General features: G+C 48.6%; 1 protein-coding gene across 1 annotated transcript; it reads right to left on the minus strand.

Annotated features, from left to right (window-relative positions):
• Window positions 1-4,139: 4,139 nt before the first annotated feature.
• Window positions 4,140-32,973, minus strand: CDC25B (cell division cycle 25B). The gene is made up of 16 exons (XM_075572758.1): window positions 32,414-32,973; window positions 28,494-28,588; window positions 26,596-26,647; window positions 18,950-18,991; window positions 17,800-17,836; window positions 16,040-16,150; window positions 15,130-15,252; window positions 14,362-14,502; window positions 12,979-13,056; window positions 11,949-12,131; window positions 11,475-11,570; window positions 10,779-10,841; window positions 9,700-9,798; window positions 8,913-9,046; window positions 7,114-7,225; window positions 4,140-6,087 (listed from the first exon to the last, which is right to left on the minus strand). Exons 1-16 carry the CDS (start codon window positions 32,602-32,604, stop codon window positions 5,947-5,949), a joined length of 1,698 nt encoding a protein of 565 aa, XP_075428873.1. The 5' UTR covers window positions 32,605-32,973; the 3' UTR covers window positions 4,140-5,946.
• Window positions 32,974-72,089: the final 39,116 nt, after the last annotated feature.

A 72,089-nucleotide genomic window follows, 5' to 3' on the forward strand; every position in this document is an offset into this window, starting at 1 on the left:
TCACTGCACTCCGGGGGAACGCGGGACGCCATGTAACCGGCACAAACATGGACGCCGTGGGCATGACTTGGGCCGCTAAGTCATGGGGTTCCCTGGGGTACCAGACCTCATGGCGTAAAGTGACGACATCTTGGGGAACCCGAGGGGTTAATACGATGTTTCTATATTGCAGGAGAATAGGTAGGGGGCGCTGTATCAAAGGGCAAAACTTGGGCATAGGCCAGGCGTGGCAACTGCGGTCCTCAGGGACCACCAACACGTCAGGTTTTCAGGATATCCCAGCTTCAGCACAGGTGGCTCAACCAGTCCCAGCTTCAGCACATGTGGCTCAACCAGTCCCAGCTTCAGCACAGGTGGCTCAACCAGTCCCAGCTTCAGCACAGGGGGCTCAACCAGTCCCAGCTTCAGCACAGGTGGCTCAACCAGTCCCAGCTTCAGCACAGGTGGCTCAATCAGTCCCAGCTTCCGCACAGGTGGCTCAATCAGTCCCAGCTTCAGCACAGGTGGCTCAATCAGTCCCAGCTTCAGCACAGGTGGCTCAATCAGTCCCTGCTTCAGCACAGGTGGCTCAATCTGTCCCAGCTTCAGCACAGGTGGCTCAACCAGTCCCAGCTTCAGCACAAGTGGCTCAACCAGTCCCAGCTTCAGCACAGGTGGCTCAACCAGTCCCAGCTTCAGCACAAGTGGCTCAACCAGTCCCAGCTTCAGCACAGGTGGCTCAATCAGTCCCAGCTTCAGCACAGGTGGCTCAACCAGTCCCAGCTTCAGCACAGGTGGCTCAACCAGTCCCAGCTTCAGCACAGGTGGCTCAACCAGTCCCAGCTTCAGCACAGGTGGCTCAACCAGTCCCAGCTTAAGCACAGGTGGCTCAACCAGTCCCAGCTTCAGCACAAGTGGCTCAATCAGTCCCAGCTTCAGCACAGATAGCTCAACCAGTCCCAGCTTCAGCACAGGTGGCTCAATCAGTCCCAGCTTCAGCACAGGTGGCTCAACCAGTCCCAGCTTCAACACACATGGCTCAATCACTGGCTCAGTCAAAGACTGAGCCACTGATTGAGTCTCCTGTGCTGAAGCAGGGATATCCTGAAAACATGACCTGTTGGTGGCCCTTGAGGACTGGAGTCGCCCCACCCCTGTAAGTGCAACAGATTTAACCAAGTAAAAAGGTGGGCTGGTTCCCTTCGGTAAGTCCTGTGTGGTTGTTTGTTTTAGTTTAACCACGTGGATCCCTGGAGTCTTTAACCCATCGCCCCCGCCGTTTTTAGGAAAGGCACGATGACCCATTTTGATAGTCCACACCCGGTGTCGGTGTAGAGAAACGCGTTTAGACGAGCTGCTGCGCGTTTGGAGCAGAGCGGAGGCATGTGTACGGTCTGCTTCCTACTTCTGATGCAGATTGTTAGACTTGCTCCACTTCAGACAGGGCAAAACCGGAACAAAACGCTGTGCGTAGGATGAAAATGCTCCACATTTGCACCAAAATGACCTTGATACACACAGCCTGCGTACCAGGGTACAACGGGGAAGCAAATCTGCACAATGTAGTATGTATTAAAGAAAATCCTATTGATTTGTAATACATACGGTGCAGTTATTTTGCTCCACTTGTGCACCGTTACATAGGGGCTGATGTATCCATGTCTCCCGGGTGCAAAAAACTGCACCAAATCTATAGAAACAAAATCCACTTGAAAACATTGGGAGCTTTTGCCCATAAATTTGGTGTGTTTTTTTTTGCTCCACTCTTGCAGCCGGGAGAACCCCATAAGGGCTGTAAAACGGGGGGCAGCGCCAGTGCTAAAGAAAGGAAAAAAACTCCTATTGCTGTCCTTGGGAATCCTTTTCTTTGACGAATACGGCTGATTTTTTTGCACTAGTTTTTCTTCTGACTTTTGGCTGCAAAACTGGCCCCCATTAACCAAAGCATAATATCCCATTGTATCCTATTCACCCTTTTTATTTGATCCATCTACCACCTCTGTCGGGAGGCCATGCCACGTACCCACCCACCCCCCATGAAGACGTACATCCTCACCTTCCCCGTTTTCGCTCAGCATTCATACTACTTTTGACCCCGGGTAATTTTCCTTGTGTAACAGGTTGATTCGGTCTCCCTGCAATGTTAAGGCTTAGGAAGGAATGAGAGCAGCCGCCGGGAGAATACGCAATCCCAGTAAGCACTGGCCCCAGAACCCGCCGTGGGGGAAAAGTCGCTGGCCTTTGACATGAGATGACCTTGGGGGTTATTTGTCAAACTCTTTTGACTGCACAATTTGGACAGCGCGTTTTTTTTCTTCTTCTGCGTACCAAGGCAAAAGTAGTGCACACCTGAGGCGAAACCAGAGCGCCTGATAGATCAAAGACACTAAATCCTATTGATTTTATAATGGTCCTATTGGTTCTTTAGTACTCCTGATTTGCACTTTTTTTTATGCCGCGATACGCGAACCACATTGTGAATTCTGTGAACCACTTCCCGGAAAAGCTCCAGTTTAAGAACCCGGGACATGATCGCCACAAGACACATCACACGGTGCGAAGATCCCGGCACCGGAAAGGTTAATATAAAGACCCGCGAAAATGTACATTTGAATATATATATATTTTGGTTTTTAAAACCGTGCCTGTCGCCGGCCTGAGAAAATGGTTTCACACGGAGTCAAACTGCTGTCCAGTTTGGAAATATTCCTAATAAGTTGAGAAATGGCTCAACATGGCTAAAACGGAGCTCCTCATACTTCCTCCCAAACCTGACCCTACTACCTCCTTCCACATTACTGTTGGAACTACGATCATTCACCTACAGTAGTAGCCCAAGCATGCTGCCTAGGGGTCACACTCAACTCCTCTCTCACATTTGCCCCTCACATTCAAAACTTGTCGCTTTTTCCTCCGCAATATAACAAAGATACGCCCTTTCCTCTGTTGCTCGACTGCTAAAACTCTGACTCAGGCCCTCATTCTCTCCCGTCTTGATTACTGTAACCTCCTGCTGTCCGGCCTTCCTGCCTCTCACCTGTCTCCCCTACAATCTATCCTAAACGCTGCTGCCAGAATCACTCTACTCTTTCCTAGAGCTGTCTCAGCATCTCCCCTCATGAAATCCCTCTCCTGGCTTCCAATCAAATCCCGCATCTCACACTCCATTCTTCTCCTCACTTTTAAAGCTTTACACTCTTCTGCCCCTCCGTACATCTCAGCCCTAATTTCTCGCTATGCGTTTTGCTCAAGGATGTCTTCTTTCTACCGCCTCTGTATCTAAAGCCCTCTCCCGCCTTAAACCTTTTTCACTGACTGCCCCACACCTCTGGAATGCCCTACCCCTCAGTACCCGACTAGCACCCTCTATCCACCTTTAAGACCCACCTTAAGACCCACTTGCTTAAAGAAGCATACGAATAGCACTGTGGCTATTCTGAACACGATACATAAAGCTTGGCCCCCTGCAGACGCACTTCCCAGAACTCCCTCCTACTGTCTCTGTACGTTCTCCCTACCTACCAATTAGATTGTAAGCTCCTCGGGGCAGGGACTCCTCTTCCTTAATGTTATGTTTATGTCTAAAGCACTTATTCCCATGATCTGTTATTTATATTATCTGTTATTTATTCGATTACCACATGTATTACTACTGTGAAGCGCTATGTACATTAATGGCGCTATATAAATAAAGACATACAATACAATACAAATGGGTCAACACACCGTTAACAATATATTTCTTTATTTTATATAGCGCCCTTATTTTGAGCGCTGATAGGCAGAGACGCTTCTAACTCTGTCTCCCCCATTATCCACTTAGATTGCAAGCTCTTCGGGGCAGGGACCCCATTCCCTACTGTTTTATGTCTGAAGAGCTTATTCCCATTGTATGTTATAATATTATGTCACGTGTGCTGGGAAGCGCTATGTACATAGTTGGCGCTACATAAAGATATGCGTACATCCACCTCCAAGTTGATGCATCTTTACAATGTATTAAAGGAGCAATCACACCCAAAATTGTACATGCATTTTTTCTTTTCTTTTTTTTAACATAATTGGACCTGACAGAATTAGGTGCCAACGTTCTCGCCTGTAAAATCCAACATGGCTGCCGGTATCGTCCAATAGCTTGAAAAGATCAACATCCGACACCACATGTTACAAGAGCGTTTTATTCTTCCCTGAAACGTATACATTTAAGAACATGATATTCGTAAATCCATTGGCGAGGAGAGAAAAACAGGAGAAGTCTTGTACACAATAAAGAGCGGAAAAGCATAGCAATCCAATCATACATTAACAAAAAAATAAAACACCCAGCTCTCATCCAAAATGTTCTGCATTCGGAGTATCATTAACTTGGCACAACACAACCTGCTCTCCCACCTTTGTGTTGCTTTTAGAAATTACATTTATTGTTAATGCAGCCTTTAGAGAATTTGGACTTTTATTTAAAAATGTGCAAAGAAAAATAAATTAATATTGTTATGTGGCCCTGTAGCAATGATCAGTTTGCCTGGCTCCATTTCTCAGCAACAATGGGAATATTTAAAGATTGCAGCAAATTGACGGCAATCTACAAAACAAAATAACACCCCCCCCAACATAAGCTTAAAGTTTAGTCTTCAGCAAAACATATTTGGGTAGATATACTATTACAAGAGTATAAAACAAATGGCTTTATACAAAACGCGACCACACTGAACACATTTCAGAAATAAAAGTATCTAAGTAATACTTATATAGATAAAATAGGATTAAACCCCCTCCCCCCCACCACATAATTAGACAGAAAAGGGTCTTGATACTTTACTTAATAAACTCTGAAGAATTGAAAATATTATTAAATGAAGTTAAAAAAAAAAAAATGGGAATCTCAATTTCCTTGGTTCTAGAAAAATACAAAAAAAATAGAGGAAGTGCTTTTTTTTTTTAGAAAACAAAATATGAAACTTCTGCAAATTTGGGCTGTTTTGGGATTCCTTCACTACGTTTACGGGGATGTAAGCCCCTATGTTGTCCATTTCAGGTTCTGGATAATATGTCTGCTCCTCCTGCCCCGTAATGCAGTCTGACCATTTAGAAGCACAAAGACACAGACAACGTGAGGATCCCGCCATCGCGCCCACTCGCTGGCAGTTACCACGGCGACCGTGCCACGGCATGCTGGGTGTTCATTGGCCCCTTCAGGGGACAGAGGACCCCCAAAAGGCGTTGCAGGCCTCTCCGGCGCTTTGGGGGTTAAATAAAAGTGCAAGTGCAACCACACGCACACACAAAGGTTTGTGCTTGAAGATCTTTGCGGCGATGTGCAAATCCGCAGGGCTCTGCTTTGCTATGTGTCGTTGGCCCCTCTGGCAGGAGAAGGGTTCAGCGGGGTATAGAAGCGGGCAGCGTAATAGGACAGAGAAAAAACTTCAAGTGTCTCTTTCCAACAGGAGCCAGCCCGTCGTAGGAGAGCACACCTGCTGCACCCGGTATAACCATTCCACGTGTGAGGTCGGGCTCATAGCCGTGAAGGTTGAAGGTATCGGTTGAGTGGGCTCTGGAGCTTCTGACCACACGATAGGGCGATGCCAATCTCGCGGCGTGAGCGTCCACTGGAGCCGGAATAAGTGAGACCGCCTTCCAGATGAGCGAGACCGCCTTCCAAGCAAAGGAACCGTCTCTGTTTTCCAAGGAGAGAAGCCATCTTCCAGATGAACGAGACTGTCTTCTACGGAGAGAGCCAAGTCTCCAAAAGGGACCGACTTCCTTCAGATGAACAAGACCACCTTCCAACTCATCCAGCTCGTCCCCCCCCACCACGAGTGAGAATGTCTCTTCAAAAGAGTGAAACTCAATGGTTCTGTGGATGTGACATCCAGCTCATGCGAGGAGTAGACTTGGTACAACAAGCGTAGGGACCGGCCCTGACGTAATGAAAGTCGGAGGTGGGGAAGCTCCCTCGGGTGGTTGTCCTCACAGGTTTTTCAGCCGGTGGTACAGCTCTCTCTTGCTCTTCTCTCCGGCCCACGTCCTGCTCTTGGAGCGGAACTTCCTCAGGTCCTCCTTGAAGTCCTCGTGGTGCATGGGACGATATGACTGTGGCTCGCAGTGCGACTAGATGGAATAAGAGAGACAGAGACACTTTAGGGGCCTGTTCTATACGCTCGGAAGTGGACGGTCGCATCACGATCGGCTCCGGAAACTCCCATCCACTTGATAAACCCCTTAGTGCAGGGGTGGCCAATTCCAGTCCTCATGGGCCACTAAGAATATATAAGTCCCAGCGCAGGGAGAATATAACAGCCCCAGCGCAGGGAGAATATAACAGCCCCAGTGCAGGGAGAATATAACAGCCCCAGCGCAGGGAGAATATAACAGCCCCAGCGCAGGGAGAATATAACAGCCCCAGCGCAGGGAGAATATAACAGCCCCAGCGCAGGGAGAATATAACAGCTCCAGTGCAGGGAGAATATAAAAGCCCCAGCGCAGGGAGAATATAACAGCCCCAGCGCAGGGAGAATATAACAGCCCCAGCGCAGGGAGAATATAACAGCCCCAGCGCAGAGAGAATATAACAGCCCTAGCGCAGAGAGAATATAACAGCCCCAGCGCAGGGAGAATATAACAGCCCCAGCGCAGGGAGAATATAACAGCCCCAGCGCAGGGAGAATATAACAGCCCCAGCGCAGAGAGAATATAACAGCCCCAGCGCAGGGAGAATATAACAGCCCCAGCGCAGGGAGAATATAACAGCCCCAGCGCAGAGAGAATATAACAGCCCCAGCGCAGAGAGAATATAACAGCCCCAGCGCTGGGAGAATATAACAGCCCCAGCGCAGGGAGAATATAACAGCCCCAGCGCAGGGAGAATATAACAGCCCCAGCGCAGGGAGAATATAACAGCCCCAGCGCAGGGAGAATATAACAGCCCCAGCGCAGAGAGAATATAACAGCCCCAGCGCAGAGAGAATATAACAGCCCCAGCGCAGAGAGAATATAACAGCCCCAGCGCAGAGAGAATATAACAGCCCCAGCGCAGAGAGAATATAACAGCCCCAGCGCAGGGAGAATATAACAGCCCCAGCGCAGGGAGAATATAACAGCCCCAGCGCAGGGAGAATATAACAGCTCACGACTCACTTGGTACTTGGGGAAGAACTCCTTGTATCCGCCCTTCAGGATGTACAGCTCCGGGTAATGCAGGCGCGGGTAATCATTACTCAGCCTGTCCTTTTCTCTGACAAAGCGGCACCTTAAATCAGAGTAAGAGAGACCTCTTTTATCAAGTGTATGTTCTTCACACCCGGGGTATACGGCACCTCGGATTTCACATGACTCAGCTTAGTCCGGGAAACCTTCATTAGACGCCACAGGTTTGTGTATTTATTTCCCCAGCGAGGGCTAATTCCCCTGCACGGTTTGTGTATTTATTTCCCCAGCGAGGGTTAATTCCCCTGCACGGTTTGTGTATTTATTTCCCCAGCGAGGGTTAATTCCCCTGCACGGTTTGTGTATTTATTTCCCCAGCGAGGGTTAATTCCCCTGCACGGTTTGTGTATTTATTTCCCCAGCGAGGGTTAATTCCCCTGCACGGTTTGTGTATTTATTTCCCCAGCGAGGGTTAATTCCCCTGCACGGTTTGTGTATTTATTTCCCCAGCGAGGGTTAATTCCCCTGCACGGTTTGTGTATTTATTTCCCCAGCGAGGGTTAATTCCCCTGCACGGTTTGTTTATTTATTTCCCCAGCGAGGGTTAATTCCCCTGCACGGTTTGTATAATCTGTAACTCTGGCTAGACGCAGAAATGAAATACCCAACGACTGTGACACATGTAAATATCACGTGTGAGCACACGTCTCAGACTGGTCTGTAACCCTGCCTATCCCCGCTATCGCTTAGCATACAGCGCTTCCACTGAAGCAAGGGATTCTGGGTAATGACATGCAAATGAGCACAGTCTCGCTTTTTGCTTCTTGTGCATTTTAACATGTGACCCCTCTAAGCTTATGCCGGCCGTATTACACAGCTGGTAAGCACAACTTGGGTTAAAAAAAAAAAGTGCAGAACCAGCAACCCTGCTCACAGACAGCTTTTTCTCTCTTTATGGGCTCATCAGTGCGAGGTTGGTTGCTAAGCTATGCCCCGTGCAGCTGGTACGTGGGTGTAACCGGACATTAAACAATGTCTGACCAGTACATTATACGGACCAGCAAGTGGCGCATGTTATCATGCACCTTCCGAAAAAGGGGGAAAGGGAACTGCACGGAGGCAGCAGACGAGTGAAGTAAATGAAAACGAGGGGTTCTCCTGCAGACTAGGCCTCGCCCGCTCCCTGCTATAGTTACTGCGATTCGCATTGTTTATTTGTAAAGCGCCCGCGAATTCCGTAGCGCGGTACAGTGGGGGGTTCAGAGGACAGACAAGCGCACACAGATACGTAAGGTAACGAGGGCCCTGCTCCTCAGCGCTTACACTTTAGAGCAGGGTTGGCCAACTCCAGTCCTCAAGGGCCACCAACAGGTCAGGTTTTTCAGGATATCCCTGCTTCAGCACAGGTGGCTCAATCAGTGGCTCAGCCTTCGACTGAGCCACCTGTGCTGAAGCAGGGATATCCTGAACACCTGACCTGTTGGTGGGCCCTTGAGGACTGCAGATGGCGACCCCTGATCTAGGGGTCTAAAGCGGAGAGCTAAAGAATTTAGGCGTACGGGGCAGACAAATAATTCACGCAAAAAGCACCCGAAAAAGGTACGTTATTGAATTGCAAAACTGCAACAAAACGTATTCACGGAACGGGAATAACAATGCCGGGGGACTGCGAGAAGCAAGCGTCACAATCGTCAGCCAGGAGCGTCTCTCACAGCCAATCCCGGCAAGAGGGGGGCCACGGGCGAGGCCCTGGATGGGGTTTTTTTTTGATGGAGGCACAAGGGACTTACATCCTGGGTCCCCTCTCGGAGGAGAATTCACAGTGGAAGATGACGATGACGCGTTTCTCGTCGTTAAAAGGCACGATGGGTTTCTTCAACAGAAAGTCCTCCACGTCCTGCTCCAGAGGAAGGTTCACTGCCCCCTGGGAAAAGGAAGGAGGTGTTTTTAGGCTGCAAACGGCTGGCTTTCCTGGGGTTATTTTCTGTGGTTCTCTGGGACTCAGATTTCTACCTCAGGGCAGCGGCCTACAACGGGTTTCTCTGCCAACCCTGTGTTCATTTAAAGAAACAGTCACGGCCACACTGTTATATATATATATACATATATATATATAAATGTAAATACAACTGTATGCTCATCTGCATGTCTTAGGCAGGTCTGCAACCCCGCCTTTCACCATTATCACCCAGCACACAGCACTTCCACTGCAGCAAGGGATTCTGGGAAATGACATGCAAATGAGCACACAGTGCCACTTTTTGCTTCAAAAACCATTTTTAACATGGTTCCCTATAGGCATATATATATGTTTGAAGGAGGTGAGTCTCAGGAAACCGCCTTCATTTCGGCATCCGGGGACCCCCTGCTTCCCGAGATACTTCCCTCGGAAAGAGGGTGCTGGTATCAGCATAGGCGGGGCTAGCAATATGGCAGCCACTGATTGAGCCACCTGTGCTGAAGCAGAGATATCCTGAAAACCTGACCTGTTGGTAGCCCTTGAGGACTGGAGGCCACCCCTGCATTAAAACACCCCTGGGCAAAGACTGGAATCGCATTAACAGTAGCCCCCCTCACCGTGATGTGCCCGCCTTCATACTCGTACGGGTATCTGTTATCTATGATCACAACGCGCTCAATCAGATTTCGGAATTTGCCGCTCAGCACGGCCATCATCTGAAGAGAAGAGGAAAAAAGACGCCATTAGCAGTGGTTCGGAGAGATCGTCAGACACAAACTCGTCACCTTAAAGCCGCAAGTGCCCCCCCCCCCCGAGACCCCTTTTCCCCCCTCTCCCCCCTCCCCCCCCCCCCCCGAGACCCGCTCCGCCCAAGGAGCCAGTACGGGTTTAACTCATATAATGCCAGTATCAAAAGATCATGTCCTGCTCTTTGTCTTTTTAATCGCGATTGTCTTAATCGCTGGTGTCTGAAGGTAGCATGGTAACCTGTAGGCAAAAGGGGGTCGCCATTTTAACTTCCCGACCACGCGATATTTCAACCGCTTCAATCTTTTGAACGGAGGGTCCGATTTTAACAATAAAAACAGCGTCGGAAAGAACAGGAAGAGATCACTTCAAATACTGTCAAAAAAAATCAACGCAGAATGCGGCTGCGCGGTCCACGCTATCCCAGTCCCGTGTATGTATGTATAATGTTATATCGCTCCAGTCATGTGCGCAGCGCTTTACAGCCTTACGTTAGGAGGTAAATAATGTACATTACAAAACAATGGGAATAAGTGCAGCAGGTAAAGGACATGAGGCTAAAGGAGACCCTGCCCTGAAGAGCTGACACTCACAGCCACTGACTGAGCCACCTGTGCTGAAGCAGGGATACCCATAGAACTTGGCCAGTTGGTGCCCTTGAGGACTTGAGTTTGAGACCCCTGCTGTATAGTTTTACCCTATAAACCAGGGATGGCTAACTCCAGTCCTCAAGGGCTATCATCAGCTCAGGTTTATCCCTGCTTCAGCACAGGAGGCTAAATCAGCAGCTTAGTCAAAGGCTGAGCCACAGGTTGAGCCACCTGTGCTGAAACTGGGACTGATTGAGCTACCTGTGCTGAAGCAGGGGTATTCTGAAAACCTGACCTGTTGGTGGCCCCTGAGGCTGCTATAAACCATCTGCCTGCCACACGGACGCCTCTATGCTCACCATATCTGCAGTGATGTATTTCAAATCCTGGTGTTTCCCTTCTATCGTCTTCAGTACGTAAGCCTGTGAGAAAGCACACACGCCAAGTCAGGTCATCGCAATTATACGGGGGAGAAACGGGCTGCACCAATACAAGAGAACGAGGCCGGGAGATACAAAAAAACTCTACTTTCTGATAACCCCTGCACTGCCAGAGGGGCTAGCAATGCTTTGCTATGCACTATATACAGTGTGTGTGTGTCTGTATATATACATAACTCATTCTGGCTGGCTTCCATATATTTGGGTCTGGAGCTTGCAGTGTGTGTGTGTGTGTTGAGATAAATATATATATATATATATATATATATATATATACACATATATAAATATAAACACACGTGTGTACGTATGCAGTGGGGGTTTGAGCTTGCAGGGACTGTGTGTGTGTTGAGATTATATACATATATATACATACATACACACGTGTGTATGTATGCAGCGGGGTTTGCGCTTGCAGGGACTGTGTGTAGATATATATATATATACACACACACGTGTGTACGTGTGCAGTGGGGTTTTGAGCTCGCAGGGACTGTGTGTGGCTTCCATACGTATATCCCTTATGGAATACATTAGGAAGCAGAACACAGAAACATACATTGGATGGACCGGTGGAAGAAGCATTAAGAAGTACCCCTGTGTGCGGAGCCTCACCTTGGAAAAGTCCCCAATCAGCTCTCTCTGGTCATTGTCCAAAATGTTCTCTACTTCCGTGTGGCAGAAAGACTTGGATCGGCCCAACTTAATTTTCTGTGGGGAGGGGGGTTAAGGGGGAGAAACCAAAGTGCGTTAATGACGCGGCAACACAATGACGTGGTTTCACTGCCTTGGACTATGAAGCAAATTCAACTAAGCAGGTGCCGGCCTCTTCAATACCCGTGCCTTGCCAGACGGGAACGGACCATACTGTGCCTAATGGCATAGCACCATTTAGTAAACACAGCTCTTTCTTCAGACTGCATTAAGAGAGCCTTAGTGACACTTTGTTTTCTGCCAGAGGGGAAGGACTTACTGGCAGAGAAAGGGTTAAGGAAGTGCAGAGGCAGCAACCCATTTATGGACCAGCCTGGTTTTTTTGCAAAACCTACATAACATAGGAGGTATATATAGGTTGTGTGGTTTTCCTACCGGCTCCTCCTTCTCGGGTCCCTCTTCGATCGAGCTGGGAGTAACGCTTTTCCGCCTCTTGATTTTAACGGGCGTGTCCTCGTCCGGGGGCCTGTCCAGCCGTTTCAGAATCGGCCTGATGACGCTGCTCGGCATGGAGGGCGAGCGGAAAAGCCGGCGGCATTTGCTCCTGATCACCATATCCTGCAGACATAGATGGGGAGGAAGAGACGTCAGCCTGAAATAACTGCAAAGGATTCTGGTCCTGTCCATGTACAGTCGATGTCAGCAAACATGAACATGCAGGCAACTGTATACTGAAACATACGCAGTGTTTACAAGCACAAGATGTAGCGAAACACAAAAATGGCTGCCAAGCCATTGAGCGGGAGGGATGATGATTTCTAGCTGGCATTAGCATAGGGAAAGTTTGTATATACAGTAGTGTCACAGAAAATAACGATACCCCTTGTGAGCACATTCACATGTCTCAGACAGCTCTGCATCCACTTGATTAATGCCTTAGTGCAGGGGTGGCCAACTCCAGTCCTCAAGGGCCACCAACAGGTCAGGTTTTCAGGATATCCCTGCTTCACCACAGGTGGCTCAGTCAAAGACTGAGCCACCTGTGCTGAAGCAGGGATATCCTGAAAACCTGACCTGCTGGTGGTCCTTGAGGACTGGGGTTGCCCACCCGTCTTGGCATACAAGGCTTCCACTGCATTCAGGGATTCTGGGTAATGACATGCAAATGTGCACTCTGGTGTGACCATTTTGCTGCGTGTCCATTTTAACACGGGCCCCTATAAGCGTATTACTGCCGTATGCGGTGTGATGAAATTGGGCCCTCCCCTTGCAGAGTCGTTTGTTGACCCGTCTGTATGATCATTCCGTATACTATGCAATAAACTACTCATTATCTACGACCCATGTTTGTGAGTTTGCAAACAACGACAGGGGTCAATACAGTTAATGTGGACCTGTGGAGTTCTACACCCAGGGTATTTCAGAGAGAAACCGTGCGAGATCCCCGCGTTAAGGGCACACTTACAGTATCACTTTCTTCCGTGTTCTTCACCAGCGGAGCCGTGAGCAGATTCTCCATCCCAGGCGGCATGTCGGCATCCCCCTACAACGGAGGTCAAATAAAGTCACATACACGGGATCCATTCTCTGCAAATGGATCAGGAGCGGACACCCAGGCAAAGAGATCCACCCATCTACTGCATTGTAGTGATAGGACAGTGGGCGATATATAGCGTGGGTATATACCTGTATGTGTGTTACATATATATATATCCAAGAGAGATTAAAAGACTAAGACAATGACCAAAAGTAAGATGGGAGGATGAACTCAGGAAATGTGCTGGGGCGACGTGGAGAAGAGAGGCTGCAACCGCAGTACCTGGGAGATCATTGGGGAGGCCTCATCCAGCAGTGGGGAGACACGGGCTGAAGGTGGTGATATTGCTCCGGAGACGGCCAACTTCAGTCCTCAAGGGTCCCCAACAGGTCAGCTTTTAAGGATATCCCTGCTTCAGCACAGATGGCAGAATCAGTGGCTCAGTTAATGAGCCACTGATTGAGCTCAGTCAATGACTGAGCCACCTGTGCTGAAGCAGGGATATCGTTAAAACCTGACCTGTTGGTGGCCCCTTGAGGACTAGAGGTGGCCACGTGATATAGTGTATATACTGAGCCCGTTTCAAATCTGTTAACTTTGTACGGTTTCACTGTGTGAGTTTTCTATAGTTTCACCTCATTTTAGTAGTTTTAAAGATACCGTCTTAAAGCTGCAGACCAGGCAATACCCTCCTACATGTGTGTTTAATAAATCAGTTCTGTACCATGAGAAAATACTTGTAGCAGTTTTTTCTGTTCAAAGAAGCCTGAATTAATTTTTTTATGCATTATAATGTAACAAGCATTTTGTTTCTATAGCAACCATTTACAAAGTCACATTCCCTTCCCCCTCTGAAACAGGCTCTGGCACACCCCCTTTTGTGCCTTGCCCTCTCTCTAACAGTGCACCAAATGTATCTAGTGACTGCCTGGTCACATGATCTTCCCCACAGAACTTTGCATCTTTGGTCCTCTTCTGCTGCACCGACGGCCATTTAGTGAACCCCCGAGCTGAATCTTTGCTGATCAATCACAAGAGGACAGATCGATCGGCAACTTAGCTACTTACTTATAATTGTGTGGATTGTACTGATGCACATATTAAAGGGGGGGGGAAAGGTAAAAAAAAACCGGCAGCTGGACGTCTGCTTTAAAACAATTCATACACTGCACATCTGTTGGTCCGAGTCCAACATAACATGCATAGAGATAGCTAAGAAGACAGAATTATCATTTAGGACCTCTGTATCCATCACAAGCTCTTTTGGTTTCTTGTACCATCACCACCTCATTAAGACCACCATGTTTGTACCTTCAAGTCTTCTCCATCCAGGATCTCCATAAATCCATCGTCATCCTCATCGTGGCACATAGAAAAAGTAAGAGAGGTCTTGCGCAAACAAACAGGGCTTGTGTTGTCCATCTGAAAGTCGTCCTTCTCCGGGGTAAAACACTGGAGAGGAAACACATGCGAGTCATCTAAGAGGTATCCCAAACCTGGTCATCTCGCCAGTATTACAACTCATAGAGGTATCCTAAACCCGGTCATATCGCCAGTATTACAACTCATAGAGGTATCCTAAACCTGGTCATCTCGCCAGTATTACCACTCATAGAGGTATCCTAAACCTGGTCATCTCGCCAGTATTACAACTCATAGAGGTATCCCAAACCTGGTCATCTCGCCAGTATTATAACTCATAGAGGTATCCCAAACCCGGTCATATCGCCAGTATTACAACTCAGAGGTATCCCAAACCTGGTCATCTCGCCAGTATTATAACTCATAGAGGTATCACAAACCTGGTCATCTGACCAGTATTAAAACTCATAGAGGTATCCCAAACCTGGTCATCTCGCCAGTATTACAACTCATAAAGGTATCACAAACCTGGTCATCTGACCAGTATTACAACTCATAGAGGTATCCCAAACCTGGTCATCTCGTCAGTATTGCAACTCATAGAGGTATCCTAAACCTGGTCATCTCGTCAGTATTGCAACTCATAGAGGTGTCACTTCAGTAAGCAGGACATGTAACACGTGTAGAGTACCAACACACGTGTAGACTAAAACTCACCATGACAGCAGGGGCAGAGTTAGCTCTTTGTGAAAAGGTGTCCTTTTCATCACCACCATCAAAAGTGCGCAGTCTGTTACGGGGGATCGGACGCATGGACGGCTTTTTAAACAAAAGTACTTCCTACAAAAAAAGTTAAAAAAATGAAATGTAAATATAATGTCAACGTTTGAGACACGTGACCGGAATTAAACGAGTTTTAGCGATTTTGCATTTCGGTGAAATTCAATAATGCGGTGAAAGTTTATGTGAAAAGAATAAAACCAAATGGAACAGGGTGTTGGCAGAATACTACATGTGACATTTCATGCATGCAAAACCCAAAAGATTTGAACCAGCTATTTGCATTAAGCGTAAAGATATTTTTTCGAAGTCTTACATGTGTTTCTTAAGTCTTATACACACACACACACACACACACACACACACACACACACACACACACACACACACACACACACACACACACACACACACACACACAGTCTACACCAGGGGTGGCCAACTCCAGTCAAGGGCCACCAACAGGTTAGGTTTTAAGGATATCCCTGCTTCAGCACAGGTGGCTCAATCAGTGGCTCAGTCAAAGACCGAGCCACTGATTAGGCCACCTGTGCTAAAGCAGGGACTGATTGAGCCACCTGTGCTGAAGCAGGGACTGATTGAGCCACCTGTGCTGAAGCAGGGATATCCTTAAAAATGTACCTGTTGGTGGCCCATGAGGACTGGTGTTGGCCACCCCTGGTCTATACCATTAAAACCTTCTCTCCCATCACAGACAACCCTTGCACCGAAGAGGTCGAACAAGGGCAAAAAAAATGGCCACAGCCCAGGCGACACAGAATCAGTCTCCGAACAGATGCACCTCTACATTTCCTGCAAGTCCAGGAACAGTGTGCAAGGGACGTACATTTTCCTTGTTGTCTTTGGCCACCGGTAGCCTTTCAGTGGCTAGTGAGACATCCAGGTCAGGCGAGTTGGAAAGGTTTCGTAGGGCAGGGCTGCTTCCAAGAAGCCTCACCTGAAAACGGAGACACGGTGTCATTATTACTGCTGCTGTGTATGCGGAGAGCACCGACATATACTGCCGCGCGGTACAATGCGGGGGGGGGCAGCGTGACCGATTTTGGGACACATGCAATCTAAAAACCTACATCCTCCCTTAGAGGGACAGTCCCGTCCAATAAAGAATGCAACAATGTCGCTGGCTTTCTTAAACAAATATAACCATTCTTTAAGCAAAGATTTAGCAGCTGTTTAAGCACAATCCCATTTCCTCAGGAGTCTCTTAAAGGAGTTGTGTTATATATATATATATATATATATATATATATATATATATGTAGTCGAAACAGTCTGTCTGTGAGTGGGTTTATTGGCTTTGCATCTCATCCCAGGCTATGTTTAAAAGCTGTGTTTAAAGCAGCATACATTGGCTTAAGGGTTCTCCATGTAATGTGGACTTGAGACAAAAGGTGGCACTGTGTGCTCATCTGCATGTCTATTTCCCAGAATCCCTTGTTGCAGTGGAAGCACTGTATGCTGGGTGATAATGGCGAAAAGCAGGGTTGCAGACCTGTCTAAGACATGTGAATGTGCTCACAAGTAATATATATATATATATATATATATATATAATTTCCCCCTAGGTGTGAAGCAGGGGGTCCCGGAGCTTCATTTCAGCTCCCTGCCCCCCGAGATACTTACCTCGAAAGGGGGTGCCGGAATCTCATATCTGTTTAAAAGTCCCGCGGCACGCGGGCCAATAGGAAGTCTCAGGCGATAATGTCGCGGTTTCCTATTGGCCCGCCAATAAGACCTTTAAACAAGGCATTTTATGTATCCAGCCATTGCTGCTACCGGCAGCCCCTTCAGGTGCAAGTATCTCAGAAAGTAGGGGGTCCCCGGAGCTGAAATCAACACGGCCCATCTCCGGAGACCCCCCGCTTCAAACCTAGCAAATAACAAAAATAACCTCCCGAGGTAACGCCACGTTAATTGGATGTCAATCACGTGTTTCCTCTGCCGCAGGAGCGCTCAACTCCAGAACTCAAGGGCCACCAACAGGTCAGGTTTTCAGGATATCCCTGCCTTCAACACAGGTGGTGCGATCAGTTCCAGCTCCAGCACAGGTGGCCCAATCCGTGCCTGCTTCAACACATGTGGCTCAACCGGAGGCTCCGTCGAAGACCTGCGCTGAAGCTGGGATTTCCTCAGAAGCTGACCAGTTGGGGAGGCTTGAGGAGTGCTCTGCCCATACCACGCCCCGGCCCTGGTCAGCCAACTCCCGTTGAGCACACAGCTCTATCACGCCGAAGGGAGCAGCCAGAGTAAACCCCACTCCTCCCACGTCTCAGCTCACTGCGCTTACACACTGACTTCGGGTGGCTGTGCGGTTAAAGTAGAGGCTGCAGGAGCGGCTCAGTGAGGGAGGGCTCTGACTGATAACAGTGGCACTGAGCGTGAAGCAGGGCTGAGCCTGGTTCCAATTCCCTGTGTCGGCTCCTTGTGACTCTGGGCGAGTCACTTTATCTCCCTGTGCCTCGGGCACCAAAAAACACATCGATTGTAAGCTCTGCGGGGCAGGGACTCGCGCCTGCAAAATGCCTCTGTACAGCGCTGCGTACGCTGCCAGCGCTACACGAGAAAATGTGCCATAAGTGAACTCACCGGCAAGGAGTTGATTCTTCTGATGGGCAACTTGTATCTGGGAAGCAAAGAGCAGAGAGACACGGTTACACTTCAGGCCATTTCCATCTCCTCCTTTATCGTATACGCATTGTATGCAAGCGGCGCCCAATGACCGCGGATCCAGACCCGCAGATGAGACGGTGAAGTCGATGGCCCTTACTCTGTACGGTGTGATAGCGCGTTTGACGTGCGATCGCATGAAACGTCCCATTGGCTTTAATGGGGCTTTTGCCGCGGCAGCACGTGATCTGCGCTATCACACCGTACAGAATAAGGCCCCCGTGCGTTTATCGAGGCGCCTACCGTAATGCCGCGCGTCAACAATAACCCGTCACTGCCGGTGGGAACGCCAACGCATTGCACAGCAGCATTCATCTCGGACGCTATCTCTGGCGGGTTTGATCCAATCCCCCCCCCCCCCCAAACAAAAAACCAGCAATCGGATGAGTGAGGCGGAGACCCCCACGCGCTGTTTGTATCACGCCGATTTTAATGCCACAATCTACTTTCTTCTAAAAATAAAAAAACCCCCACCAGGCCCCCCAAAAATGAACATTTTTAAAAACTCTCGTTGTATATTAACAAAAAAAAAACCTCTTCAAATAAACATTGATGTCGCTGGTGAAGGGAAAGCAGCAAAGCGGTGTGACTCCGGTTTGGGGAGATTAGCTTCAGACCCCAGACCAGGTCTCAAATGTTATTCTACTACAGGGGGGCTCAACTCCAGTCTTCAAGTCTCCCCCCCCCCCCCCAACAGGTCAGGTTTTCTGGATATCCTTGCTTCAGCACAGATGGCTCAATCAGTGCCTGCTTCAGCACAGGTGATTCAATCAGTCCCTGCTTCAGCACAGGTGGTTCAATCAGTCCCTGCTTCAGCACAGGTGGCTCAATCAGAGACTCAGTCTTCCATTGAGCCACCTGTGCCGAGGCTGGGATATCCTGAAAACCTGACCTGTTGGGGGAGGGGGGGGTGAGCCCCTCCCCCCCCCCCCCCCCTCCTTCCCCATCGAAGTCTCCAGCAGACAAGCCGACGGGAATACAAAACCAGAGCCGGCTCATTAATCTCAGCACTGGCCTGGAAACGGACACGGGATAAAAATAAAAACACATAAATACAAGATATACTTACTCGTTGCTTACTTTCCCGGTCTCCAAAATAGCTTTCTCAAAGCTGCGAGGAAGGAAAGAAAGAAAATGAGGAACTTCCAGCTTTTGTTGCTGTAAATAAACAATAACACGCACACAGCCAGCCTGGAATGTTACTTAAAACCGGCTGCCAAGAGGCGGGGATAGAAAATGGCCGCCTTCTGCACGGCTGCGAGGCTTTGTTTCCGTTCTATTTCCCGTTGTGCAAACTCAGGCCAGGAAAGCATCGTTCTATTCAGAATATTTTACTATAATAATGTTATCACAGGCAGCGTTATCATTCATGGCACGGAATAGATGTGCTGTCTTGAGTAGATAGAAGTAGCCATTGAAAGGAAGATTAAAAACACAATGTGTATGTTGATATACAATCTATATATGGATTTATAAGAGTAACGGAATACATAGCTTCACGTTCAACATTAAGGGGAGGCCTGTGTGCTGATATGCATGTAATTACCCAGAATCCCTCGCTTCAGTGGAAGCACTGTATGCTAAGGCAGGGGACACAAATGTTTTCAACCGGGCGCCCCCCTGTCTGCTCTCCCCCATCTTACGTTGTCTCAGGCGTCGGGTCACGTGACCTGCGCCGCGTTGCCTGAAGCCGTTGGAGACAAGGTAAGGGAACTGACAGAGGCCTCGCGCGCTCAAACCCCTCCCCCCCCCCCCCGGCATTTCATTTAAATGCTTTTGGGGAAGAGCGAGAGGCCTCTGTAAGCCCCCCCCCCCCCCCCAAAAAAAATCTCGCACCCCCCAGTTTGCGCACCCCTGTGCTAAGGGATAATGGGGAAAGGCAGGGTGGCAGACTGAGGCAGGTGAATGTGCTCACGGGTGATATTTCTTTTCACGGTACTGGGGGGGGGGGGGTTGTCACTTTCTTTTACAAACCATAACGTATTTAAGGTGTGGATGAAACACTAAGGAGGCCATTTAATATACAGCGTTCGGCTGCCAAATCCCACCGACTTCAAAAAGGTATTCTGACTGGCTGCCTATATCATTTCTAATCTAAGAATCCGTTCCTATTTGTGTTCGGGCGAGAAACAGGTGAACACATAGACGCCGTACCCACACGCGTGACCTCGGGCAGGCGTGCCTGGGCGCGCTGAGGCTGCACAGCATGGGTGCAGCTCAGGCTGTCACAGGGGCAGACAAAACGTGTGTTACACAGATTATTACAGCCTCAACCAATCCGGTTATTGCAGGATCTTTCTCAAAACCTTGATGCTTAATACACCAGAAACATTGATGCTGTTATTCCTGTGAGTGACTGATTTTATTTATTTATATATAAATTGTATTGTATTGTATGTCTTTATTTATATAGCGCCATTAATGTACATAGCGCTTCACAGTAATACTACATGTGGTAAATATATATATACACACATATATATAAATAAAATTAGTCACTCACAGGAATAACAGTATATATATATATATATATATATATATATATATATATATATATATATATATATATATATATATATATATATACAGTGGTTGACAAATCACCAAAAAATCTACTCACCACACAAAAAAATCTACTCGCCACCTAGTACCAAACGTGTGCTGCTTGGGCCAATATTTACTCGCCCGGGGGTTAAATCCACTCGCCCGGGGCGAGCAAATGTATAGGTTTGTCGAACACTGTATATATATATATATATATATATATATATATATATATATATATATATATATATATATATATATACATACATACACACACACACAATCAGAGAGGAGGTGGTCCTCCCACAGTGAATGACCCCAATGACCTAATATTTCTCCCAATTCTGATTTATGCAAAAAAAAAAAAAAATCAAAGATTAAACATTACAAAGAAAATCGGACAACAAAAGCCCTTTGTCCCGCCCGGCCCTGATACAGAGCCTGTGTGTTCCCTAAAGAGGTTTAACACCGCTCCACCATTTGTATAGCGGCGAGATTCTGGGTCACCGCTTCCCACCTGTATGCAAATGCCCGGCATTGTTAGAGAGATTAAGCCGCGTGTCCGATGAAGGCATCAGGCAGGGCCCCCCCCCCCCCCTCCCCAACAGCTGTCTGCCTGGCGGAGAGAGCAGGGATCCGGCAGGGTACACAAGTGTGGCATTTCAAAGCATCTATTCAGCTCATTCATGCAGAAGGGAGCAAGCCTGTCCCATTCAGCACGTGTATGAGGGGCAGACCCGGGAGCCTGGCAGCTGGAGGGCGCGCACAGCCCCAATTAACTCCGCCGTGTCCCCCGGAATAATAAAAAAGAAGATTATTCTTTAGACGTGCTTTGTGTCTCGGGGGAATTCAAATACCCCCCCCCCCCACTGGGATACAGACAGGACCCCCCCTTCTCCCTCCCATTTATATACCCAACCTTTAACCTCGTCTCTGCCGGGGAGGCCCTGCCCGACCATTGCTGTTATTTGGACAAGAGTGGCGTCTCTGGGAATCCGAATAACTCCAATAAATACCCCGCCCCGTTTTACTGCTATCTTAAGAAGTGCCGGGCTCTGCCAGGCTACAGTTCTAGGTTAGGGATGGCAGTGATATCCTGAAAACCTGACCTGTTGGCGGCCCTTGAGCGTTGGCCACTCCTGTTCTAGGGGACATATTTCGCACTCCAGTTTCATGCTGGGCAGAAATGATGCAAGAAGCATTAAACCACAGAGGTTTCTAAACCCTTCGCTGGAAATAGTCATAGTGTCAGATTTCATTTTTCTTAAACAAAATAACCCCCCAGAATTATTTGAACTACGCACAGAGAGAACAGGCGGGTTTTGTAATTTAACCCTTTGTTGCATTTCTTCCGCAGGGTTTAATTATAGGAGCTTCTGCCTCCAATAACTTGGGGGGGGGGGGAGGGGGACACACCCAGGCACACGGAATATTTAAAATGCAATCTAACCTCCAGGTCTCCCTCATGTTATTTGCAATCCACGTTATGAAGCATTTAGATATACACTGAACCCCCAGAGCCAGATTCCTGCCATTCCCTAAAACAGCTTGTGGCTGCTACGAATTTCCGAGGCCGAGAGATAAAAAATACTCATTAAAAAAAGAATCGCAGAAAACAGCATAAACCGGTTTGTAGAGAAAATGCTGCGTAATTATTTTTGACAAAATTATATATTTCATCATTGTTTCGGGGGGGGGGGATTCATTTTATTCAAAGTATATTAAAATCAGCTGTTGAGAGCAGGGGCGCTCAACTCCAGTCCTCAAAACCCCCCAACGGGTCAGGTTTTAAGGATATCCCTGCTTCAGCACAGGTATCTCAATCAGTCCCTGCTTCAACACCGGTGGCTCAATCAGTCCAGACTTCAGCACAGGCGGCTCAATCTTTGGCTGAGCCACTGATTGAGCCACCTGTGCTGAAGCTGGGATATTCTTAAAACCTGACCTGTTGAGGGGGAGGGGGGGGTCTTGAGAACCCCTGCCTCAGGGGTTGGTGCGTCCGGGCAAAAGGGTTGCAATTTTGGGGAAAATAACGGCATCATATATCCAAGAAAAAAATAAGTCCCTTGGATATGTATAGGATTTCGTGTCTTTGAAACATCTGATGGATTTTATTCCCCCTAGAATCTCTCCTCAATACACAGACCCCACAATGCCCGCAATACTCTCCCTCCTAGTAACTGTAGAAGGCGCACACACCCAGGGGGGAAAGGTGAAGGGTTTTGTAGACAGATGTTCATTGTGACTTCAGCCCTGGGGGGGGGGAGGGAAGGGGGTCCATGACGCCCCACCTGCTGTAACCCTTCGCAGCGACAGAGAACTGACTTCATGAACTCCCTACGCTGCGGACGGGCCCAATATTTGACTTGCGCTAATTAGGCAGCTGGGCACAGGTCCACGGCAGACATCTCCCTTAGAGAGCAGCAGCCAGGGGGAGATCATTGCTCGTTCCGCTGGTATATATGTCAGGAAAAAAAAGACAGATAATTGTCCCACTAATCCCCGAAATGCAAACACAGATGAAGTATTTCAGACCTCACCCCTCTGCACCTGCCGCCCACTTCCCTTCACCTGTCGCCGCTGCAAGAACCATAAATCATGCAGAAAAAGTAGTGCCGCCTCCTCGCGTGAGTATACTTCCACGCTTTCACACGTGGGCGGGTGCAGTGTACACAGCTCTGCATGCACAACAAAGCTAAATGTACAGTATCATTGCCCCAAAGAGCTTACGCTCTACTTATTTTGTACAGTGAGTCCAAAGCCAAACTGCCTTTCCCCATTATCTCTTAGCATACTGTGCTTCCACTGCAGGCAGGGATTCTGGGTAATGACATGCACATGAGCACTCACAGCGTGTCACTTTTTGCTTCCCGTCCGTCAAAACGTGGACCCCCTATAATCATATGCCGGCCGTATTGCACAGCTTCTCCAGCACAGCCTGGGTTACAGAAGTGCAGAACCAGTAACCCTACACGCAGACAGCCGGTTACGACCTGTTGGGTCTCCTCAGTGCAGGGTTGGTTATGCTGGCCTTGCAATGTGAAGCTGGAAAGAAGTTTCGACCACACACTAAAGAGGTCCAAACGGCGCTGCCCCGGTGTTTCAACCCAACACCTCCCACTTCAAAGGCCAGAAGCCCCACTACAACACTGCCCCTTTCTGTTGCGTTCATATATTCAAATACCCCTGTGTCAGATAAAGTTATTAGCAGAGAGGGCGAGATAACAATCCCACTGACAGGGTTATCGGGGCAATAAGGCACTCTTCCTCCCATCTCCATACAACATGCAGCGGCGTAAGCAACACCTCTCCCTCCGGGCACAGATAGCTAGGGCAGGGGTAGCCAACTCCTGTACTCAAGGGCCACCAACAGGTCAGGTGTTAGGGATATCCCTGCTTCAGCACAGGCGGCTCAATCAGTCTCCGCTTCAGCACAGGTGGCTCAAACACTCTCTGCTTCAGCACAGGTGGCTCAAGCAGTCCCAGCTACAGCACAGTCTTTGACTGGGCCACTGATTGAGCGACCTGTGCTGAAGCAGGGATATCCTTAACGCCTGACCAGTTGGGGGCCCTTGAGGGCTGGAGTTGGCCACCCCTGCTCTAGGAGAAGGGCCCCGTTTAAATACCACCACATACTAGAAATATAAAGGAACAGCGAGCGAGGAATATGGGGGAGAAAACACAAATCTCCTCTTACACAAAGGTTCCACTAACGAGGTATTTAGCATCCTACTTTAACTGGTGTTTTATGCATTTAAATCAACACCATTATTTCTTATGACCCCCAATGGGAAAAGCATGCAGAAGACGCCCGCGGTAACCCAATAAAGGGTAACAGGAGATAACGTGCCGGGCGCAACAAGGCTACGGATTTATTTACAAAGGCGACATTAACCTTTCCAACGCCAGAGGGGACGGCCGCTTCACACAACTTCCTGCCCTAAATGCAGCACTTAAAAGCCAAACCACGCGCCCGAGAACTGATGACACGCGTGAAACGCTCGGGACGAGGATTTCCTCAACGCCCCAGCAACGGCTGATCCGATGGAAACGTGCCTTGCCCCGAAGCCGACACTTTCGACATTCGAGCCAACTTTCCAGCAGGGCCCTAATAAAAACAGCGAGGGCTCCCAGGCCCTTCCTAGGAACAATGCCGTGTGTATGAGTCATGCATAGCCGCATAAGGAAGCCGGGTCCTTGCCAGGGGCGCTGCCAACCCACGTCCCTGCCAAGTGTGGCCAGGGGAGGTATTTTGACTTCTGCAGCTAATGGCCCTTGGGCTTTGCAACACATCCAGTTTGCTACCTGGAGGCTTGAAACCGCCTGACTAACTGGGAGTGAAAGGGTTAAGAAGGAGGGGGGAAAAAACCCGCAACCCGCTCCTACAGTGATAGGAATTTACAATTGCATTCCACAACCCGTGTCCCGGAGAGTGGCAAACAGAACCGCCGTGGTGTTGGAGAGGCTGAAACCCGATTAGCATCGCCGCCCGCTCCTCACATAGGCTCGCAGCGCTCGGTAACCCCGGAGAGTCTTTGGGGATCAATGAATCGGATTACGTGGCGTTTCTGGCTGCAGGTTGTGAGCGCCCGGGAGCTGTAAGCTGACCCGAGACTCGAGACAAAGGGGCATTTCTGTGCACAGCCGAACATGAGCCTGGCTGGGCCCCTATTCGTACGCCCCCCGCAGTTGTTCAGGGGCCACCACATTTGGCCGTGCCTGCAGCTGTCTCTGTTCCAGGCGGCAGCTGTTCTCACACATTCCTGCAGGGACCGCTGCATCACAATGCCCTGTGCCAGGGGGCGCAAGCCCAGCCCTCAATACCCCCCAACTGGTCAGGTTGTGAGGATATCCCAGCTTCAGCACGGGTGGCTCAATCAGTGGCTCGAGCCACCTGTGCTGAAGCTGGGATATCCTTAAAACCTGACCTGTTGGAGGATCTTGAGTTGAGCACCCCTGCGCTATACAACTAGATAGAAAAAAACACCTAAAAGCAGCAGGGGGTGAAAGACAAGACTCGGCTGGAACAGGTGCACATGAGCCAGCGCTATAAGGAGAGATCCAGTCACTGGCTGCTGTACAAATGTAATCAGTGGCCCTTTCATTGACATAAAACATTGTTTTGGTGTTCACAAGCATTTTATGCTGTCTGCGGTTATTCTTGGCTTACTGCACCAACCTATGCAAACCGGGGCTATCCCTGATAAAATGGGGAGAGAAGAGAGAGGGGGGTGTGGGAGAGAGAGGGAAGGGGAAGAGAGAGAGAGAGAGAGAAGGAAAAGAGAGAGAGCGGGGGAGAGAGAGGATGGGGAAAGAGAGAGACGGAGGTGAAAGAGAGAGAGGGAAGGGGAAGAGAGAGAGAGAGAAGGAAAAGAGAGAGAGAGGGGGGGGAGAGAGAGGAGGGGGGGGAGAGAGAGGAGGGGGGAGAGAGAGGAGGGGGGGGAGAGAGAGGAGGGGGGGAGAGAGAGGAGGGGGAAAGAGAGATGGAGGTGAAAGAGAGAGAGGGAAGGGGAAGAGAGAGGGGGAAAGAGATGGGGAGAGAAAGAGAGAGGGGGGAGAGAGAGGAGGGGGAAAGAGAGAGATGGGGAGAGAGAGAGAGAGAGAGAGAGAGAAGGGAAAGCGAGAGAGAGGAGGGGGGAGAGAGGGGGGAGAAGAGAAAGAGAGAGGGGGGGAAATAGAGTTTAGGAGTAGTGAGCACCCCTGCTGTATTATACACAAGGCTACTACTTCCCATTACTTTTCCTTCAGAAAACACCATTTCTAAGTGAAAGGAGGAGGGCATACTGTATGCTGCCAGCACCTCCGGGCATTTATTTCCTATTTCCCCCCCCTGTTATTCCTTTGCTGAAAAGCAGCAGAAGGCGGGACGCTTTCCTTTCCAATTAGGATCCGTGATAATTAACAACCTGGCACTGCAGTAACCTGTAGGATCTGACATAGATGGACAGACGCTCTGCTGCTCCTATCTTAGCAAACGACCTCCCCGTACACACACACCTATCAGCACACACACAGCTATCAACTACACACACAGCCATCAGCTACACACACAGCTATCAGGGAGGACTAATTTGAAGTCAAACATTGATCCCGCACCTTGATACCCTCCCATGTCACAGTAGTGGCACTGCTCAGTAAACAGACAAAGTAAAGTTAGAGGTGTCAACCTACGTTTCCTCAATGACATCGGGGTCCAGCGGGCTGGGAGAATCCAGGCAGAGACCTGGGGAGAGGAGGAGGGAGAGCGTTTATTGACGAGGAAGGGACAGCGTCATGAAAAGCCTCTTCACACGGCGGTGGCGACCCGCTCATTGTCACCGTGACCTCGTAGGTTTGGCATGAGTTGCTCAGCAAACAGACAGTCCTTGTTACACTAGTGATAACGGGGGAAATGGGAGTGAAACCATGGAGCTGTCACTTCCCTTTCTGCCCTGTATCATGTCGGGGGGGGGGGCAGATAGGGCAAAATATTGTGTACGGGCGCTTTTTAACTCCTTTTAACGCGTTTTAACTCCTTCTCTGGCAGAGGGCCGGCCATCTGCCATCTATACTCAAACCTCAGCACCAGATGCTCTTTAATAGTGATACACACTCATAAACGTAGACACACTGATATACACATGCTTATATACACCGTTACATGCTTATATACACCGTTACATGCTTATATACACTATTACATCACATGCTTATATACACCATGACATGCTTATATACATCGTTACATGCTTATATACACCATTACATGCTTATATACACCATTACATGCTTATATACACCATTACATGACATGCTAATAAGAGAAGGCGCGGCTCAGTGAGTAAAAACTCTGATAACAATGACACTGAGTTTGAAGCAGGGGGAACCTAGTTTAATTCCCGGTGTCGGCTCCTTGTGACCTTGGGCAAGTCACTTTATCTCCCTGTGCCTCAGGCACCAAAAAACATAAGATTGTAAGCTCTGAGGGGTAGAGGCTGTATCGGTACAATTCTGATGTGCTATGCACTGTAACTTTATGGGGCCTATGCAGAGAGCAGCGAATTTTAAAATTGGCGAATTTATTAAAAAGTAGCTTTTTTGGAGAGTTTTAATCTCCATATGCAGAAAAGTGCGAATTCTGCTATGTATAACATGGATGCGTGTGGCGAGTTTAAATTGGCGAGATGCGCGCTTCAGAAATGTGTTAAAACAAATTCGCGGCTTTTTTTTTCCCTTTGCAATGGCCGCGAGCGGCAGTTTTTTCTGGCGAGTTAAAACTGAGACAATCGCGCCATTTTATTGGCGCGAACAGCCGCTAGATGCCGTTCGCGCCTCTCTGCATACGGATATTTTTAAAACTGGCGAGATTGAGGTTCTCGCCAGCCGCGAGGCGAGTTTTATAACTAGAAAAGAAAAATTGGCGCGTTTTTCGGAACTCGCCATTTTCTGCTGCTTTCTGCGCGATTTTCTCCAAAAAATGGCGAATTTCGAAATAGCGCTGCTCTCTGCATAGGCCCCTATATGTGAAATTAAATTACCTGCTGTGTGGTGGAGGCACATCTCTCCTGTTAGAGGTGGAGGTTTTAGGTACAGTATCTGAACCATATTCTGCTTTCTCAGGGGTGGCCAACTCCTAAGCCATAAACAGGCCTGGTTTTTGGGGATATCCCTGCTTCAGCACAGGTGGCTCAATCAACCCCAGCTTCAGCACACATGGCTCAGTCAAAGACTGAGCCACTGATTGAGTCTCCTGTGCTGAAGCAGGGATATCCCTAACACCTGACCTGTTGGTGGGCCTTGAGGACTGGAGTTGGCCTCTCCTGTGTTATTTCTATGCCACAAGAAAGATATTTTCCTTCACACTCCGGCAGCTGAAAAACAGTCCTATAAAAGCAGTCGGGCAGTGATGTCATCACTGCGCATCGCGCCAACAAAGCGGCTTTCTTCCTTGCAACTGGGTTGGTTAGTGCCACGCGTTGCCGAAGACACCAGGGCAAACGGGAGGATAACATAACACTGACATCACGGTGCCAGGTTCCTGTCTCCCAAGTAAGAGGAACCGAAATCACGTGTCAAACTTCAACACTAACCTGCGTCAGATGAGTCCGACGAAGACGTGCGTGTCAGAGACGAGACCTCGCTGCGGAACGACCTCCCCAGCTTCCGTTTTGGGGTGTCGTTCTGGCTGCAATATAAAGAGGATATTCCAGGTAGCTGCTTCTATTAGGGGAGGGGGCGACGTGTAAGCCCCCTTATAGAGCAAGAGGTTAGCATGCAAACACAAGCCCTGCTGTGCTAGATGCTGCACCACTAGCCAACAGTTATATTACTTGTATACAGCCCTGACAGTGTGCGCAGAACTGTACACACAACGCATGCGCATTGTGTCTGCCCCACAACAAAGCTAACAATCAAATGTTTCCTACTGCCGCTGTTATATATTTTGCACAAATCATATATATCTTTTAGCAATTAGATTGTAAGCTCTTCGGGGCAGGGACTCCTTTTCCTAAATGTTACTTTTATGTCTGAAACACTTCTACCGGTTATGTGTAATTTGTATTATGTATATGATTGTGTCACGTGCATTACTGCTGTGAAGCGCTGTGTACATTAGTGGCGCTGTATAAATAAAGATATTATACATACATACAGTACATACATACATACATACAGTACATACATACATACAGCAGAGAATAGAATTCACCTTGCAAACAGCTCTGTGACCTGGCTAACACTGACATCCATTAGCAGCATAACAGATCCCACTGTCAAATAACCAGGTCATGGTGGGGGGTGAGAAATGAGGTGTGAAAATGCTAGGTATTCTGCAAGGACACCGCAGGGGGCAGTCTGAGGGGGCACTTAGCCCCTGCGATTAAAGATAGGGCCAGAAAGCCTTCCCCTGGATTGTTTAGCCAGAGAAAACACAGTAATCAGAGATTTAAGATGATCGGGATAACCCTGGATTAAACAGTGGGGGGAAAAAGCACCTTTGAAGCTGGAGGGTTTAGCCTGGGTGGAACTGCGGGTTTTCTTTTAATGAAAGGGTAGTAGATAGCTGGGACAGCTTCCCAGTATAAGTGGTAAGGGCAAATACATTAAAGAAAATGATAATAATTTCTTCAAGTAGACACAACAATATAAGGAACACCGCACGGTGTGACAAGGAATTAATTAATAAAAGTGTACGATTATGTGACAATTAAGAGGCCTTATTTGCTGTCAATGTTTATGGTTCTCTATTACACCTCAATCAAGCAACTGTAGAACATATCAGGGGGGCGCAAAGTGGGGGGCGCGAGATTCGCTGCTGGGGGCGCGGGGTTTGCAGAAGCCCCGAGTGCTTTCCTCTGTAAAATTCCCCTTACCTTGGTTCAGACGCTCCTGGTGACGCCGCGGGGTCATGTGACGTCACGTTGCCTTTGCAACGTGTCATCATGGCGCCAGAACCAAGGTAAGCATGGGGGGGGCTGGGGCAGAGGCAGGGGACAGTCGCAGGGGGGCGCAGGGAAAAAAGATTGCGCTCCCCTGGACATATGACTATTACTTGTTATTGGTCACCTATTATTGAACCCGTAAAATATTCTGCATGAATTAAATATATACATATATATTCACACATACATACATACATACATATATATATTTCAGGCAAAAGGTGACACTGTGTGCTTATTTGCATGTCATTTCCCAGAATCCCTTGCTGCAGTGGAAGCACTGTATGTACTAGGTGATAATGGTGAAAGGCAGGGGTGCAGACCTGTCTAAGACATGTGAATGTGCTCACACGTTATCTTTTTATTTGCTATATATATATATATATATATATATATATATATATATATATATATATATATATATATATATATATACAATGTTCGACAAACCTATACATTTGCAGGCCCCGGGCGAGTGGATTTAACATCGTGGCGAGCTCCTATTGGCCCAAGCAACACACGTGTAGTACTAGGTGGCGAGTACATTTTTTTGTTCGGCGAGTAGATTTTTTGGTGATTTGTCGACCACTGTGTATATATATATATATATATATATATACACACACACACGCACGCACGCACGCACGCACACACACACAAATACACACACACACACACACACACACACACACACACACATACACAAATGGAATAGGCCAGGGGTGGCCAACTCCAGTCCTCAAGGGTCACCAACAGGTCAGTTTTTCAGGACATCCCTGCTTCAGCACAGGTGGCTCAGTCAAAGACTGAGCCACCGATTGAGCGACCTGTGCTGAAGCTGGGACTGATTGAGTCACCTGTGCTGAAGCAGGGATATCCTGAAAACCTGACCTGTCGGTGACCCCAAGGACTGGAGTTGGCCCTCCCCTAAACTAGAGTTTGGCAGAACTGGCACTTCTGCAGGTAGTAGTAAAACGGGGGCGCATTTAATGGGGTCATTAGTATTCCCAGAGGACCACGATCCCTGATCTAGGTCTCCGGCTGATAAATGTGGATCCCAATGAATAACACTAATGGCTCTCCCCATGCCGAGGTTACTTTGCATAGCACTTCCCATGCAGCTTATTTTTTGTATTAATTACAGGTCTCTGCAGCACTAAGGGGTCCCATCTACATTATGCTGTGTGTTTTACCCCCAGTTTGGGATTGGTACAATGCAATATTTTTTCTTCGGGTTTGCCATTTAATCCCCAATGACGAACATCTCCCGTGGCAAGGGGACAATACAAGGCGCTTGTTGCAAGCTGCGGTGGCTGGGCTTGGGTCTTATCCGTTATCTTCAAAGCTGACCGCATTGTAATTAGGAACCGTGTGTGCAGAGGCCAGAGGAGGAGACGCTATCTACGTCACCGCATCCATTCAGCCCATTGATGCTCCTAATCACCCCTGTGATGGTGATGGAAGAGCCTATACTGGAGTATTGAGTAGCTACCTAATGGGATGAACATGCAGGAGATGGGGGTAAAAGATTGCATGGGATTTCCAAAACCCTCATGCATTGTTTAGCATCAGCCTGGCTTTTGTACTATAAAACACGGAGGCTGAAAACCTTTATTCCATCAGAGATGCGGTAACTCTGTGTAATATACTATAAGTGAGCCATCCTTCCCTTCCTGGGGAGGTTTTCAGCCCTATTCAAGTTAACGGAGCAAGTAAGGAGGAGATGTGTTCGCAGCATACTGAATAGAGAGAGGCCTAGCTGCTCTGGCCTTGTAAAAGGATGCTATGCAATGCATGGCAGGCCCAGCCAATGGATGCACAAGGAGGAGGAACATGTGCAGACCCTCGGCCAGCACACACAGGATGTGACAGCTCAGAGACGGTTCCCAAGTGGGTGATCCATCCTTCATACCCCATGCAAGAAAAACATATTGTGTAGTGATGGAGATCAGCTCCCCAGCCTTATAGCATGTGAGATCCAGACAGTCAGACAGATATCCAGACAGCATTCCATAAACTGACACACACACACACACACACACACACACACCACACACACCACACACACCACACACACCACACACACACACACACACACACACACACACACACACACACACACACACACACACACACGCTATAGATATATACACAATCACACACGCTATAGATATATACACAATCACATATAACATGCACAATCTAAAAGCACACGTACTTTGATAAAATGTTTGGAATGCTGGGTAACTTATAATTATACTTATAGATAGATAGATAAGTGGAAAGATACACAACCATCAAGGATACAAAAACTAAAACACACACATATAGGAATATACTTGTGCACACACACATGTATATTTATTCTACACTCTAATGCTATGTATGCATGTGTCTATGCATATATAAATATATATACACACACATACATTGCAGTTGAGTGCAGAATAAATTGTTACGATATATATATATATATATATATATATATATATATATATATATATAATTAGATATAGATGGATAGTGTATATATATATATATAGACAGATAGAGCAAATGATCCTTACCTCCCCAGGCCGGTGAGCTTGGTCATGTTAAAGGTCAGGCTGGTGACCGGGGACAGCACCCCAGTATCCGGGGAGAAGAACACCTGGACTCCAGCCATGGTGCAAGGCAGCCCGGGTAACATTGTGGGTCTCACCATCCCCTGGGTACTACTGCTGGGGCTGAAATCATTCAACATCTTCTCAAACTCCATGCTGGGTAACAATACTCCGGTACTCCCAGCAACAAAACTCCGGTACTGCCAGCAAAAACCAGGGCAAATACACACAGGGCAGAAAGGGGACTTGTGCAGATAGAAAGCAGGAAAAAAGCAGAGCAGCAAAGCAACAAAATATAGGATTAATACTATAGGGTGCACATAGTACTGCACGGCAAAGCCAGGTGCAAGCAGAGAAGGGGGGATGGAAAGCCAGCCTGGCCCTGCTTCATCCCCTACATAGATCTAGGTGACTGGTAGCATTTAATGGGAGAGCAGCAGCAGCCACTGTGAGTGACTGTCAGTGACTGCCACAGCCCCTGTCCCCAGCACCAGCAGAGTGACTGGCACAGCCCTGTCTGTCCCTGCGGCTCACCCAGCACTCTGCTACATTTATATTCGAATCATAACACAGGCAGGAGGCAGCGCGCTGACCAATGGGAGAGGGGGGCCTGCCGAGAGGGGAAGGGGGTAACCAATAGGAGAAGGGAGGGGAGTCCTCGCTGGGCGGGGGCAGCGCTGCACAATGATCACTTGTAACAATGTCTCATTCCAGAGCAGCCTGTGCCCCAGTCACATCCACTGTCCCATCTGTCACTTGTCTCCTATATCGTGTGTTGTGTGTGAGAAATGGCAGGCGTATCATATACTGTACTCATCGTAATGACATATATACACACACACACACACACACACACACACACACACACTCCCCCCCCCACCCCCCCCCATATACACATTTATTTTCAAGAAGACTAAAAAAAGAATCAGGAAGTCTCCCTCAGAAATAGAGAGAGGTAGTCAGTAATAATAATAGTGTGTGTATGTATGTGTATATATATATATATATATATATATATATATATATATATATATATATATATATATATACACGTGCGTGCGTGTATGTATGTATATAATTATATATAATGCATTTGTGTCATTGTTTAATCTTACATATTATAATTGAACAAAATACAGAAACCTGGCTTGGGATCCGGGTTTCGGGGTACTTGTCACTTTTCTGTGACTGCCCTGTGTTATCACCCGTACCCAATGAAAGACACGGAGGCCACGGGGGAGCCGACCCAGTAAAGGGACAGCAGTGATTTTGCCATTTATTTAAACGCTGAAAACTGTCTGAACCATTTTTTTGCCGGAGAGGCCTGCAAGCATTGCAATCTATTCCAGGCCTTTCTGGCAGTAAATATCAATCAATAGCTGCTTGTAGTAATAATACCATTTAAAGGTAACTCAGGGACTCTTGCTCATTGTAACAAAGCGCCGTAGGACAACAAAGATCATGAAACATTACAAATGACAGACATTTCGGGGGGTGTAAAATGTCTGTGAGCGCGCAGTGTAAACTGCTTACGTGTTTTGAGCAAGTGTTTAAGTAAAACAATAAGTGACCAAAAATAAGAGATTACAAACACTTCATTGTTAAAAAGTCATCAAAGGCAAAACTTGTAAACACAGACAGGCTAAAATGAACACACAGAACACTCAGCTGCTTTACTACAGGTTAAAATATAAAAACAAACTTCTTCTTTTTCTCACATTACCCCCCTCATATGTTCTCATATGACAAATACAGTGTATATAGGAAAACACTGCATAAGATGTAAAGAAAAATAAAAGGTGAAATAAATAGACGCAATATTCTGACTAACCCTTGCAGTGCAAAGACAATAAAAGTGCTTTCTCTCGTATATTAGTCACATTTACAATAACCTGGTCATAAGAGGTTAAGCAGCAGGTGGGGTTCATTTATTATGCCCCCACAAAAAGTATTAAAAGTGTATTTTTAGTCAGGCACAGAGAGAAAATGTTGTCACATGGCTAGGAGCAAAGGAGGAGAAGCTGAATGCCAGTGTTTAGCAAAACAAAGGTGCCATTAATGACAAGAATGGGTGTTAAATAACCAAGACAAGGAGGTATTAAAAACAGAGCACTTAAGGATGTAACCCCTCACCCTCCAATCATCTGAGGTTTATGTTTTTTTCCCTACATATTTTGATAAAAGAAGGAGGGGATTCTATATTAAAGCAGCTAATCCCCCCCCCCCCTCCCCAGAATCCTGTATGTGTTTAATTCATATAATCTGATCATTCCCTGCTTTAAAAAAAAAAAAAAAAAAATGAATGATAAAAACATTATTTTCTTTATCTCTAGTGTTGGAGGTCACGGCGTTCTCCTTTACACTGCCCCAGAGCACAGGGGGGGGGGGCGCCATTGAATCTCCCAGAAACGTAATATTTCATAACGCTTAATATCTACCCAAAACAAAGCTTCCAGTTTAAAAAAAAATAAAAAAAACTTTGGAAAGGGAGAGAAGGGATCTCTTAATGTAAAATAAAAAAAAACAGGGGGGGGACGTGATTAGCAAAGACAGCTGATTTAAACTGTATATGATTTGAAATCCAAGCTGGCATTTTGAGAGACGGCAATGCTGAAGCTACGACATTGTTACTAGGCCCGGGTTTGGACAGGTTAATGCCAAGCATCGATATAATGAGGATAGAGATGGTTATTTATTTGATACTGGGTACGGTTTCTCCCGGCCTGCCTGTGCTTTTCAGAATACACCATTTGGTAAACTCGCCCAGGGTATAGGGTATTCCTAAAGGTCATACTTTGGGGGGGCTCTATAAGGCTAAGTCCATAGTGCAGGCGCCCGCGACGGAGTGCATGTCGTCGTGCGCGCCTGTCTGCCAAGTGATCTGTGATCCACAGTGACGGGGAGGCGTGGCCGTGACATCACGTGAGCGGCTCGCCCTCATTGGCTGAACCGCCCAGTGACCCGGCCATCGCGCGACAGACACAAAATTGTTGCTTTCTTGAGAATCGTACGCGGTGGCGCTTCATCGCGATCACGGTCATGCGCTCTACGGTTTGCGTCATAGAGGAGCTGTCTCCTCTATGAATGTAGCCTTAGGCCACGCTTATAGTGCTGGCGACGGCGACACGACCGATGACGTCACCCGTCGCCAACCGCGAAAGTTATAATTTAACTTTCAGCGCTGGGGTCATTGATTGGTTCAGAGACAGTCACATGTGGCCACAGTCTCTGAAAAATCAAATTTACCTGGCTCCCAAATTTTCGGTCGCTCCGTCGCCCGTCGCGCTTACTATAAGCGCCCGCGACGGAGTCCATTGTTTTGTTTTGGAGCGACGTCGCATCGCCGCCACTATAAGCGCAGCCTTAGTGTACTAATGGGACGTGACCTTGTGCGTTAAAGCAAAAGTATAAATTAGTAACCTGTGTGCCCACTAAATCGCCTCCTGCTTGTTATCTAATGCTGCATAAATAGTGGTATCCTTCTGACCTGAGAAATATGAGTTGATGAGATTGTACTGCGGCTTTATGCAGAATGTATTGGCTTACTCTGGATCAATATACTGTAACTGCAAATATAGGATAAGGATCTACAGTGTGTCTACATTTTATCATACAGTAGGTTAAACTCGATGGGAATACAGTATGTCGTTTTTCAACCTCATCTAGTATGTAACTATGTAATGTATACTTGTGCTTTCCTATGGATCTGTGTACAGCGAATAAAAATACCATGTGTGAGCACATTCACATGTCTCAGACAGCTTCCCTATTACCTCCTAGCAGACAGCGCTTCCACTGCAGCCAGGGATTCTGGGAAATGACCCAGATCGGTGCAAACCGGGCCAGAGATGTCAACCCCCCAAGGACAGAACCGAGTGAGATTTGAGGATTCTGGGTGGCCTTGTAATGGAGAAATGCTGCACTTTTCTGCAACAACACAGCTCTGTTGTGCAGACAATAGGAAAGGGAATCTCTGCCCGGAGAGTTTACAATCGAAGTACAACACACCGGAGACTCTCACAGCCGCCACCAGTTTAAGTTCTTTCCAAACTCTCACATTTTAATCTGGTCTGTAACTGTTTCATACGCCTGTAATATATATTATCTGTAACTGAGCATGCAATGTCTTGTATATAATGTATACCCTGTTCACTTATGTAACTGTATTTGTAACCATGTATTATTTGTCATATTATCTATGCCCAGGACATACGTGAAAACGAGAGGTAACTCTCAATGTATTACTTCCTGGTAACACATTTTATAAATAAATAAGTGGCACGTTGGGAGACCCAGGGAGATGAGGAGAAGGCATAAGTGCAGTGGGTGGCAGTGCTTGACCACTATTGGTGGTATGTGCCCCACGTGGGTGTGGCGGGCAGTGGCCATGCACCTAGGCTATTAAAATCTCCCAACTCTATTTTCAGGACCTTCACACCATTTTCAGCTCTCGAGATACCAACCCCAGAAGTACAGGGCTTTCGTTAAAATCTAGGTGGGGACCTTTTCCAAAAGAGGAGTCCCAACTTTACGGAGTACCCTGAGGCTCTCCCCTCCTGTTCATTGACTTTTAAATAAAGTGCCATTATTTTCCTCCCTTGCTCTAAAAATAAAAAATCTCCCCCCCCCCCCCCCCAACGTTACTTTTTGCTGAGGCCCCAGGCTTTTGTTTCCTAAAACTTGGCCTCTTAATTGCTTACAAATGTGGCCGTGAGCATTGAAACCTATGCACATCATTAACTGGTGTGTTGCTCCTGGGACCCACAATGCAATGCTTCACTGTGAACCGTGGCTGTGAGCGGGTTGAGTTCACGCATTCTTTGTAAAAACCACGTGACATCCATTTTGATTACGAACCGTTTCAGGAAATCTTAATTTACCTACGAATAGAAAGCCCCCGCCCACCCCCCTTTTTTTTGGTGTGTGTTCGTTAAAGACGTAGTCCCACTAAATATGTGTGCTGTCATCGGAGTGACGCCAATGTCTGCCTGTGCCTGGTTCCAAAAATACTTGTTTTAATACAAATTGCCCTTCATTTCTCTTCTTCATCCTGACCCGTTAATAATGTTTAAGTCTCTAGTTGTAGTGTCCTAGATTGCAGAAACATCGATGTCAAATGATGGTTTCTTTTTTTATATATTAAATATGTGGTTCGCTCACCACTTTATAAAAAAAATGTCATCTTTTTTTTCGTTTTAATATACGCAGCCATTGATTAGCTTTACTGAAAACTAATTACCTATGCTGCCGATCGATTCGTTCTCCCGTGATCGATCAGCAAAGATCCTGCTTCCCAGGGTTCACTAAATGGCCGCCTTTCCGTTTCAATCACTCCTTCAGTCAGTGCAGCTACAATGTAGTATGTAATGTAATGTAATGTAGTATGTAATGGATTAGCAGGCAGACGCGAATTTACTTTTTAATAAAGGGACGCTATGTCCTAAAACGCGTCAAAGTTACCATGTACTTCGCTCTGACCACTCATTAAACTACTGTTGTTACTTCAACTGGCTGCAGCCCCCATTGTTTGTTTGGCAGTGCACCGCTATTGGACCCCTGGGACCACCTTCCTTTGATATCACTAAGGTAACATTATCTATTGTTACAGTTTGCAGCTCAAACTGCTGGGAATATTGGCAACAAATGATCACAAACAGGAAAGTGTTACAAAGATCTTGCACTGCTGGGGAGTTGGGCTAAAACCTGCTATAGAAATGAAAGGATGCTCAAGATATTAAAAACGCATAGAAAATGGCATTGAGTTGAATAAAAAAAAATGCAGTAAGTGTTATCTAATACTACAGAACTGATTTATTAAAAAAACAAAAACACAAGTAGGCTTTTGCACAAATTGCTCCTTTAAAGAAGGGGGGGAGGTATTTCCTCTGTGCTACCTAAACTAGGAGGTTCCTCTGAGCTGATTTGGGATCTCTTGGTTCACAAGATACAAATAGTACCGAACGAGAATACTTGCCCAGTGGGCGCAATACTTCCACGGGGTCAAGGCCCTCGCGGTGAAAGCGGAAAACTCCTTAATGCCCGTTCACTTAAAGCTGGAAGGTGTCTTGTGCAATAGCAATGTTTAGTAAACATGGGCCTGTATCTTGTACTGTGAAGCACATGTTTGGGGCTTGGCCTCTTTATTCAAATTATGAGTACAGATTTCTGGGATTCAGAAAGAGGTCGCCTTAAAGTCTGCAGGGACAATTTGGGGATCTGCGGTACTAAGCATTGCAAATGGCCTTTTTGGTGAGCACGCCGATATCTAACGTTTAATTGCACTGTGTAATAACTTGATTTTCTCAGTGAGCGCCTTAAAGCGGCAATCCAAGCTCTTTTAATTCATACATTTTTAAACCAGGATTGAAGCAGGGGGTCTCTGGAGCAGAACGCCATTAATTTGAGCTCAGGGGTCCCCCTGCTTCCGGAGATAATTACCCCCACGGTAGGTGCTGGTAGCCGTTCTGCCCGGTAACCAGGGATCACATAATGGGCACTGTTCAAAGATCCCGCACCCTACGGGCCAATAGGAAGCCGTTACATCATCAAGTTTGTGACGCGTGACACGTGAGCTTTAAACTTTAAAGCCCAGCTAGCTCAGCCAGCACCCACTACAGAGGTAGGTATCTCGGGAAGCAGGGGGTCCCCAGGGCTGAAAGGAACGGGGGTCAGCTCCAGCGCCTGAGACCCTTTGCTTCAATCTTGGGTGAGACCCGTTGACTGCTCCTTAAAGCGTAAGCAATGATCTTAGGGAAATGAGTTGGTGCAGTGGTTAATGGTATGCACTAAAAACAAACAGTGTCTGTGCTAAATGTTATTTAACCAGCGTCAAAATCGACCGGCAAGTTGAACGTGGTGTTAAGCCTAACAAGTCTGCTAATTGCGTTAGTACAGAAGTAAGTTGCTCATGTATCAAAACAATAATGTATTGGATGCAGCACGGAAGTTTCATTTCTATGGGTAACAAAATGTATTATTCCCACAGTATGGCTTTTCTATAACACCAATAATTGCTATCTACTCACACTTGTTCTAAATCAATAAAAAAAATCCAGAATTCTGTTTTAGTTTCAATTGTATGCGTCAAAGTTCATATCGACCCACAAACTGTGCGTCATGTGCGTGAGGTCGCATAACGATCGCCGGGCCAGTTTTGAGCACCAAAATTGTACCGCCCCAATAAAAAAAAGTGTATATGATCTCAGTCCCCAGCCCTCCTGGTGTTTTAAGAGGGAGATCCCATAGAAATGTATGATGTGTGTGAAATGTAGGGTGATTGTAATGAAAATGAAGGCCACTCCCTCACAATAAGGGCTGAGAGGTTCCATGTGGATGTGAAACCGTCAGAGCAGCTTTTAAATAGGCCAGTTTGTGAAGCGGTATCTCCCCAGGAACGTGTTTCTAGGGATGGACCATTGTGACAGGTCTCTCTACTCCTCACTTGTATTACATTGCAGTCTGGAATCTGGGGGTGATGGGGGAGAGAGGGGGGGGTTGTTTATACTACCTGGACCACACTGTCCCGCCTTAAACTTTTCACACTGATGGCCCCACACCTCTGGAATGCCCTTCCCCTCAATATCCGACTAGCACCCTCTCTCTCCACCTTTAAGACCGACGTTAAAACCCACCTCCTTAACGACGCATATGAGTAGCTCCGTGGCTGATACTATACACCTCCTACTGCTGCGGCTAAGTTTATTCGAGCATTTGCCCGTTCTTGGCCGCAGCAGTAGCCTGGCGCGCGCCCGAGGGTGACGGGCGCGCGCCGAAGCAGCGGAAGAGCGCCCTCCGATCGGGGCGCTCTCCCTACCGCTGCCGGGTCTGCCGGGTCCCCCGGGTCCCCCTGCCGCTGTCCCGCGATCGCGGGACACCAGGGCTCCCTCGGGGAGCCCTGGACGCGCGTGCAGGGGGCGCAGGCTCCCGAAGACGCGTGACCGCGCGTCTATGACGCGCGGCACGCCGAGGGGCGGCCACTAGCAAGCCGGGAAATCTCCCGGCTTGCGGATCTGGCCGCACTGCAATTAAGTGTGTCGGCAGTGTACATAAATCTTGACCCCTTGAAGACGCACGTACCAGAACGCCCTCCTACTGTCTCTGTACGTTCTTCCTACCTACCTACCAATTGGATTGTAAGCTGTTCGGAGCAGGGACTCCTCTTCCTAAATGTCACTTTTATGTCTGAAGCACTTTTCCCCATTAGGCCGCGTTCGCAGTTCAGGATACGGCGCGAACTACGAAGCTCGCACCGAAACAAACACTAGGACGCCAATGCATATGCGCATAATGCGCCCGCTAGCACGTGCACACGCGCTACGGGGAGAATGGCGCTTCGCAATACAAACACGTTCGTATTTCAAGCGCAACGCCGGGTCACGAAGGAGCGTGGAAGATAGCGCGTTCTACTGTGGATGCGGCCTTATGTGTTATCTGTATTATTTCGATTATGTCACGTGTATTACTGCTGTGACGCTCTATGTACATTAATGGTGCTATATAAATAAAGATATACATACATACATACTTCTGCTGTCCCAGCCAGCTTGAGTTAGCACAGTCCCAACACATTTGGGACAGCTGGCATCACTAAAACGGCATTATATCATATAAGGTTTCCTTTACGTGTAGCACTTTACATTTGGGTTAAAAAGGTTTCCTTTACGTGTAGCACTTTACATTTGGGTTAAAAACAGCTGTGCGGGTTTCCTTTACATGTAGCATCACTAAAACGGCCAATGAAGTCCACATTTCACCCTAAACTTTATAAAGTAAATTCAGCGTGCAATATATTTTAGGCCCCAGATTCCTTTTAAGTGAGTCCTATTCACATGGAGCTAAGCGCACGGATATTTCGCTTTTAAGGAGCCTAATGGGAAAAGGAGCGGCTCAGTGAGTAACGACACTGACTCTGGCACTGGGTTTGAAGCCGGGAAACCTGGTGTTGGCTCCTTGTGACCTTGGGCAAGTCACTTTATCTCCCTGTGCCTCAGGCACCAAAAAAGACATAGATTGTAAGCTCCACGGGGCAGCGACTGTGTCTGCAAAATGTCTCTGTAAAGCGCTACGTAAAACTAGCAGCGCTATACAAGAACAAACAATTATTATAAAGACAGCAAGTCACTCGTTGAAGGCTTGTTTCATACCCCTACACAAAGAGCCATTGTGAGCCGTGAGGTCACAGTCATGGATTTGACATCGGAGCACAGCGGCCAATTCCAGATCTCCCTTTGACACGTCTGTTTTGTTTTTCACTGGGGACATTATGTAGTATAAAAATATGGGGGAAAGTGATATTGTATAACAAAACAAAGTAGCAAACTTGTTTGTTAGTTTTGTTCCTTTACTTATATCACATGAAAATTATTTTTTTCTCTTAGAGAAAATATATTCAATATACCCTGAGATCGGCCACTTCAAGATATACAACATTTGTTGTAATTCTTCAATTCAATTTAATTCCAAAATGAGCTACAATGTGAACACTAGGCTTGTTCTCAATCCACCCCCCCCCCCGTACCCTTCCCCCCCTCACCCCCCTCACCATGCTCTCCCCCACAACAGCCTGTATATTGAGAACTTTATCTCCTCTTCAATAAGCTGGGAAGGAATTTTTGCTGCAACGGGGAAAGTACAGTATATGGGGCTCATATCTTCTCCAGCACAGAGAAGATGTCTTCGTAGCTTATTGAATTGGAGTCGGTGTATATATCACTAGTGGTGCTCCGGCCACGTGTAGGGATACCACGGTTATACCATACGTTACACTACTCACACAGCGGCACTTTATTCAGTAACCAGTGAAGCCATTTTCCCAGCACTGGAAATCTCTTCTGCGTCGCTGGGCAGCGGTGTGGGAGCTTTCCCAGTCACCACCCAGCTGCCAAGGACAGCCCGCCGCCGGCCGTTTCCCCTAATGTAAGTGCCTTAGCGTTAGGGGTTAACTTTAGGGGTTTTAGGGTATGGGGTTAAGCTTTTTAGGGTAAGAGGTAGGGTTAGGGTAATGGGTTAACGTTAGGGCTTATTAGAGTATGGAGTAAGGTTAGGGATTATTAGAGTAAGGAGTAAGGTTAGGGGGTTTAGGGTAAGGAGTAAGGTTAGGGGTTTTAGGGTAAGGAGTAAGGTTAGTTGTTTTAGGGTAAGAGGTTAAGGTTAGGGTTTATTAGGGTAAGGTTATGGGGTTAGGGTAATTGGTTAAGGTTAGAGGATTATTAGGTAATGAGAAAGTTTAGGGTACGCTTTGGGTGTTAGGGTAATGGGTTAGGGATAGGGGTTATTAGGGTTAGGTTAGGGTAATGGGTTAGGGATAGGGGTTATTAGGGTAACGTTAGGGGGTTAGGTTTATTAGGGTACAGTTAGGGGGTTATTAGGGTAAGGTTAGTGGGTTAGGGTTATGGATTAAAGATAGGGGTTATTAGGGTAAGGTTAGGGGGTTAGGGTAATGGGTTAAGGATAGGGGTTATTAGGGTAAGGTTAGTGGGTTAGGGTTATGGATTAAGGATAGGGGTTATTAGGGTAAGGTTAGGGGGTTAGCGTAATGGGTTAAGGATAGGGGTTATTAGGGTAAGGTTAGGGGGTTAGGGTAATGGATTAAGGATAGGGATTATTAGGGTTAGGTTAGGGGGTTAGGGTAATGGGTTAAGGATAGGGATTATTAGGGTTAGGTTAGGGGGTTAGGGTAATTGGTTAAGGATAGGGATTATTAGGGTTAGGTTAGGGGGTTAGGGTAATGGGTTAAGGATAGGGGTTATTAGGGTAAGGTTAGGGTAATGGGTTAAGGATAGGGGTTATTAGGGTAATGGGTTAAGGATAGGGGTTATTAGGGTTAGGTTAGGGGGTTACCCTAGCAGCAAAGCGGCTGGCGGTTAAGTGTCTTAGACCGCTGGTCAGTGATGTCACAGCATATTGAATTAGAGCCAATGTGTTGGAAGCCCTTCTTTAACCTTTTGAATGCTGGAAGACCGGCACAGAGTGAGCGCTTGCGTGGATACAGGCAGCCCCCTTCCCCCTCCCCCCCAGGACATGAATGGAAGCCTTGTGAATTAACCCCTTTAGCACCAGAGAGACCAGCATCGCATTGCAAAGCATAGAATAAGGCAGGTGCACACAGTGGGTGAAAGGAAGACCCTGGGCACAGCGGAAGGCCCTTGAGGCCGAAACTTCAACTATTGGCTTTCATTAAAATCCCCTTTATAGCAGAAATCCGCAGTGCCCAGGTTCTTCCTTTCATCCGTGATATTTGGGGTCCCGCGCAGAGATTCCTCAACCAGGGGCACCGGTATGTGTATCATTCTTTTGTATTTCCTGTTGAGGAGTGCAGCATTACCCTTCAAAACTGTGTACACCCACAATGTGCCGAACATGTCTCCCGGCCCTATGCAACTCCCACCAGAGACCCCTATACCGTCTAACCTCGCTCTGTAATGGGTCTCCAGTCACATCTGCCCCCTCACACTCTGCCTTGTAGGGGGCGGGCCTTTCGGAGTGGCACAGGGGGGGTACACATCTTCATCGTATTCAGGAAGCTTTTCCTTCAGGTGTCAACTTGGCCAGAAGTGTTTTTTGTTTTTTTTTGGTCAATTTCGTTCGAAGGCGAAACCATAAAATGCAAATCCTTCCGTTGAGTGAAGTCGGATTCTTTTCTCGGTTACGTCTGTCGCCATGTTTCTGCCGGGCAACTGCCCTGTTTCTGCATTGATACACGTGACCCGAAGAAGATCATTTAGGCCGCGCGGGTAGTGCCCGCGACGGGTGACGCGACGGGACGGGTGACGTCCCCCGTCGCCGCCAGCGAAAGTTATATTGCGCTTTGCGGCGTCGCCGCGGGCTTTCTGGCATTTGGTTGGTTCAGGGGCTGTCACATGAGGCGACAGCCGTTGAAAAATCAAATATTGCCAGCTTCCAAATTTGGCGACGCGACGTCGCTCTGCCGCATTGTCGCCGTCGCGCTTACTATAAGCGCACGCGGCGGCGGCAATGTATTTGTTTTTGGGCGACGTCGTGTCGCCGGCACCATACGCGCGGCCTTATAAAGGTCTCCGGCGGCAAACATGAAGCATCAGATTTAGCCGCGTTGAAACCTTCCCACTGAATTCAACGGCAATTTATTTTCTCAAAAATGGGGTGCAATGTTTTTGCACTGGTTCCCCACCAAATTTTGCATCCAGGGAGACTGATGAATGACCCCCATTGTGGCCTACACAGACCATATCAGTTATAAGGGGCTACGGGCTCTATTCACTAAAACCTCCAGGCGGCAAAACTGGGTCAATTAGAGCAAAAACAGCCAGGTATTCATCAGAGAGAAAGAATCCCATCGAAAGCGGCAGGGGGAGAAAGAGGGAGGGAAGGATAAAGAGGTGGGAGGGAGTGGGATAGAAAGGGGGAGGGAGTGAGATAGAGAGGAGGGAGAGAGAGAGGGGGAGGCAGTGAGAGAGGGGGAGGAAATGAGAGGGGAGAGGAGGTGTGAGTGAGAGAGGGGGAGGAAGGGGAGGGAGCGAAAGAGAGAGGGGGATGGCATGAAAGAGAGGGGAGAGGGAGGGAAAGAGAGGGGGAGGGAGGGAGAGAGTAGTGGAAGAGAAATACAAGGTGGGAGAGTAAGGTGGGTGAGTGAGATGGGGGGGGGGGAGAAATAAAAGGAGATGGGGAGTTAGAGATGGGGGGGGGATAGGAGGAGGCAAAATGCAAAATACAAGGGAGGAAAAATACAAGGGAGGAGAAAAACCAAGGACGGGATTGAAAGGATGAGGGGGCAGAAACAAAGAAGGGGAGAAAAAAAGAGGGGGGGGGGGAAGAGGTGAGAGAGAGAGAGAGAGAGAGAGAGAGAGGTGAAAGAAACAGGGGGGAATGTGAAGGAGGAGTTAGTGAGGGGGAGAAGTGAGAAAGAGAGAGAGAGGGGGAAGCGAGAGAGAGAGAGAGAGAGAGAGAGAGAGAGAGAGAGAGAGAGAGAGAGAGAGAGAGAGAGAGAGAGAGAGAGAGAGAGAGAGAGAGAGAGAGAGAGAGAGAGAGAGAAGGGGAGAGTGAGTGAGAGAGAGGGGGGTGAGAAAGATGGAGTGAGATGGGGCTACTTGCAAGGCCACTCAACATCCCGGGCCCTGGTGGAGACCTTAGTCCTGGGCCCCGGGAAATCTGCCCTGCACCCCTATGTGTGAATGTGCTGTCTCTCATTTGAATCTGGTCTGTAACTGTTACATACGCCTATAACATATATTATCCCTAACTGTCCATGCAATGCCTTTATATGTTGTATAACCTTCGTTTAATGTAACTATGTTTTGTTATCATAACTCTGTGCCCAGGACATACATGAAACCGAGAGGTAACTCTCAATGTATCACTTCCTGGTAAAATCATTTTATAAATAAATAAAGAAGTATTAAAAGTGATGCAATTATTGAATTGAATGTGTGTTTTTCTTCAACAAAATGTCATTATTTTGCCCTAGAATTGTGCCACTTTCCCCTTGATACATATACGCAGAACGTAGGCAAAAACACTTACACACACAATCAAAACCAAAACCGACGTGGTTTTCCAACCCTAGAAAATACTGAACGTCTAAAATATTTCTATTTGTCAGACTCCTGCTCCACACTGAGACGGGAATATTCGGGACAAGAAAGCAAGACCAGATCTCTCTTCTTCTGCCAGGGACATGCTCTAAATGACAAACTAGAAGAAAGGTACATTCTTCAGATAAGCATCAAGGAGTGTCCATTGCACATAGGGAGAATTAGGCAGTGTGGGGATTAATGGTGACGTCTCCAAATTATCATCACACTTTGAACACTAAAATCGGATGTTTTAACGCCTAACACATTAGCTGCATCGCTTGGACTGTAAGCTCTGCGGGGTAGGGAGTCATTTCGCCAACGTTTACTTTGATGTTTGAAGCGCTTCCTCCAAGTATGTCTCCGAATGTTTTGTGGATGTGTGTCACCGCTGCGAAGCGTTATGCACCTCGCTGGCGCTATATAAATAAAGATATATGTGTACATAAATAAATATCAGTGCTGGGAGTGCTAAAGGACTTCATTGCTGTATTTAATAACGAGTCCATAGTTTTGCAAAATCAGCCTCACCACTATTTTTTTGTAACTTATTTTTTAATAAAATTGTTAGATAAACATAGAAAAGGGGATACAGAAATAGAAGAAAAAAAGGGGAGGGGGGGGGGGGGGGTTAGGATAGGTACAACAATTTTAACACCGGTATCAAAAAACAAAAATATAACGACGCTAGACAACCACAACTCCACACATTAGGCTTTGTCCCCGCTGGCGCTGAGCGCGCTCATGTTTGGAGAGCTCTCCAAGCATGAGTGCTGGGTGGACTTTAAATTTTTTCAAGCGCTCGCGGGAGGGGGAGCGGGGGGGGACGCTGCAGGGGAAGCTGAGCGCGCTGGTAAGTATAAAAAATGTATTTACCAGAGCGCCGGTGAGCGTGTGTGCACACGCATACCCGCGCGCGCATCGCGTGAGCAGGGACTTGCATATATATATATATATATGCAAGTCACCTCGCCAAGCGCCGCCCGCTCAGCGAGCTCAGCGCTAGCGGGGACGCAGCCTTAGGCTGAGGCCCCAGTACCTCCGCTGCACGCGCGCCCGCGAAACTGGCGGCACATGCAGCCGATTCCCCGGTCTGCAGGGAGCTGCAGACCAAAAGACAGGGGGGGCGTGACGGGGGAGGGACGGGGGTGCGGGCGTGACGTCACCCGGCAGGTTCGCCCTCATTGGCTGAACCTCCGGAGGGCGTGGCTTAGCGCTCCATCGCGACTCCTGATCACAATTCTCTTGCGAGCAGAAGTCACTGTCGGCAGAGCGCAGCGCCCCCCCCTCACAGCGGGCCCGGTCCCATTGTGCAGCGGCTATTGTCCCTGCAGCGTCCCCAAAAGCGGGCGCTGCAGTAGCCAGCGGGGACGCAGCCTAACACAGAGTAACCAACTCTCTGAGAAACAAAAACAGCCCTCAGTCCACAGTAACTGAAACACTCACATATTGCCCCTAGAGTACCAGGGCTCCCAAACTTTATGAAAGTTTCTTGAGTTCTGTCTCACAGAGACTGTTAGTCTCTCCATAGATTGCACCTCATTTACTCTCGAGATATTCTTTCTCCTGGAGGGGGGTTGGACGCGGGGCGGGGAGGGGGGTTGGGACTTTTCCCAGGCCCCTGCGTTTGCCCGTCTCGCCGCGGTCAGAATGTGTAACAATAATTTAGAAATATGTTGGTTTAAGTTGCAGCCTCATCACATTTAACAGGGTTTTGTATCAAAGTCTTCTGGGTAAAAAAAAAAACCCAAACAGCTTTATCCAGGCAGTGGGACAATTTGTATCACTTTAAACGGCATTTTCATTTTTTTAATAAAGCTGGTGTTTTGGGGTGCCAGTTTTGGGGTGCCAGTTTTGGGGTGCCAGTTTTGGGGTGCCAGTTTTGCAGCCAGGAGACTCTGATACACAACCCCTTTAGATTGTAAGCTCTTCGGCGCAGGGATAACCTCCGGCATGACCACTTTAATAGGACGTGAAGCTGCTATGGATGAACTCCATGCAAATGACAGGGGCTGCAATCTTCTCCAACACAGGGAAGCAGCATCACCCCATAACAACTGTCTCTGCGGGGTCATACGTCCAAGTCTCCCGGCTGGGAAACCCGGGGGGAAAGAAATGGCACCAGATATATTCAAATAAGCCAGAGGCTTTTCTTGTTTCACAAACGAGGTCAATGTTTGTGCACCGGCGTTGCCCTGGCTTTGCTCCGGCTTTGCCCTGGCGTTGCACTGGCTTTGCCCTGGCTTTGCTCCGGCTTTGCCCTGGCGTTGCACTGGCTTTGCCCTGGCGTTGCTCCGGCTTTGCCCTGGCGTTGCACCGGCTTTGCCCTGGCGTTGCACCGGCTTTGCCCTGGCTTTGCTCCGGCTTTGCCCTGGCGTTGCACTGGCTTTGCCCTGGCGTTGCACCGGCTTTGCCCTGGCGTTGCACCGGCTTTGCCCTGGCGTTGCACCGGCTTTGCCCTGGCGTTGCTCCGGCGTTGCACCGGCTTTGCACTGGCTTTGCCCTGGCGTTGCACCGGCTTTGCCCTGGCGTTGCACCGGCTTTGCACTGGCTTTGCCCTGGCATTGCACCGGCTTTGCCCTGGCGTTGCACCGGCGTTGCCCTGGCATTGCACCGGCTTTGCCCTGGCGGTTCACCGGCGTTGCCCTGGCGTTGCACTGGCTTTGCCCTGGCGTTGCACCGGCTTTGCCCTGGAGTTGCACCGGCGTTGCCCTGGCGTTGCACTGGCTTTGCCCTGGCGTTGCACCGGCTTTGCCCTGGCATTGCACCGGCTTTGCCCTGGCATTGCACCGGCTTTGCCCTGGCGTTGCACCGGCTTTGCCCTGGCGTTGCACCGGCTTTGCCCTGGCGTTGCTCCGGCGTTGCACCGGCTTTGCACTGGCTTTGCCCTGGCGTTGCACCGGCTTTGCCCTGGCGTTGCACCGGCTTTGCACTGGCTTTGCCCTGGCATTGCACCGGCTTTGCCCTGGCGTTGCACCGGCGTTGCCCTGGCATTGCACCGGCTTTGCCCTGGCGGTTCACCGGCGTTGCCCTGGCGTTGCACTGGCTTTGCCCTGGCGTTGCACCGGCTTTGCCCTGGAGTTGCACCGGCGTTGCCCTGGCGTTGCACTGGCTTTGCCCTGGCGTTGCACCGGCTTTGCCCTGGCATTGCACCGGCTTTGCCCTGGCGTTGCACCGGCTTTGCCTTGGCTTTGGAAACTGCGATCGATGCAATATAAGAATATATAACATAACCCCAGACTTGGGGAAATAATCACAATAACCACTATTCTGAAATCAGCACTGTGTGTATTGTGTGACCCTCGACCCTTTGAGTGTCGGAGGGGGGGGGGGGGGGGCGTGATGCTCGATGCCACGTCCGCTTCCGGCAGAGTGCGGTCACGTGAGCTGCTTTCGATAGCGTGTTTTCTTATTGGTTAGATCCCGTGCTGAGCTGAATGTGGATGTGGGGCGTGATTTAAGCATGACACCCACCTTGGGCATGATGTGGTCACTACGTCATGGGGGCCCCAAGGGTGCCAGTCACCCTGGCGTAGTGAGTTCCAGGGGCACTCAAAGGGTTAAGACAGGGGTGGCCAACTCCAGTGCTCAAGGGCCAACAAAAGGCCAGTTATTAGGGATATCCCTGCTTCAGCACAGGTGGCTCAATCAGTCCCAACATCAGCATAGGTAGCTCAATCAGTCTTTGACTGAGCCATTGATTGTGCCACCTGTGCTGAAGCAGATATATCCTGACCTGTTGGTGGCCTTTGAGGACTGGAGTTGGCCACACCTGATATAGAGAAACTGTTTAAGAGAAATGTTGGGAAGCAGATTTTGCGCGAGGGAAACTAGTACTGGGTATCACATTTCTCCAAAATGAAAACATTTGACTGATATTACCCCCCCCCCTCCAGTGTCTGATGGCCGCAAAACAGCACAGAAGGTGTTAAACAGCCTCCAGCGTGACATTGTTACAGCTTACAAGACCTTTGCTCTCATTGAACATCCCCCCTTAGGCCCAAAGAGGGACTTAAACCTGAAACAATAGTTCACATCCTCCCCTCAAAGCGCATTCTTCTGGAGAGAGACACCATATGGCACACATTTCCAAAACACTTCTCCTGAAGTATCCTGAGCTCACCTTCCAGCCACTTCCTCATGAGTGAGCCTTCCCACGTGTCCCATCACCAAATGCTGGTTGTTATCCCAGAAAAGGGGGGGGATGAGGGAAGGATTTGGGGAGACTTGAAGAGCCACCACCCACCCCAACCAAGACTCGTTCTTTGAAGATAGACGGAGATGTCACCCTTCAAGCTCCTCACCCCTACCACACGCAGCACTTATCATCTGAGATCTGACGCCAAAACACTGTTCATGGGCCCAAAGTCAACAAAGTATCCGGCCGCTCCTCCTTCTCTTACCGTGCGCCCAGGGCCGTCTTAACAGCATTATAGGCCCCCGCGCAAAGCAGTGCACTGGGCCCTGCCAACTCTCTGCTACAAGTCGTTAGCGGGAGATTTGAATGTTGAGGCGGGTGATCGGAAAATGAGTGTTAAATTCTGGTCTGTGCATAGATTAGCGTGGGGCCCCTATGCTCGTGGGGCTCCCGGGCAACTGCCCAGCGTGCCCATGCGTTAAGACAGCACCGCGTGCACCACAAAACTGGAACAACCTACCGGAGACTCTCACAGCCGCCACCAGTTTAAGTTCTTTCAAATCTAAAGCTGTCTCACATTTTAATCTGGTCTGTAACTGTTTCATACACCTATAATATATATTATCTCTACTGTGCATGCAATGTCTTGTATATATAATGTATGCCCTGTTCACTTATGTAACTGTATTTGTAACCATGTATTATTTGTCTTAACTCTGTGCCCAGGACATACCTGAAAACGAGAGGTAACTCTCAATGTATTACTTCCTGGTAACACATTTTATAAATAAATAAAATACAGTAGTAACATGTGGAGGTTTTCCATGCGACATGTTTCAGGTTCATGGAGGAGAAGGGATTTGGATAAACGGGACTCCGATTAATTAAATTGAATTGCGTTAAACACAGACAGGTCAACTCGCAATCAGAAAAGACCAAAGGACCTTAATCTGTACAGTGCAGCTCGGGGCATAGAACAGAGGGGGGGGGGGGGGGGGTATCCTTCAAATACATAACGGGTTTCAAAACGGGGGGAAAGGAGGGCAGCATATTTCAGAGAAAGAGGAGCGCTAGAACAAGAGGCCAAGAGGGGCACAAGGGCAGGCTAAGGCCATAGCAGGACGTGCTAGCTTCCGCGCTAGCTTCCGTGCTCCTCCTCCTCCCCGGCGTCGCTTGTGAAAAACAAACTTGTTTGTAGTGCAAAGCGCCGCTCTCCCTGTAGCACGTGCGCACTATGCGCATATGCTTTGGCGTCCTAGTGTTTGTTTCCTGCACTATGGACGCGGCCTTGCGGGAGTGTGAGGAAGAACTTATTCACAGAAAGGGTGGTGGATTTGTGGAATGACCTCCCAACAGAGGAGGTAGGGGTCAGGCCCGGCAACAGCTTTCCTGGGCTTCCCCTTTCGGCGATCTTTGTGAGACCCCTCCCCCCCCACTTTCTCTTATACTCCACCCTTTTAGGCTGTGTCCATGGAGCCTCAGCCCGCGCTCCGCCGCACTGAAGCTGAGGCTCGCCTGCCCGGTCAGGAGCGATCCAATGGACTGGCAGGCGGGTCGGCGTGCGCGATTGGGAGTCGGGGGGAGGCGGGGCAGTGACGTCGCTGGGCCAATTGCCCGTGACGCACCGACGTCAATGTGACAGCGCCGAGACGTTGACGCTGCTTTGCTGTGATTGGAGGTTTTCAGACGACAGCGCGCTGAAAAACAGCATTGGCTGTCGGCTGAAAATCCCAGCGCCTCAGCACGCCTGCGGACGCTCGCGTGAGCCCCCCCCCCCTCAAGACATCCTCATTGAGGATGCCGGGGCTCAGCGCGGAGCGTCCGCACGGCTCAGCGCTGCCTGTCCTTCCATGGACACAGCCTTACTTTTCCTTCTGCCTCGTCATTCACCATCTTTCTCTCTCCATTTCTCTGTCACTCTGTCCCCTCTCTGTCACTCTGTCCCCTCTCTCTCACTCTGTCCCCTCTCTCTCACTCTGTCCCCTCTCTCTCACTCTGCCCCCTCTCTCTCACTGTGTCCCCTCTTTCTCACTCTGCCCCCTCTCTCACTCTGCCCCCTCTCTCTCACTCTGCCCCCTCTCTCTCACTGTGTCCCCTCTTTCTCACTCTGCCCCCTCTCTCTCACTCTGTCCCCTCTCTCTCACTCTGCCCCCTCTCTCTCACTGTGTCCCCTCTTTCTCACTCTGCCCCCTCTCTCACTCTGCCCCCTCTCTCACGCTGCCCTCTCTCTCACTCTGTCCTCTCTCTCTCACTCTGCCGCCTGTTTCTAACTCTGCCCCCTCTCTCTCACTCTGCCGCCTGTTTCTAACTCTGCCCCCTCTCTCTCACTCTGCCGCCTGTTTCTAACTCTGCCCCCTCTCTCTCACTCTGCCGCCTGTTTCTAACTCTGCTCCCTCTCTCTCACTCTGCCGCCTGTTTCTAACTCTGCCCCCTCTCTCTCACTCTGCCGCCTGTTTCTCACTCTGCCCCCTCTCTCGCTCACTCTGTCCTCTCTCTCTCACTCTGCCGCCTGTTTCTAACTCTGCCCCCTCTCTCTCACTCTGCCACCTGTTTCTAACTCTGCCCCCTCTCTCTCACTCTGCCCCCTCTCTCGCTCACTCTGTCCTCTCTCTCTCACTCTGCTGCCTGTTTCTCACTCTGCCCCTCTCTCTCACTCTGCCACCTGTTTCTCACTCTGCCCCCTCTCTCTCACTCTGCCCCCTCTCTCTCTTCCTGACTGAGCCCATCTCTCTCTCACTAACTCCCTCCTTTAGCTCATTGCTCTCCTGCTTATTAACCCCTCCCTCTCCCTTTCACCCATCTCTGACTCAGCCCTCTCTCATTCACTCACTGAGTCCCCTCTCACGCACTCAGCCCCTCTCTCACTCACCTCCCTCCTGCTCTCATTCACCCATCTCTCCCTCACTCCTCTTTCACTGAGACCCCGCACCTCTCTAAGCCTCACTCACTCAGCCCTTCCTTACTCACTCAGCCCTCTCCCTCACACTCAGCCCTCTCCCTCACACTCAGCCCTCTCCCTCACACTCAGCCCCCTAAGCCCTCTCTCACTCACACAACCATCTCTCAGCTCCATCCCGCTCTAACGCACCCCTCTATGATTCACTCACTCAGCCCCCTCTATCTCATTCACTCCGCTTTCTCTCATTCACTCAGCCCTCTCTCCCTCAGCCCTCTCTCCCTCAGCCCTCTCTCCCTCAGCCCTCTCACCTACTCACCCCCTCTCTCAGGCCCCTTCCCCTAATAATTGCACCTGCATCATGCACCCACAGTGGAGGGGAGTTGGGGCTCCGCAGCCGGATGGGGAAGTTGGTCTCTACATACAGACTGACCCAACTCCTGGCATCCACCAAGTGGACTGGTAGGGGGGAGGGAGTTTGGTGAGAGAGGCCCTGCGGCAGAGAAGAAATGGGGCCCTGCGGGACACAGAGGCCCTGCCAGCCTGACACAGAAGTTGGACTTTCAGCATCGGCCGCTCCAGTCCCCCGGAGACACAGATCCCAGGACACTTGCCCCGGCCCTCCCTCCCAGTCTAGGGGCTGATACAGTAAGGATGCTTGTGATAGATACAGTATAAGACTGCCCTACACACAAAAGAAAGTCAAGAATCAGATAGGGTCTGAGGTTGTACATCGGACAGGGAAATGACAGACTAGGGGGACCAAGTGGCTCTTATCTGTCATCAAATTCTATGCTTATTTGTTTCTATGGGTTTTTTTTTTGGTCCACAACCCCCAAATCTCATTGTTATCGATCCCTGGAGGCTGAAATCAGTGAAACTCACAGAAAATCAGCGAGAGATGACTGGATGTCTGGACATATGGTTATTTCTCCACACACTATACCCTGCTACCAAATAATAAAGGTTTTAAAAATATATATATATAGTGCCCAAGTACACACTTTGAATCTACAGCTGTGTCATGCAACAAGAATCACATCTCTGTTTCACCCCCCCCCCTTTCCTTTGCAGCCTCTGCTTGTCAGTTTCTCATCTCCAGCTGCATGTATTTTGCTCTGTACACACACACAGTGCCTGTGTGTTAGACACAGTGTTGCAATCCCTGTCTCTGCATTATGCCAGTGAGTTGCTACAGCAACCTCAGCCTTTCTATCAGAATGGGCTAGCCTGCTTTCTCCCCCTCTGCCTTGCCTACAGATGGTCTGTCTCCAGGCTATCTTGTTACCCAGAATACACTGGCACTTCCTTCTCTACCTTCAACACTGGCTGAGTGAGTACCCTTCTGTAATTTGCTCTACTGGCAAAGCCTCATCCTTTTCACCTGCTCTTACTACAAAGCACCCACAGAGAGACATTATTCCATCGCAAACATCTCATCCACAAGTGCCTGTCTTTATTGCTGCTTTCCTTAATAAAGTGAAGAAAATATACAGGACTTGTTGTGTTTTGGAAAGAGGGCTGAGTTGAAGCTAGCTGGGTTCATTCATACCCCCAGACATGACCCTGGATCTAGAATAAGCTGCATTCAATAGAAATGAAGTAATGTTTCTGCAGCTCAAACCCCTAAAAAGAATGCTTCCACCAATTCTTCTCCAACGATATCGAGTTTCCAAAACTCAGGCGTCAACTGACAAGCACCCAAATACGTTTTTTTTTGGTTACAATCCCAGATTGCCTATGCATATTTATTTGTATTTATTTACACGCACTTACTTACTGTTAGATAGCCACTCTTGAGCCAAAGTGAACTAATGGCAGGGACATATTTAAGGGGCAACGGTTGAGGGATTGATGCTTTTTTTAATCAAAATTTGACACCTATAGGTGTTGAAAACGTGTTTAAAAGTTAGTTTGTAAACGCGGTGAGCTGAGACGTGGGAGGGTGTCATTGCCTCTGGCTGCTCCCTTGTGTCTGATGTCACATAGGGAAGTATTAAATGTGCTTATTTAAGTATTTTCTATAGATTTACTCCAGCGTAACAGGATTCAGCATTCTTGTCGTTGCACACACAAACACAACGTTTATTTGGAAGATAATCACTTACATACAAATACAGTGGTACAAAATGGCGGTGGTGACGTTTCAAAAAGATTACGATATTCTTAAGAATGGTTACACCGCTTTCTTTCGGTGTCAGAGTGAATCTTAATGTCACGATAAAATCTCTGTTTCCTCCATCTTGGTTTCACCCGTCTCTCTCTCTTCGTGGTGAAATCCTACAGTGTCCTCACATCATGTTGGTATCAAGATGGAGCACGTTGCTCTATTATCGAAAATTGCTAAAAATAAGTTCCTCGCGGCGGTGGGATTCTGCCGGTTCGTGCGAACCTGTTTCTAAAATTTCACGAGTTCGCTGAACTGGCGCTTAATTGTCTGACCTTCATTCACCGGCGGCGTCCAACAGCATCTCCGTGCATATATTTCCCGGCAAAGCCTCTCAAAATGGCCACACGGCGTCAAGTGGCGCCGCGTTGCCGTGCCCACGGGAACGCCACGTGACGTAACCGCATCGTGTGACGTCCGTTGCTATGGCAACGAGACGCTGCAACGTAGTACGGTAGGTACGGTAAGTACCGTATGGTACGGTAGGTACTCTATGGTACGGTAGGTAAATCGAGGGTTTAAAAGACCATTGATAACTTAGAATACATTTTAAAGCAGCAATCTGCGCAATGTGTGTTTGAAATAAATCAGTTCTGTAGTATTAGATAATACTTACTACCTTTCTTTAATTTGCAATTCTACTCTTAATGCCATTTTGTTTTGTTTCAATATTTTTTTTATTATTTTACATGAATAGATTAACATCTGACTTACATGTATAATTTTGATAAAAGAACAATATATGTACCTTTACATTTTTAATATATCTTTCTTAGCAAAAACAATTATCTTCACCACAAATTGTATTTAATAGTTTCTATATGTGCCATTTTTAAGGAGTTGTAACATACGGAGCATCCTTTGATTTCTATAGCAGGTTTTAGCCAACATCCCCAGCAGTGCAAGATCTTTGTAACACTTTCCTGTTTGTGATCATTTGTTGCCAATATTCCCAGCCGTTTGAGCTGCAAACTGTAACAATAGTTAATGTTACCTTGGTAATAAAAGAATACATTGTAGCTGCTGAGTTACACTGACTGAAGGATTGACTTGAAACTGAAAGGCGGCCATTTAGTGAACCCTGGGAAGCAGGATTTTGCTGATCGATCACAGGAGAACGAATCGATCGGCAGCTAAGGTATTTAGCTTCCAATAAAGGTAATCAGAGGCTGCGTATATTAAAATAAAAAAATATATACCGGTATATATATTTTTTTTTAAGTGCGGCGTGGACCGCCTCGTTAAAGGAAAACACACAAACACTAGCCAAGTCCAGTCCTCAAGGGCCACCACCTGGACAGGTTTGCAGGATATCCCTGCTTCAGCAAAGGTGGCTTAATCAATGGCTCAGTCAAAGACTGCACCATCTGTGCTGAAGCAGGGATATCCTGAAAACCTGACCTGTTGGTGGCCCTTGAGGACTGCAGTTGGCCGCCCCTTGTCTGGATGCTTTTAATATTATCTTATAAACTGAGGGAGTTAGTTAGTAACTGGAAGGTTTTTTTATTGCCCACATATGGGGCAATTAGCACCTTAGCTGCTGGAGGAATGGTTTGTTGTGTGCATATTTAATGAGCCCAAATTTGCATCCAATTAGACCTTTAGCTTTTGCGGGTGCCTTTTGTTAGCCTGTTGTACTGATAATTTGCATTTATACAGCATTTGATCCCAAGAGAAGCTGGGCTGCTATAAGATACCGCTTGGAATGGGTGGTTTGTATACGCCGCTGTTACACCTTTGTATACGCCGCTGTTACACCTTTGTATACGCCGCTGTTACACCTTTGTATACGCCGCTGTTACACCTTTGTATACGCCGCTGTTACACCTTTGTATACGCCGCTGTTACACCTTTGCATACGCCGCTGTTACACCTTTGTATACGCCGCTGTTACACCTTTGTATACGCCGCTGTTACGCCTTTGTATACGCCGCTGTTACGCCTTTGTATACGCCGCTGTTACACCTTTGTATACGCCGCTGTTACACCTTTGTATACGCCGCTGTTACACCTTTGTATACGCCGCTGTTACACCTTTGTATACGCTGCTGTTACACCTTTGTATACGCCGCTGTTACACCTTTGTATACGCCGCTGTTACACCTTTGTATACGCCGCTGTTACACCTTTGTATACGCCGCTGTTACACCTTTGTATACGCCGCTGTTACACCTTTGTATACGCCGCTGTTACACCTTTGCATACGCCGCTGTTACACCTTTGTATACGCCGCTGTTACACCTTTGTATACGCCGCTGTTACGCCTTTGTATACGCCGCTGTTACGCCTTTGTATACGCCGCTGTTACACCTTTGTATACGCCGCTGTTACACCTTTGTATACGCCGCTGTTACACCTTTGTATACGCCGCTGTTACACCTTTGTATACGCCGCTGTTACACCTTTGTATACGCCGCTGTTACACCTTTGCATACGCCGCTGTTATACCTTTGTATACGCCGCTGTTACACCTTTGCATACGCCGCTGTTACACCTTTGCATACGCCGCTGTTACACCTTTGTATACGCCGCTGTTACACCTTTGTATACGCCGCTGTTACACCTTTGTATACGCCGCTGTTACACCTTTGTATACGCCGCTGTTACACCTTTGCATACGCCGCTGTTACACCTTTGTATACGCCGCTGTTACACCTTTGTATACCCCGCTGTTACACCTTTGTATACGCCGCTGTTACGCCTTTGTATACGCCGCTGTTACACCTTTGTATACGCCGCTGTTACGCCTTTCCATACGCCGCTGTTACACCTTTGTATACGCCGCTGTTACGCCTTTGTATACGCCGCTGTTACACCTTTGTATACGCCGCTGTTACACCTTTGTATACGCCGCTGTTACGCCTTTGTATACGCCGCTGTTACACCTTTGTATACGCCGCTGTTACGCCTTTCCATACGCCGCTGTTACACCTTTGTATACGCCGCTGTTACACCTTTGCATACGCCGCTGTTACGCCTTTGTATACGCCGCTGTTACGCCTTTGTATACGCCGCTGTTACACCTTTGCATACGCCGCTGTTACGCCTTTGTATATGCCGCTGTTACGCCTTTGTATACGCCGCTGTTACGCCTTTGTATACGCCGCTGTTACACCTTTGTATACGCCGCTGTTACGCCTTTCCATACGCCGCTGTTACACCTTTGTATACGCCGCTGTTACACCTTTGTATACGCCGCTGTTACGCCTTTGTATACGCCGCTGTTACACCTTTGTATACGCCGCTGTTACGCCTTTCCATACGCCGCTGTTACACCTTTGTATACGCCGCTGTTACACCTTTGTATACGCCGCTGTTACACCTTTGTATACGCCGCTGTTACGCCTTTCCATACGCCGCTGTTACACCTTTGTATACGCCGCTGTTACGCCTTTGTATACGCCGCTGTTACGCCTTTGTATACGCCGCTGTTACACCTTTGTATACGCCGCTGTTACACCTTTGCATACGCCGCTGTTACGCCTTTGTATACGCCGCTGTTACGCCTTTGTATACGCCGCTGTTACACCTTTGCATACGCCGCTGTTACGCCTTTGTATATGCCGCTGTTACGCCTTTGTATACGCCGCTGTTACACCTTTGTATACGCCGCTGTTACGCCTTTGTATACGCCGCTGTTACACCTTTGTATACGCCGCTGTTACACCTTTGTATACGCCGCTGTTACGCCTTTGTATACGCCGCTGTTACACCTTTGTATACGCCGCTGTTACACCTTTGTATACGCCGCTGTTACGCCTTTGTATACGCCGCTGTTACGCCTTTGCATACGCCGCTGTTACACCTTTGTATACGCCGCTGTTACACCTTTGTATACGCCGCTGTTACACCTTTGTATACGCCGCTGTTACGCCTTTGTATACGCCGCTGTTACACCTTTGCATACGCCGCTGTTACGCCTTTGTATACGCCGCTGTTACACCTTTGCATACGCCGCTGTTACACCTTTGTATACGCCGCTGTTACACCTTTGTATACGCCGCTGTTACGCCTTTGTATACGCCGCTGTTACACCTTTGCATACGCCGCTGTTACACCTTTGTATACGCCGCTGTTACACCTTTGTATACGCCGCTGTTACACCTTTGTATACGCCGCTGTTACACCTTTGTATACGCCGCTGTTACACCTTTGCATACGCCGCTGTTACACCTTTGTATACGCCGCTGTTACACCTTTGCATACGCCGCTGTTACACCTTTGCATACGCCGCTGTTACACCTTTGTATACGCCGCTGTTACACCTTTGTATACGCCGCTGTTACACCTTTGTATACGCCGCTGTTACACCTTTGTATACGCCGCTGTTACACCTTTGCATACGCCGCTGTTACACCTTTGTATACGCCGCTGTTACACCTTTGTATACCCCGCTGTTACACCTTTGTATACGCCGCTGTTACGCCTTTGTATACGCCGCTGTTACACCTTTGTATACGCCGCTGTTACGCCTTTCCATACGCCGCTGTTACACCTTTGTATACGCCGCTGTTACGCCTTTGTATACGCCGCTGTTACACCTTTGTATACGCCGCTGTTACACCTTTGCATACGCCGCTGTTACGCCTTTGTATACGCCGCTGTTACGCCTTTGTATACGCCGCTGTTACACCTTTGCATACGCCGCTGTTACGCCTTTGTATATGCCGCTGTTACGCCTTTGTATACGCCGCTGTTACGCCTTTGTATACGCCGCTGTTACACCTTTGTATACGCCGCTGTTACGCCTTTCCATACGCCGCTGTTACACCTTTGTATACGCCGCTGTTACACCTTTGTATACGCCGCTGTTACGCCTTTGTATACGCCGCTGTTACACCTTTGTATACGCCGCTGTTACGCCTTTCCATACGCCGCTGTTACACCTTTGTATACGCCGCTGTTACACCTTTGTATACGCCGCTGTTACACCTTTGTATACGCCGCTGTTACGCCTTTCCATACGCCGCTGTTACACCTTTGTATACCCCGCTGTTATACCTTTGTATACGCCGCTGTTACGCCTTTGTATACGCCGCTGTTACGCCTTTGTATACGCCGCTGTTACACCTTTGTATACGCCGCTGTTACACCTTTGCATACGCCGCTGTTACACCTTTGTATACGCCGCTGTTACGCCTTTGTATACGCCGCTGTTACGCCTTTGTATACGCCGCTGTTACACCTTTGCATACGCCGCTGTTACGCCTTTGTATATGCCGCTGTTACGCCTTTGTATACGCCGCTGTTACGCCTTTGTATACGCCGCTGTTACACCTTTGTATACGCCGCTGTTACACCTTTGTATACGCCGCTGTTACACCTTTGCATACGCCGCTGTTACACCTTTGTATACGCCGCTGTTACACCTTTGTATACGCCGCTGTTACACCTTTGTATACGCCGCTGTTACGCCTTTGTATACGCCGCTGTTACACCTTTGTATACGCCGCTGTTACACCTTTGTATACGCCGCTGTTACACCTTTGTATACGCCGCTGTTACACCTTTGTATACGCCGCTGTTACGCCTTTGTATACGCCGCTGTTACGCCTTTGCATACGCCGCTGTTACACCTTTGTATACGCCGCTGTTACACCTTTGTATACGCCGCTGTTACACCTTTGTATACGCCGCTGTTACGCCTTTGTATACGCCGCTGTTACGCCTTTGTATACGCCGCTGTTACACCTTTGTATACGCCGCTGTTACACCTTTGTATACGCCGCTGTTACACCTTTGTATACGCCGCTGTTACACCTTTGTATACGCCGCTGTTACACCTTTGTATACGCCGCTGTTACGCCTTTGTATACGCCGCTGTTATACCTTTGTATACGCCGCTGTTACGCCTTTGTATACGCCGCTGTTACACCTTTGCATACGCCGCTGTTACGCCTTTGTATACGCCGCTGTTACACCTTTGTATACGCCGCTGTTACGCCTTTGTATACGCCGCTGTTACACCTTTGTATACGCCGCTGTTACACCTTTGTATACGCCGCTGTTACACCTTTGCATACGCCGCTGTTATACCTTTGTATACGCCGCTGTTACACCTTTGTATACGCCGCTGTTATACCTTTGTATACGCCGCTGTTACGCCTTTGCATACGCCGCTGTTACACCTTTGTATACGCCGCTGTTACACCTTTGTATACGCCGCTGTTACGCCTTTGTATACGCCGCTGTTACACCTTTGCATACGCCGCTGTTACGCCTTTGTATACGCCGCTGTTACGCCTTTGTATACGCCGCTGTTACGCCTTTGTATACCCCGCTGTTACGCCTTTGTATACGCCGCTGTTACACCTTTGTATACGCCGCTGTTACACCTTTGTATACGCCGCTGTTACACCTTTGTATACGCCGCTGTTACGCCTTTGTATACGCCGCTGTTACACCTTTGTATACGCCGCTGTTACACCTTTGTATACGCCGCTGTTACACCTTTGTATACGCCGCTGTTACGCCTTTGTATACGCCGCTGTTACACCTTTGTATACGCCGCTGTTACACCTTTGTATACGCCGCTGTTACACCTTTGTATACGCCGCTGTTACGCCTTTGCATACGCCGCTGTTACGCCTTTGTATACGCCGCTGTTATACCTTTGTATACGCCGCTGTTACACCTTTGTATACGCCGCTGTTACACCTTTGTATACGCCGCTGTTACACCTTTGTATACGCCGCTGTTACACCTTTGTATACGCCGCTGTTACACCTTTGTATACGCCGCTGTTACACCTTTGTATACGCCGCTGTTACACCTTTGTATACGCCGCTGTTACGCCTTTGTATACGCCGCTGTTACACCTTTGTATACGCCGCTGTTACACCTTTGTATACGCCGCTGTTACACCTTTGCATACGCCGCTGTTACGCCTTTGTATACGCCGCTGTTACACCTTTGTATACGCCGCTGTTACACCTTTGCATACGCCGCTGTTACACCTTTGTATACGCCGCTGTTACACCTTTGTATACGCCGCTGTTACGCCTTTGCATACGCCGCTGTTACACCTTTGTATACGCCGCTGTTACACCTTTATATACGCCGCTGTTATACCTTTGTATACGCCGCTGTTACACCTTTGCATACGCCGCTGTTACACCTTTGTATACGCCGCTGTTACACCTTTGTATACGCCGCTGTTACGCCTTTGTATACGCCGCTGTTACACCTTTGCATACGCCGCTGTTACGCCTTTGTATACGCCGCTGTTACACCTTTGTATACGCCGCTGTTACGCCTTTGCATACGCCGCTGTTACACCTTTGTATACGCCGCTGTTACACCTTTGTATACGCCGCTGTTACACCTTTGTATACGCCGCTGTTACACCTTTGTATACGCCGCTGTTACACCTTTGTATACGCCGCTGTTACGCCTTTGTATACGCCGCTGTTACACCTTTGTATACGCCGCTGTTACACCTTTGCATACGCCGCTGTTACGCCTTTGTATACGCCGCTGTTACACCTTTGTATACGCCGCTGTTACACCTTTGTATACGCCGCTGTTACACCTTTGCATACGCCGCTGTTACGCCTTTGCATACGCCGCTGTTACACCTTTGTATACGCCGCTGTTACACCTTTGTATACGCCGCTGTTACGCCTTTGTATACGCCGCTGTTACGCCTTTGTATACGCCGCTGTTACACCTTTGTATACGCCGCTGTTACACCTTTGCATACGCCGCTGTTACGCCTTTGTATACGCCGCTGTTACGCCTTTGTATACGCCGCTGTTACGCCTTTGTATACCCCGCTGTTACGCCTTTGTATACGCCGCTGTTACGCCTTTGTATACGCCGCTGTTACACCTTTGTATACGCCGCTGTTACGCCTTTGTATACGCCGCTGTTACACCTTTGTATACGCCGCTGTTACGCCTTTGTATACGCCGCTGTTACGCCTTTGTATACGCCGCTGTTACGCCTTTGCATACGCCGCTGTTACGCCTTTGTATACGCCGCTGTTACGCCTTTGCATACGCCGCTGTTACGCCTTTGTATACGCCGCTGTTACACCTTTGCATACGCCGCTGTTACGCCTTTGTATACGCCGCTGTTACGCCTTTGTATACGCCGCTGTTACACCTTTGCATACGCCGCTGTTACGCCTTTGTATACGCCGCTGTTACGCCTTTGCATACGCCGCTGTTACGCCTTTGTATACGCCGCTGTTACGCCTTTGCATACGCCGCTGTTACGCCTTTGTATACGCCGCTGTTATACCTTTGCATACGCCGCTGTTACGCCTTTGTATACGCCGCTGTTACGCCTTTGTATACGCCGCTGTTACACCTTTGCATACGCCGCTGTTACGCCTTTGTATACGCCGCTGTTACGCCTTTGTATACGCCGCTGTTACACCTTTGTATACGCCGCTGTTACACCTTTCCATACGCCGCTGTTATACCTTTGTATACGCCGCTGTTACGCCTTTGTATACGCCGCTGTTACACCTTTGTATACGCCGCTGTTACACCTTTGTATACGCCGCTGTTGCACCTTTGCATACGCCGCTGTTACACCTTTGTATACGCCGCTGTTACACCTTTGCATACGCCGCTGTTACGCCTTTGTATACGCCGCTGTTACACCTTTGTATACGCCGCTGTTACGCCTTTGTATACGCCGCTGTTACGCCTTTGTATACGCCGCTGTTACGCCTTTGTATACCCCGCTGTTACGCCTTTGTATACGCCGCTGTTACGCCTTTGTATACGCCGCTGTTACACCTTTGCATACCCCGCTGTTACACCTTTGTATACGCCGCTGTTACGCCTTTGTATACGCCGCTGTTACGCCTTTGTATACGCCGCTGTTACGCCTTTGCATACGCCGCTGTTACGCCTTTGTATACGCCGCTGTTACGCCTTTGCATACGCCGCTGTTACGCCTTTGTATACGCCGCTGTTACACCTTTGTATACGCCGCTGTTACACCTTTGTATACGCCGCTGTTACGCCTTTGTATACGCCGCTGTTACGCCTTTGTATACGCCGCTGTTACGCCTTTGTATACGCCGCTGTTACGCCTTTGTATACGCCGCTGTTACACCTTTGCATACCCCGCTGTTACACCTTTGTATACGCCGCTGTTACGCCTTTGTATACGCCGCTGTTACGCCTTTGTATACGCCGCTGTTACGCCTTTGCATACCCCGCTGTTACACCTTTGTATACGCCGCTGTTACGCCTTTGTATACGCCGCTGTTACGCCTTTGCATACGCCGCTGTTACGCCTTTGTATACGCCGCTGTTACGCCTTTGCATACGCCGCTGTTACGCCTTTGTATACGCCGCTGTTACACCTTTGCATACGCCGCTGTTACGCCTTTGTATACGCCGCTGTTACACCTTTGCATACGCCGCTGTTACGCCTTTGTATACGCCGCTGTTACGCCTTTGCATACGCCGCTGTTACGCCTTTGTATACGCCGCTGTTACGCCTTTGCATACGCCGCTGTTACGCCTTTGTATACGCCGCTGTTATACCTTTGCATACGCCGCTGTTACGCCTTTGTATACGCCGCTGTTACACCTTTGCATACGCCGCTGTTACGCCTTTGTATACGCCGCTGTTACGCCTTTGTATACGCCGCTGTTACACCTTTGTATACGCCGCTGTTACACCTTTCCATACGCCGCTGTTAAACCTTTGTATACGCCGCTGTTACACCTTTGTATACGCCGCTGTTACACCTTTGTATACGCCGCTGTTACACCTTTATATACGCCGCTGTTACGCCTTTGTATACGCCGCTGTTACACCTTTATATACGCCGCTGTTACGCCTTTGTATACGCCGCTGTTACGCCTTTGTATACGCCGCTGTTACGCCTTTGCATACGCCGCTGTTACACCTTTGCATACGCCGCTGTTACACCTTTGTATACGCCGCTGTTATACCTTTATATACGCCGCTGTTACGCCTTTGTATACGCCGCTGTTACACCTTTATATACGCCGCTGTTACGCCTTTGTATACGCCGCTGTTACGCCTTTGTATACGCCGCTGTTACGCCTTTGCATACGCCGCTGTTACACCTTTGCATACGCCGCTGTTACACCTTTGCATACGCCGCTATTACACCTTTGCATACGCCGCTGTTATACCTTTGCATACGCCGCTGTTACACCTTTGTATACGCCGCTGTTACACCTTTGTATACGCCGCTGTTACGCCTTTGTATACGCCGCTGTTACGCCTTTGTATACGCCGCTGTTACACCTTTGTATACGCCGCTGTTACGCCTTTGTATACGCCGCTGTTACACCTTTGCATACGCCGCTGTTACACCTTTGCATACGCCGCTGTTACGCCTTTGTATACGCCGCTGTTACGCCTTTGTATACGCCGCTGTTACACCTTTGTATACGCCGCTGTTACGCCTTTGTATACGCCGCTGTTACGCCTTTGTATACGCCGCTGTTACACCTTTGTATACGCCGCTGTTACGCCTTTGTATACGCCGCTGTTATACCTTTGTATACGCCGCTGTTACACCTTTGCATACGCCGCTGTTACACCTTTGTATACGCCGCTGTTACACCTTTGTATACGCCGCTGTTACACCTTTGCATACGCCGCTGTTACGCCTTTGCATACGCCGCTGTTACGCCTTTGTATACGCCGCTGTTACACCTTTGTATACGCCGCTGTTACACCTTTGTATACGCCGCTGTTACACCTTTGTATACGCCGCTGTTACACCTTTGTATACGCCGCTGTTACGCCTTTGTATACGCCGCTGTTACGCCTTTGTATACGCCGCTGTTACACCTTTGTATACGCCGCTGTTACACCTTTGTATACGCCGCTATTACACCTTTGCATACGCCGCTGTTACACCTTTGCATACGCCGCTGTTACACCTTTGTATACGCCGCTGTTACACCTTTGTATACGCCGCTGTTACGCCTTTGTATACGCCGCTGTTACGCCTTTGCATACGCCGCTATTACACCTTTGTATACGCCGCTATTACACCTTTGTATACGCCGCTGTTACGCCTTTGTATACGCCGCTGTTACGCCTTTGTATACGCCGCTGTTACGCCTTTGTATACGCCGCTGTTACGCCTTTGCATACGCCGCTATTACACCTTTGTATACGCCGCTATTACACCTTTGTATACGCCGCTGTTACGCCTTTGTATACGCCGCTGTTACGCCTTTGCATACGCCGCTATTACACCTTTGCATACGCCGCTGTTATACCTTTCTATACGCCGCTGTTACACCTTTGTATACGCCGCTGTTACGCCTTTGTATACGCCGCTGTTACACCTTTGTATACGCCGCTGTTACACCTTTGTATACGCCGCTGTTACACCTTTCCATACGCCGCTGTTACACCTTTGTATACGCCGCTGTTACACCTTTGTATACGCCGCTGTTACGCCTTTGTATACGCCGCTGTTACACCTTTGTATACGCCGCTGTTACACCTTTGTATACGCCGCTGTTACACCTTTGCATACGCCGCTGTTACACCTTTGCATACGCCGCTGTTACACCTTTGTATACGCCGCTGTTACGCCTTTGTATACGCCGCTGTTACACCTTTGCATACGCCGCTGTTACACCTTTGTATACGCCGCTGTTACACCTTTGCATACGCCGCTATTACACCTTTGTATACGCCGCTGTTACACCTTTGTATACGCCGCTGTTACGCCTTTGTATACGCCGCTGTTACACCTTTGTATACGCCGCTGTTACACCTTTGCATACGCCGCTGTTACACCTTTGCATACGCCGCTGTTACACCTTTGTATACGCCGCTGTTACACCTTTGCATACGCCGCTGTTACACCTTTGTATACGCCGCTGTTACACCTTTGCATACGCCGCTGTTACACCTTTGTATACGCCGCTGTTACACCTTTGTATACGCCGCTGTTACACCTTTGTATACGCCGCTGTTACACCTTTGTATACGCCGCTGTTACACCTTTGTATACGCCGCTGTTACACCTTTGTATACGCCGCTGTTACGCCTTTGCATACGCCGCTGTTACACCTTTGCATACGCCGCTGTTACACCTTTGCATACGCCGCTGTTACACCTTTGCATACGCCGCTGTTGCACCTTTGCATACGCCGCTGTTACACCTTTGCATACGCCGCTATTACACCTTTGCATACGCCGCTGTTACACCTTTGCATACGCCGCTGTTACACCTTTGCATACGCCGCTGTTACGCCTTTGCATACGCCGCTGTTACACCTTTGCATACGCCGCTGTTACACCTTTGCATACGCCGCTGTTACGCCTTTGCATACGCCGCTGTTACACCTTTGTATACGCCGCTGTTACGCCTTTGTATACGCCGCTGTTGCACCTTTGTATACGCCGCTGTTACACCTTTGCATACGCCGCTGTTACACCTTTGCATACGCCGCTGTTACACCTTTGTATACGCCGCTGTTACACCTTTGCATACGCCGCTGTTACACCTTTGTATACGCCGCTGTTACACCTTTGCATACGCCGCTGTTACACCTTTGTATACGCCGCTGTTACACCTTTGCATACGCCGCTGTTACGCCTTTGTATACGCTGCTGTTACACCTTTGTATACGCCGCTCTTACACCTTTGTATACGCCGCTGTTACACCTTTGCATACGCCGCTGTTACACCTTTGTATACGCCGCTGTTATACCTTTGTATACGCCGCTGTTACACCTTTGTATACGCCGCTGTTACACCTTTGTATACGCCGCTGTTACACCTTTGCATACGCCCCTGTTACACCTTTCCATACGCCGCTGTTACGCCTTTGTATACGCCGCTGTTACGCCTTTGCATACGCCGCTGTTACGCCTTTGTATACGCCGCTGTTACACCTTTGCATACGCCGCTGTTACACCTTTGTATACGCCGCTGTTACACCTTTGCATACGCCGCTGTTACGCCTTTGTATACGCCGCTGTTACGCCTTTGCATACGCCGCTGTTACACCTTTGCATACGCCGCTGTTATACCTTTGCATACGCCGCTGTTACGCCTTTGTATACGCCGCTGTTACACCTTTGTATACGCCGCTGTTACACCTTTGTATACGCCGCTGTTACACCTTTGTATACGCCGCTGTTACACCTTTGCATACGCCGCTGTTATACCTTTGCATACGCCGCTGTTACGCCTTTGTATACGCCGCTGTTACACCTTTGTATATGCCGCTGTTACGCCTTTGTATACGCCGCTGTTACACCTTTGCATACGCCGCTGTTACACCTTTGCATACGCCGCTGTTATACCTTTGCATACGCCGCTGTTACGCCTTTGTATACGCCGCTGTTACACCTTTGCATACGCCGCTGTTACACCTTTGTATACGCCGCTGTTACACCTTTGTATACGCCGCTGTTACACCTTTGTATACGCCGCTGTTACGCCTTTGTATACGCCGCTGTTACACCTTTGTATATGCCGCTGTTACGCCTTTGTATACGCCGCTGTTACACCTTTGCATACGCCGCTGTTACACCTTTGCATACGCCGCTGTTACGCCTTTGTATACGCCGCTGTTACGCCTTTGTATACGCCGCTGTTACGCCTTTGTATACGCCGCTGTTATACCTTTGCATACGCCGCTGTTATACCTTTGCATACGCCGCTGTTACGCCTTTGTATACGCCGCTGTTACGCCTTTGTATACGCCGCTGTTACACCTTTGCATACGCCGCTGTTACACCTTTGTATACGCCGCTGTTATACCTTTGCATACGCCGCTGTTACGCCTTTGTATACGCCGCTGTTACACCTTTGTATACGCCGCTGTTACACCTTTGCATACGCCGCTGTTACACCTTTGTATACGCCGCTGTTGCACCTTTGTATACGCCGCTGTTACACCTTTGCATACGCCGCTGTTACACCTTTGTATACGCCGCTGTTACACCTTTGTATACGCCGCTGTTACACCTTTGCATACGCCGCTGTTACACCTTTGCATACGCCGCTGTTACACCTTTGTATACGCCGCTGTTACGCCTTTGTATACGCCGCTGTTACGCCTTTGTATACGCCGCTGTTACACCTTTGTATACGCCGCTGTTACACCTTTGTATACGCCGCTGTTACACCTTTGCATACGCCGCTGTTACACCTTTGTATACGCCGCTGTTACACCTTTGTATACGCCGCTGTTACACCTTTGTATACGCCGCTGTTACGCCTTTGTATACGCCGCTGTTACGCCTTTGTATACGCCGCTGTTACACCTTTGTATACGCCGCTGTTACACCTTTGTATACGCCGCTGTTACGCCTTTGTATACGCCGCTGTTACGCCTTTGTATACGCCGCTGTTACACCTTTGTATACGCCGCTGTTACACCTTTGTATACGCCGCTGTTACACCTTTGTATACGCCGCTGTTACACCTTTGCATACGCCGCTGTTACACCTTTGTATACGCCGCTGTTACACCTTTGCATACGCCGCTGTTACACCTTTGCATACGCCGCTGTTACGCCTTTGTATACGCCGCTGTTATACCTTTGTATACGCCGCTGTTACACCTTTGTATACGCCGCTGTTACACCTTTGTATACGCCGCTGTTACACCTTTGTATACGCCGCTGTTACGCCTTTGTATACGCCGCTGTTACACCTTTATATACGCCGCTGTTACACCTTTGCATACGCCGCTGTTACACCTTTGTATACGCCGCTGTTACACCTTTGTATACGCCGCTGTTACGCCTTTGTATACGCCGCTGTTACGCCTTTGTATACGCCGCTGTTACACCTTTGTATACGCCGCTGTTACGCCTTTGTATACGCCGCTGTTACGCCTTTCCATACGCCGCTGTTACGCCTTTGTATACGCCGCTGTTACACCTTTGTATACGCCGCTGTTACACCTTTGTATACGCCGCTGTTACACCTTTGTATACGCCGCTGTTACACCTTTGTATACGCCGCTGTTACACCTTTGTATACGCCGCTGTTACACCTTTGTATACGCCGCTGTTACACCTTTGTATACGCCGCTGTTATACCTTTGTATACGCCGCTGTTACACCTTTGTATACGCCGCTGTTACGCCTTTGCATACGCCGCTGTTACACCTTTGCATACGCCGCTGTTATACCTTTGTATACGCCGCTGTTACACCTTTGTATACGCCGCTGTTACACCTTTGTATACGCCGCTGTTACACCTTTGTATACGCCGCTGTTACACCTTTGCATACGCCGCTGTTACGCCTTTGTATACGCCGCTGTTACGCCTTTGTATACGCCGCTGTTACACCTTTGTATACGCCGCTGTTACACCTTTGTATACGCCGCTGTTATACCTTTGTATACGCCGCTGTTACACCTTTGTATACGCCGCTGTTACGCCTTTGTATACGCCGCTGTTACGCCTTTGTATACGCCGCTGTTACACCTTTGCATACGCCGCTGTTACACCTTTCCATACGCCGCTGTTACACCTTTGTATACGCCGCTGTTACACCTTTGTATACGCCGCTGTTACACCTTTGTATACGCCGCTGTTACGCCTTTGTATACGCCGCTGTTACGCCTTTGTATACGCCGCTGTTACACCTTTGTATACGCCGCTGTTACACCTTTGTATACGCCGCTGTTACACCTTTCTATACGCCGCTGTTACGCCTTTGTATACGCCGCTGTTACGCCTTTGTATACGCCGCTGTTACACCTTTGTATACGCCGCTGTTACACCTTTGTATACGCCGCTGTTACGCCTTTGTATACGCCGCTGTTACGCCTTTGTATACGCCGCTGTTACACCTTTGTATACGCCGCTGTTACACCTTTGTATACGCCGCTGTTACGCCTTTGTATACGCCGCTGTTACGCCTTTGTATACGCCGCTGTTACGCCTTTGTATACGCCGCTGTTACACCTTTGTATACGCCGCTTTTACACCTTTGTATACGCCGCTGTTACACCTTTGTATACGCCGCTGTTACGCCTTTGTATACGCCGCTGTTACGCCTTTGTATACGCCGCTGTTACACCTTTGTATACGCCGCTGTTACACCTTTGTATACGCCGCTGTTACACCTTTGTATACGCCGCTGTTACGCCTTTGTATACGCCGCTGTTACACCTTTGTATACGCCGCTGTTACACCTTTGTATACGCCGCTGTTACACCTTTGTATACGCCGCTGTTACGCCTTTGTATACGCCGCTGTTACACCTTTGTATACGCCGCTGTTACACCTTTGTATACGCCGCTGTTACACCTTTGTATACGCCGCTGTTACACCTTTCTATACGCCGCTGTTACGCCTTTGTATACGCCGCTGTTACGCCTTTGTATACGCCGCTGTTACACCTTTGTATACGCCGCTGTTACACCTTTGTATACGCCGCTGTTACGCCTTTGTATACGCCGCTGTTACGCCTTTGTATACGCCGCTGTTACACCTTTGTATACGCCGCTGTTACACCTTTGTATACGCCGCTGTTACGCCTTTGTATACGCCGCTGTTACGCCTTTGTATACGCCGCTGTTACGCCTTTGTATACGCCGCTGTTACACCTTTGTATACGCCGCTTTTACACCTTTGTATACGCCGCTGTTACGCCTTTGTATACGCCGCTGTTACGCCTTTGTATACGCCGCTGTTACACCTTTGCATACGCCGCTGTTACACCTTTGCATACGCCGCTGTTACACCTTTGTATACGCCGCTGTTACGCCTTTGTATACGCCGCTGTTACACCTTTGTATACGCCGCTGTTACACCTTTGTATACGCCGCTGTTACACCTTTGTATACGCCGCTGTTACACCTTTGTATACGCCGCTGTTACACCTTTGTATACGCCGCTGTTACGCCTTTGTATACGCCGCTGTTACGCCTTTGTATACGCCCCTGTTACAC

Source organism: Ascaphus truei, chromosome 1, assembly GCF_040206685.1.
Source record: "Ascaphus truei isolate aAscTru1 chromosome 1, aAscTru1.hap1, whole genome shotgun sequence".
NCBI lineage: Eukaryota > Metazoa > Chordata > Amphibia > Anura > Ascaphidae > Ascaphus > Ascaphus truei.

Bases quoted from the DNA above. Each gene is read 5' to 3' on its own strand.
- CDC25B (XM_075572758.1), bottom strand. From the start codon at position 32,604: ATGGAGTTTGAGAAGATGTTGAATGATTTCAGCCCCAGCAGTAGTACC. The intron at 18,992-26,595 runs GTAGGTTGACAC...CCTTCCTCGCAG, and splicing joins CCCGATGTCATTGAGGAAAC to CTTTGAGAAAGCTATTTTGG. The intron at 6,088-7,113 runs GTGAGTCGTGAG...TATTCCATCTAG, and splicing joins AGTTCTTCCCCAAGTACCAA to TCGCACTGCGAGCCACAGTC.